Here is a 72,089-nt window from a genome sequence, read left to right as displayed (position 1 = left end):
GAGTCAAAATTTTTAGGTAGAGATATTAAATGGTAGTGAAAAAACTTTCAAATTAAACAATTAGCTCTAATCTAGATTTAACACAATCAAAGTGGTACGTAAAGAGTGGAATGAAGAGGGATAAATGAAAGGAAAAGTTATTTCATTGTTTAAATTGTAAAAATAGGAGTGGAACATAATAGAAGATAGATCATGATTAATTTCATTCCATTGCTTAATCCCATTTTCTTTCCTTCCAATTTGAGTGCACTTGATGGAACAGATTTTTTAGATTATAAATTGACTCTTTTATCTTTGTAAATTTTATTATAATCATTAGCCTCCTGAGAATAATATATTTAAATAAAGATAATATAAAAATTAAAATGTTATAACTCGTTTTAATTTGTTCTATTTTTTGTAAACAATGCAATAAAGTTATTGTCCTTTTTCATTGTAACATGTCCAAATAATGGAATGATATTTTTATTACATTCCATCCCATCTCTAAAGTGATTGAACTTGCCAAAATAAATACAGTATTTTTTTTAAAAATAAAACATATATATATATATATATATATATATATATATATATATATATATATATAATAGTTCTTCAGATATACTAATTCAGAAAAAAACTATATATACTATTGTTATAGTACAAATATGATTAAAACATCTCATACATAAAATAGAAATGGACATGTTAATCAACATACAAGTGGCAAAGACATGCAAATCTAATGTTGTGAAAATAATTATATACTATATTGTGATTAAAAATTCTCATAAGATAGAGAAAAACATGTTAACAAAATATAAGTGGCAATGAACTATAAATCTAATGTCAGGAGGTTTTCGATTTGATATAATATCAAATTGATTAATGAAGTTTACTCGTAATCCATTAAGGGAGATCTTTATGATGATCTATTCATTGCATCTATTTTATTTTACAATAATTATATCTCTTTATATATAAAATAAAATAGTTATATTGAATGAAAGAATTTTTAGAAATTATTCTTTAACAATATAATCTTAAAAGAGTTTTTCTTCAATCAAAATGTTTACAATATTTTTTTTAATTACTTATGTATTTCAATCTACTTCTTTATATTTTTTTCTAAATTAAATTTTTAAAATTTTGATAATAAATTATAATATTTAAAGTAACCTTCTATCTCAATATAAATTATCATAAATATAAAATATAATTTTTTTATTCAAAATATTTATTTATTATTAATTTTAACTACAATACATTTCTGTATTAAAAAAATTAATTATATAAAATAAACATTTATTTCTACATTATACGGTCTAAAATAATAGTTTTTTATACAAAGAAATAAAAGAAATAATATATATATATATATATATATATATATTTATTTATTTTTTGTTAGTTTATAAAAAATTATCCAGTCAACCAATTAAATATCAATTTTAGTATTTCCTGTGAACTCAATTGCAAGCAACACAAAAAAGAAATACTCAAATATAAAAAAATTAAATACTTTATTTTATTTAATGAAATTATCTAAAAAAATATTTTTCAATTAGTTGAGATTTTATTTGTAATGTCTCTAATTTATTTTTTATGTCAAATGAAGGATATTTTAAAAAATATCAATGTATTTAATATAATTAAATATTAATCAATTTTTTAAATTAACATAAGTTTTAGTTAAATTTATTTATATTTGAGTGAATACATGCATTATAGTAATAAGATTTAATTGCAAATTTTATTATTAAATTTTTATTATTTTATGAATTTTACTACTCAAATTTTATTTTTATGAATTTTATCATCCAACTTTTATAATTTTGCAAATTTTATGAAGTTTTTTTTTCACAAATTTTATCATCTACATTTTACTGTCACATTAGTAACAAAATGATATGAAAAATTATTTTTCTAGATCCGAAAGGTTCCCTTAAAAACCAGTTCATAAGGGAATGACCTACCCAACTATATAAGCATTTATCATGTTTATGAATTACCCGACGTGCGAGTATTCTTAACACCAATCACAATGATATCGATAAAAAAAAAAAAGTGAACAAGCTTGAGGAAGTAGAATTGTGTTAATTGGTCATGTGATTGAAGATGGGAAAAGGAAATATTGCTGCTGAGACAACTTTCTTTGACTCCCTATTTTCAGTGGCAGTAGTGATGAATCACTGAACGAAGATTTGGTTCCGAAATCAATGGCATTCCCCTTTCCCCTTTCACATTCAACCAACTCGCTATTTCTGACTTGTTTTCTCACAAGAATCACTATGCTATGCCACGGTGATCACTAACCATTCATGCAGATACTAGTTGTTTTAATGGAATGACTATTGTTGGATAATGAGAGAATATTATCATTATCATCATGAGTACAATTTTATGATATATACTTGTGTAACAATTCAAGTAATATTCTTATAACAAGTCAGTTGATTACCTCATTAATTTTTTTATTAATGTACAATTATATACCCATGCATGTGATATATTTGATATCTCGTGTCATCAATTGTAAGATGCAATCATCCGTTTGCTCACCTTTTTTATTATCAAAACTACTATATTTAATTAGGGACAAAGTTATAAACACGCTTTATAACAATTAATAAAATCTCACTATCTAATCTAGTATCTTGCAACATCAACCACATTGTTTTAAAGATTTTATTACATTAATGTAAATATTAAATAAATTAATAACATAGTAAAAAGTATTTTATCAGGGCTTTAATAAGTCTTCCTCAGCACAAAAAAAGTATTTTATTAATTAATTAGACAATGTAATGTGTACCATACGTGTCCTAAACTTGAACAGATAAGCAACACGAAGGCCTACCATGCATGTCAGCAATGGACACCTCTACAGTTAACAGTGAAAGGATCGTTACCAAGTTGGTAATAATAACTTCCTCATCTTCTTCATATACTCAGCCAAAGGGAGTAACAGGTATGTCTGGTAACAAAATATTTTTTTTCATTTTTATTTTAATCTTTTCATTCTTCCTCAGAAGAAATCTTTGGCTAATTTTAAATTCGACTGAAAAGTAAATAAAATTTTATTAATAATTATTTTTATCAAATATTGAAATTAAGTAATATCTGAATGATTTAATTTTAATTTTAGTTTGTTAATCACTTATATTTAATCAGTTGATTGTTAACAAAATATTTAATTAAGCATGTTTTATGTAAATCTCGTTATTTTATTTTTATTCGTCTATACTTTTTCTCAATCAAACAAAAAAAAAAGTGTTATTATTCTTATTTCTCTTTACCTTTTTTTTCTTCTCATTTTCTTAGAAACAAATAAAAGGAAAAATACTTTGGACCCATTAGAACGGTACGTAGGATGCAGTAGGAAATAGGAATGTACAATTTTCATTTGATTTATCGCCAAGTTATTTTTATTTAAAGATGAAAAATGATTTGGTGGGTAACAACAAAGAACAAGATGTTGCATTTAATGCAGCAAATTCGATCTGTCCAAGTATTCGCAAAAATCCCGTGAGTGGGTAAAGAAGCATCAGCTGTAATCCAGGAACATACACATTATTCATTGCACCAGAATATGACTTATTAAATGCTATTCAGGCTTTGTTCCAGGCAATTAAACGGTAATTTTTTTGGTACAAGGGGAATGAAAGGATAAATAAAACGTTATAAAAAAAATAAAGGATATATAAAATCATAAAAAGAAAGTTGTCACTTATCATGCTATATACACATAATTTTATTTGTAAAATTATAAAATTATCATATTACTCGTATTTTATATAAACACATACTTGTGAAACTATTACATTAATTCATAACCATATTTTTCATATCCTTAAAATCTTAATTAGTCCTATTATTCTAAATAATGATCATATTCTCGATTGATTAACTGTTGTTCGTAGATAATAACTTTATAACCGATTTAGCAACTGATTAATGAAGTTGAAAATAATTTGATCACTAAAGTCGTTGTTTAAATGATATTTTTTGAGTCAAATTTATTGACCTCTTAGCGACTGTTATGGATACTTTTTTTATTCTTATTTTTTTTAGCGGTGGTTCGCTAATCGCATCATTTAAGAAAAAAAATACCTTAAGAACATTATAAATATAAAATAACATATAATGTTTGAAAAAATCATGATGATATCATAATTTGTGAGATAACCATCATAATTTTAAAAGGTATTCAAATATGTTATTAAATTATTGATAATACAAGGGTGTGCACGTGATTCCATAAAGTTCAATTCCCGCCAATTTTGAGTTGAATGAAAAGAAAAAGAAAACAAGATGTGGTAATGGCGGGAAATAACCACACTTCGGACGGATATAGCTTTCTGAACACAAACTCTTCTTCTTTAATGAATTCTGTGTAGTAATACACGAAAAATGTTATCTGTATATTAAATTTTACATTACAATCCTTTCTTTATAAAGTGTAGTTATAGTCCTTTATTATTAGAAAAGTTGGAAATTTAGATTTAATTTGAAATTATATACAAAATTTATTTAATGTGTCATTAATTTAATAAAGTAATTTATATAAAAATTAATAACTACTTTTAAAATGTTGCTTATAGTGTCGTATATAAAGAAATAGCTTTAAAATTTAAATTTTTTTTTATATACTGATATCTTATTAAAGTTGTTTTGAAATTTATGTACCATAAATTACAGTCATTTATATGATTTTTTTTTTATAACTTTGCATCCTTCGAGCCGTTGGAACTTGACCCGAAGTTTCCTTTTTTTAAAAAATTAAAAAAATCATATATTGATGAACTTTATCTACAAGTAACAACTAGCATGGCTACAAATACAATATAACCTATGGTTTAAATAAAGTGAAGAAGAATTGGCGCCAAAAATTTTATGAGTTTGGCGCCTAAAAAGAATAGAGTTTGGCGCCTAAAAAGAATATGACATAGGAGTATTAAGTAATTTCCTAAGCTTTTCAAGACTTATGATAGGACAAGACAACCACAACCAGCCTTTGAGTTTGGTATATGAGCTTTGAAATTTTGAATACGTTTGAATTGTGAGTTTTTTTTAGCTCAGTTTGCTTCATCCACAGGTTAAATAAGTTTTATCCAACGGCTCTTACGGGTTCCCACGGAGTTTTATAATTTAGTATAAGCAAATATAATACCAATAAATAATTGGTGAAAACTAATAACATAATTTTTATTTTAAGTTAGATAAAAAAATATATTTTTTTATATCATATTTAGTTAATTTATAATTTTATATTACATCAAGAGATTATATCATTATTCATCAATTATTAAATCATATAAAAAATAATTATTTTTATTAAAAAATTCATAATTAATTTTTAAAATAGGCCAATTCTTATAGTTTAAAATTTAATTTTCTATTTTTTTAAAATATTAGTCTGCCCACTAAACCTGCATGCTATGCTAGGCGAGCACATATTTGTTAAAAACGAGTGCATTTGGAATGCGAGCCGTCTTACCCACATCCTGAGTTCTAACTCCAACCAATAACGTGAGATATTTTAGAGCTTGTTTGGCTGTGGGGAATAAATTTTAAAAAAATAGTATGTGTTTCACACTTTTATTTTTCTCTACTTTAATTAAATATATGTTTTTACTTTTAATTCCTTTCACTTCTACACAATCAAATCTATCTTTATGGTGTGTGTTTGTTTGTTGAGAAAAAGAGTAAAAAAAGAGAGAAATAAATAATAAAATGATGTGAGATCTATATTTTTAGACTGTATTTTAATTCAGAACTTTCATATCAATTTAGGGGTATATTGAATTAGAGTTTTTAAAGATTATTTTGATATAGAAAAATTCTATAAATTTTAAAAAACTTTGTATGAATATAATATTTTTAAAGATTTTTTTAAAAAAAATTTATAATTAAAATAATTTAATAAATTTATAAAATATGAATTCATAAAATTTGAAAGAACATTATAAATTTTTAAGATTTTAATGGACTTTATTAATTTTTATAAATATTCAAAATTAATGATAAAAAATCATAAATTTTATTCACCTAAGACTTTAAATAAAACTTATTTTATACAAAAAATCTTAAACCTGTTACATAATAAATCAATTTTTTCTAGTATATTTACATACACAATATGTTCATTTCTCTTTAATCATCAATCATGTTAATTGTATAAAAATCATATATCACAATGTGTGCGAGTAGTATGAATACTTGTCGTCATTTTTATAATAACAATCCCACCAAATAAAAAACATACACAACAATTGTTTCAAATCTCATTTATATATTTATTTATTTATACATAAGTCAATTTTTCACATTCATCAAAATTATATATTTTTCATGTACATATATATTTATGTTCATTTATATATAAGCATGTAATCAAAATGTCCTTCAAATTCAAAGAATAGGAAAAATCTTTCATATCGCATAATCTAGGGCATGTTGACTATTGGTTAAAAAAGTAAAAAAATCATAAATGTCTACCGCTTTCAACAAAGAGATAGAGAATTATGTGTGAGAAAAAGAAAAATAGGTCAATTTGAAGGAAAAAAAAAGAAAAACAATCTCATAAAATCTCAAGGATTTGTGTGATATTGTTTAATGTGTATTTTCTTATGAAATTCATCCTAAGAAAGAATCTATCGAAATTTGTATATTTTTAAATATCAAATAATTTTTTTTAGGTTATCTTAATTAAATACCAACAGACTTTATTGAATTTATTAAAAAATTCCAACTATTTTAATTGAATAACACAACTTATTTTTATTATTTAAAAATATTGATTGAATGCCTCAAAACTTTATTAGAATTTTTTTTAAAAAAAATTCTAATTGAATACACCTCCTTATTTTCTTTCCATTTCTTTCCACTTTATTTCCATTTAAGGAAAATAGTAATCGTCTAACTTGGGAGAATTTGTGTGCTAAAAAAAAGAGAAATAAAAATACATAATTAATATAATAAAAATAAAGCATAAATCAAATATAAATTAGATGGAGAAGGAAGTAAATATATGCTTATAATAACTCATATTTTAAAAAAATAAGTAAAATAAACATATTTATTAATAAAATAATTTGTAATTGTATAACAAAAAAATAAACATGAAGAAAAAATATAAATAAAATATTACTGTGATGCGGAACAAGAACAAATTATTAAAGTATTGTATAAATAAGTGATATGCGAGGAAAAGAAGAAAAAAGTGTAGAAAATGCTATAGTTAAAAATTAAAAAAAACCACCGAATGCACATTTTTTAAAACAGAGAAATTATATATTTTTACGTGACATACTTCTTAATATAATATTTATGATTAATATTAATTTAAATCACATATGCCAGTTTGTATAAAAAAAAATTACATAAAGATAATTTTGATCACTCTTTCAATAAAAATAATTTTATTCGAATAATTTTATTTGAATTGGATAAGATTATTATGAGCGTGAAAGTTTTTTCTCCAGGTATTTAATATAATTACGTAATTGCATAATAAAGATTCAAACAAAATTTGTTAATTAAGCTAGAATAGTTATATGCAAATTGATCACTGACTTGATGCTAATATTTAATAATTTTATAACCAATGTCATTAGATGACTAATAATAGGAGACAAAATTTAATACTACAGAGGAAGGAGAGATACCTCTTTAGACCGTCGTTTTCATTCCAATTTGGTTATGGCAGGAACGAATAGGACACAACCATAACATGCAGAGCAGAATCATAGATCCGCCGAATAATGGATGCGCTGAATTTGGCTTTATTGTTCAACACACTCTCACATTCATATTCAGCTTCTCTCCCACACACATTTGATTTTAGTTTAAGCCATACAAAGACTGGGGAAAAAAACAGTACAAAGTCACAGGCAACAAAGAAACAACCAAACAGATCAGAAACAGTCATTATGACTTGCCAATATCAAATACAGTATTTGGATCTTCTATATTATAATATAATTTTTATACTATGTATTTTTTTCCTTTTGGATTTGGACCACCACTATGTAATGTAAAAAGATCACAGCTTATTCTGCTATGCAATTAAACAAAGATTAAAACAAAATTTTAGTCTTATTTTTAGTTTTAGTTTCATCTGTAATGTTTATTAAGTTTTGCTTGATAGAATGAATTGCTGTTAAATCACATCAAATGGGTCATTCCATTAATTTATTACATTAATTAATTTAGTTAATTTGATGATACAATAATTAATCTGACGTTAAATAGACCTTTGTCACATCGATTAATATTGATACTGTTTTTGTTAAGATGACTTAATATTTACAATGTTAATATTAAAGACTGATGAAACGACTAATTTCATATAACAAGAAAAATCTTAAAAGAACAAAATAAAACCTTTTAAATTTAAACAATCAAGTTTAAAAGAATATATAAATGAGACATCAAAATTACATTATATTTTAGCATTAAACAAATGGGTTACCATTTCCGGCAAGAGGACAATGATTCGTGTTAGAAAGATGGTGAGATGTCTTGGTCCAAAACTTTCTGTAACATGGGCTAGTGTGATCTGCCTTTTACTTTTTCAGTGAAATATAGTCCTCTCTGTGCATGCAGTCATGGGCTGCACCTATGCCTGTACATGCCTCCACTTTCATTATCCACTTCACTTCATTCTTATTATATTAGTCATTGCTAGCTAGCATTACTAATTCAGTTACTTTTGGTGCACATTAACATTGTTTTTCGGGTCTTTGAGAGGAATGGACTTTTTGCTGGAAACAATACTCCAATAATGTGCACAGCTACAAATATTCTCCTCATTGGAATGGTAGTACTTGGTACCAATTCATAAATTATCACCTGGTTAGTATTTCTTTTTATTACAAGATTTTTTAAATATTTTTCTGGATATAATACTGGTCTTTACTCTTAGTATTCAAAATTCAAAAGTAATTGAAAGTTAAAAAATTACTTGATAATTAAAAATAGGTGATTGATAGTTAAAAGAAAGTGAGAAATAAGGCCTATAAAGTATATATCTTTTTTTAGAGTGAAAAACATGAAATGAGAATAATAGATTAAGATAAAAAAATTGAATTAAAATAAATATAAAAATATGAATTCTATCTTATTTTACTGTTATTTTTTTTTTCCATTCTATTTTAACTGGAACGAACGAATCCTAAAAGCATGAAATGCCTTATGTGAGGTGGCTAGCAGTTGCTGTCAGATAGAACATGTGCTTGTGCTTTTAGTGGTTTGATGATATATATAAGTCAGCCAATGTGTATGGTGGCCATGAAAATGGCAACTAATTAAGGAGAGGGAGACCTGGAGAAGGGTAACAAATTGATATGAAGACGACCAAATAGAAGGCCAAGATACCGATCCAGAACAAAAGTAACATAATAATTTTTCTTGATAAAGATTTGGGTTGTAATATGAAAAGATACCAGGTAAAATTAGATTAAGCAAATACTCATATTTTACTCCTTCCATTGGCAAGGTTAGGTACCCTTTAAGATTGATTATTCTCATTCATTGCTGACAACTTTTGACATAATTATTATGGATTGGATCATGATGATGGTGTTCTTAACACCTATGAATATGCATGTCTTGCTTTCAGTTCGGAAAATCATGGTTTGAATAGAAGTTTGTCTCTTCATCTCTTATTACTTTTATTTAAATCATAATTTGAGAATTTTATCCTAAGGATTGTGACTTGTGAGAACAGCAATTCAATAACATATGTGGTATAAGATCTTACAGATGATATTTTGACAAAGAAGCTAATAGAGTGTTACAGAAGTGACTAATAGGTTTATTATATTTAAGAATATACAAAGAAAGTTAATTACATATAAATGTTGAAGAGGTGAACAAAGAGAAGGAAATAGGCATATCACTCATAAAAGGGAGATATACAAGGATAAAAAGAAACATGAATTTACTACATCAAAGCGGATATGTTCTGACACCGACAACAGCGGGAAAGTAGCTAAGAACATGCAACAGTGACAAACACAAGTCATAACTGATGATCCCACCAGCAAATGCTACAATTATTGTAAGCAGAATGAAACAAGTTACTATTGTTTTTTATTTAGTTATTTTCTCTTTTGTCTCCGGATCATAATTGATGATCACGCGTATAAAATTAATTAGTACATTATAGTAAGAACTTAGAATCAGTTGATTTTTGCCATTATATCCCCCTTTTCTTATAAAAAAAAATACTTAGCTAATCCCAAAGGAAATAAAACTATTTTTTAAATGGTAATTTGTTAATATTTTATGACCAATGCTAACCGATGTTCTAATAATATTAATTAAAAAAATTTAAAGTATAAATATTTTTATTAAAAATTAAAAAAATTATGTTAATTGTAATTTTTTTACGTTCTTTTATGATTTTTATATTAAATATTTTTTTTTAATTTCTTAACATGTATTGTAACGACACCGATTAATCAGATCCATATTTTATTTAATTATTTACTTTTTTGCCAATGTATTATTTGCAGAAAGAATTTATTGATTAGGCTGACAATTAATATTCACGATAGACTTTAACTCATTACTTTTGATTATTTTTTATGAGATTTTCTCTCAATTAACTTTTTTTTTTATCTGTAATTATAAAATTGAAACTCAAAATTTAACTTAAAAATCCGAATCTAGTTTCAGTCACACAAACAAGTATATACTTTAAATACTCGTTAAATAACACCCTAATATTTATATTTAATTAGACGAACATGTTTGATTGTTCCACGGGAAAGAGACGGTGTGTCGGGGAACTCTGTTTTAAATGATTCTTGAAAAAGTGAGTTCCACTTCCATGACAGAATCTAACACCGTTTTGACCAACTAACTCACTTTTTTTTTCTTCCATCACCAATTAACCATGCGTCCACCACCGTCATTCACCAAAAAATTAATCATAGTAATTACAACAATTGTTTGACAAAAACACGGCAAAATGACATACATAGCCACCAAGAATAATATAATTATTGAATCTTAACACCATGCTTGCTCATAAAATTGTTTTTTTTAGTTTTTAAAAGAGCATCACAAGTTCAAAACTTGATCATAGATCCATATTTTTGGAAATAATAATATGAAAAGCTGTGCCAAATGGTGAAAAGCCCCAAAACCAGGACCGCATTCCACTTACCTATTGCACGTGGGAGTCTACGTAATTGTAATAATGCTATATAATACACGAATTCATGTATTTAGAGATGATGCATTTAATGTTCACTGGTTCCTCATTAATGAATACGAAATTCAGTGAAAAATGGTTGCATCTTATGCATTAATTTATTGAATAGAAAATATATTACCTGAAGCAAACTTGTCTTCTCTATAATACGGGAATGGGATTACTATAATCATGGAATTATGTCACTAGATGGTAGAATTCATCTATCATGAGTGACCGTATTGAACAACAATCAGCTGCCTAATTAAGGAAGAATGATTAACTAAGAATAATACCAATATCACATGATCCGATCATAGTAGTAGTTGATAGAGAAAACAGACAAAATGGAAACCTACACAGTTAATTAATATATACAGTTTTAAGTAAACCTACACAGTATATACAGCCAAGACGAACCATCTTGAGAGGTTTATACTGAGAATATAAAATAAATATAATAAGCTAAGTGTAGCAACTAAAACACAAAAGGAATATTAAAGAAATGTTAGAAATACACTTTTTTTTAGACATCAATTTATTTTAAAATGATCACAACAATAATAAAAGAAAGAAGTAAATGATATATTAGATAAATTTTAAGCACATGCTTTCATCTCTCTTTATATTCACTCATCTCTTGAGAATAAAAAAGATAGCTTTATGTTTGTTGTCAAGTCTTATGAATAAGGCTTCATTGACACTAAATAGTTTTAATCTCAGTGTCTTTTAAATTTTATAGAAAAACTCACCTTACACTCAATTTCACTTACTTTATTGAATAATTAGAATTATATTAAAAGTTAAAAATATCATCATTATGATTATCATTACAGTTGCTAATATTATTATCTTTATTTATATTTTATAGTATTTTATTTGTCATATTTATCTATTTAAAATCTTTCATTTAATGTTTTTAGTTGGATTATACACTAACTCACACTTCCAATTCAACTCAAGAAGGCCCTCCCTCTCTCTCGGTCCTATACTGCCAGGAATAGAGAAAGAAAAGTTTCGTCAAATACAATTTGCATCCGTGTTTAGAGGTTGTGTTGGGTCGGATCAAGTTTAATTAAATTTGTTATTCAATTTCATCAAAATTCAAGGAATTGGATTAATTGAGTTTGAATGTTTAAAAATTATTTATATTTTGTAAAAATTATTTTTTTAAATAATAATAATTTATTTTTATTTAAAATTTTGTAAATATATAATGAATAAATATATTTAAAAGAAATTAAATTATGATAATATTTGATTAATAAAATTAATGATTTTAATGTTAATATGATATTTTTATTTTAAATATAAATAAATTATTATATTAACATGAGAAATCATAAATAAAATCAAGACAGATAATTTTTTTAAAAAAATATAGATAATTTAATTTAATAATTAATTTATATATAATAATAATTTTAATTATATGATTTGAGTTAGGTCGAATTGAAAAAATAGAATTAGTTATACAATTTGTATATAATTAGGTCTTAATTTGATTGAATTGGATTTGATCCAACCCAATATAATTAGATTGAGTTGAGTTACCTGACACTCACCATGCATGCCTCATTCGATCAATTTCTAACCATTTATATAATTCATTTTAACTATCATAAGTAACCAAAGGCTCAAAAGTAGAACTAAGATGGTGGGCTTCCAGCCCAACCAATGGAGAAGGAAGCTGGGCAATTGCTTTGTGCACCTAGAAAATTGCTTGTGCACCCAGCACCTTTTTCCATTTTCCAAAATTACCCCTGGAAAATTTACGGATTGCGAATATGTAATGGATCCATACGAATTTTTTTAATTATTTTTTTAAAAAATGTTTTACGAATTAACTTAAAATTAATAACCCATATAGGATTCAAACCTATGACATTCAAATTATTAACACGACACTCTAACCAACTAAGCTAATAGATCAATTATGTTATAAAACAATTAATGTTGCTATATATAATAGTAAAATTTCTAATGTATATTTAATGCACATGTAAATTTACATAATTATTTTTATGACAATTAATTTTGGTGCATTAATTTTTAATGTATATTTAACGCACATGTAGATTTACATAATAAATTTTGAGACAATTAATTTTGGTGCATTAATTTTTAATGTATATTTAACGAACATGTAGATTTACATAATAAATTTTGAGACAATTAATTTTGGTGCATTAAATATAATAGAAAAAAATTCATTGTCACAATATTTATTATGTAAATTTACATGTGCATTAAATATATATTAGAAATTTTAGTATTATATATAACGACATTAATTATTTTATAACATAATTGGTCTATTCGCTCAATTGGTTAGAGTGTCGTGCTAATAACCTAAAAGCCACAAGTTCGAATCCTGTATAATCTGTGTAAGCTTGTGGATTATGAATTCACAAGTTTACACATTACAAATTTGTAAGTTTGTCAGGGATAATTTTGGAAAAACTAAAAAATATTGGGTGCACAAAGCAATTGTCATTAAGCTGACAGCCTATTCGGCGTCAGAATTTGCGTGGCCCAGAAGAAGAAAACACCAAACCAACCCAACTAATTATCTACTAACCCATTCACTTAATTAATTAAATTTTACACTTACCTAGTTATTTATGTAATTTCAATTTATTATTTTTAAACACAAACACCAATTTCTTAATTTTTTTTATTTAACAACATTCTAAATATTTTAGCTTACTAATCTCATTATTTGTTTTGCACGCCTATTGTTAATTTATTTTAAACTTCCAAATTTGAGTTTAAATTCACATAAGTGTTCAATTTATTTACCTTCATCACATTCTCCTAAACTAACTAGTATTGTTCCTTTTTAGTTATTTTAGCTTAGATAAAATATACTTAATTTGCCCGATTTTAATCGAAAAAAACTGCCACATTCCGTACTATTAGTTTCATATATATCAAGATTAAGATAAGATTCTTGGTGATAGATTAAGACAAAATTGAGAAGGTGAGTGCTTGTTTGGTTGCCCCGTTCTTGTATCTTTTTCACGTCCAATTGGAAATTTACGTTGAAACTAGCAATAGTTGCTTCCGTTCCATGATCATGATTAGACAGACGGCGTCATAAAATTCAATCGAAACATGCATGCTTTGCTATGATTATGAATGAATTATCCTTATTTAAAGTTTCATTCAGATAGAATCAGTACACGAACACGCCACTGTAAAAAAATGAAAAACAACGAATACGTAACGTAGGTATCACTGTTCCTTTATTTTTTTTGAAAGGTCACTATTACTATCACTATTATTATTACTTATTTTATTAAAATAAGTATTATTTTTAAGAAATAAGTTTAATCAAGGAAATCTGTCCACGTGGTGTTCATCTATCGTGAGTGACGGTATTTAATTTGTTCAAAATTACGAAAGAATATAAGCTAAACAACAATCTGCCTAACGAATAATCATTAACTATCTAAGAATATCAATATTACATGATCTGATAGTAATAGAAACAGACAAAATGGAAAAATAAGACATGGAATCAGAAATAAACTTTTTCTTTCTTAATTATTTCAGACAAAATAATATAACTTTTTGTGCAGATAGAGCAATGCAATTGAACTCCGAATCCATTAAGCAATTCAGTTGTATGTCTCACGTTTCTGAGAAAGAACATATGATTTACATAAAAGATTAAAATGAATTTATATTTACTATACAGTTTTGAGTAAACCTACACGGTACATACAGCCCAGACAAAACCATTTTAAGAGGTTTATACTGGGAATATAAATAAATAATAGGCCTAGTGTAGCAACTAAAATACACAAGGATGCAGAAAAAAAAAAGCAGCAACATAATTATTTCAAAACAGGTAAAGAAAATCAAGAATCGGTATTGACATCATTGGAAAGTTGCAGAAAAGGTTGATGATGGTTACTGCTTTTCTCCAAAGATATCTGCTTGGCCATGCAAGGAAAAAAAATTTATTTCACACTACAATATCACGTTGTCAACTTAGTCTGAGTAGAGTAAGAAGTAGAAATACAAGACGAGAGAAACACTAGATATACACTTTGGTTTTTTTTTTTTCCCACACTATTTTCAACTTTCTATTATTGGATGAAATCTATGGGAAAGCAACTAAATCATGCGGGTCTAAAAAATTAGGGAGTGCAACCCGTATAAAATTCATCTAGTAATAAAAACTGTGTCAAAGAACGAGTTATCTCAATATAAAAAGAATAAACAACTAAATCAAGTGTAGCATTCTCTTGGACTAAATAATGATATAAACAAGTTATATCAATATAAAAAGAATAAACGATGGTCAAAACTTTCATTTAAAGTCCTAAGTGAAGATTATGATAGCTGCACCACTGTGACATCACATCAACCATCTTAAAACATATTCACTACAGAGGTCTATTAAGCATTTTACTTAAAAAAAAACAAATCAGTTTAACAAAATAACTTTCACCAGAGATAACAACAAATCACACGACTTGGAAGTTAAGTAGCATAAATCAAATAACTTAGTGAAAGATGATTTAAGGTATATGATGCTTACCAACAGAAGATCCTCATCAGTTCCAAAGGTGTTGCGAGCTTCTTCTAAAGACTTTGAAGAAATCCTCTTATGTTTCCTGCACATTTTTTAGAGAATTTTGAATTCGTAAATTTATAAAGATGACTAATATGTTAGTATAAAGCAATAAGAAGAAGAAAAAGGAATAAAGAGAAAAGAGAGGAATAAGGAGAAAAGAGAGAAAACACAAAATTTTAACGTGGTTCAGCACATAATGGAAGTATCTACGTCCACGACTACACTAAGAGAACTTTTTATTACTTGCACACTTTAAAGCTTATAAGGTGTCTCTATATATAACACTAATGAGACACAAGTTTTACAAATCAAACGATGCGAGACAAAGGAACTTAGACCACAAAACTCTAACAATTCTTCCACTTGGGGTCTAAGTTCCAAACTCTAGCAGCTCCTTGTAAGCAATGAGTTCATCGAGTCTTTACCTAGTGTAGGGCCTTCATCTTTAATTATCCTCGAAGGCTGACTGAGGCAATGCAAAACCTCAGTTTGTCAGCTGTAACAGCTTTAATCAACATATCCGCTGGATTCTCTGATCCTAAGATCTTCAGCAAAGATAAGTCTCCATCATTTATCAACTCCCTGATAAAATGGTATCTTAATTGAATATGCTTGCATCTAGAATGAAAGACTGAATTCTTAGCAAGACTTATAGCACTTTGACTGTCACTGAACATTGAAACATTATCTTGTTCTTTTCCTAATTCATTGAGAAAATTCTTTAGTCAAATCATCTCCTTAACTGCTTCTGAGATAGCTATGTACTCAACTTTCGTGGTTGAGAGAACAACTCTATGTTAAAGTTTAGACTTCCAACTCATAGTAGTACCTCCCAAAGTAAAAATGTAGTCTGTGGTGCTTTTCTTGATATCAAAATCTCCTCCCAAGTCTGCATCTGAAAATCCCTTTAGAGTGAGATTGCTTTTTCTGAAGCACAAACACATCCTTGAAGTACCCTTCAGATATTTGAGTATCCACTTTTCGCCTTCTCAATACTCCTTTGCTAGATTTGATAGGAACCTACTGACAATTCCCACTGCATGTGCTATGTCAAGTCTAGTACACACCATAGCATACATCAAACTCCCGACTGCTGATGCATATGGTACTCTTGACATGTAACATTTTTCTTCATCTGTCTGCAAAGATTGCTTCTTTAAAAACTTCAAACGAGATCCCAAAGGGCTATTCCTGATCTTAGAATCTTCAAGGTAAAACCTGTCAAACAACTTGTGTATATATTTCTCTTGAGACAGCTTCAAAATTCCTTCTGATCCATTTCTAAGAATTCTCATACCAAGGATTTGTTTAGCTGGAACAAGATCCTTCATTTCAAAGTTTTCTACCAACTGCTGCTTCAGCCTGTTAATTTCTGCCATACTAGATTCTGCAATCAACATGTCATCAACATAAACAGCAAGGATAACATAGCTATTAGTATATTTCTTAACGTAGCAACAATGGTTCATGTCACATCTGTTGAATCCTGAGTTGCTCATAAACTCATTAAACTTCTTGTACCACTGTCTCGGTACTTGTTTCAAGCCATATAAATTTTTATGAAACTTGCACACAAGATTCTCCTTGCCTAGCACTTCAAAACCTTTTGGTTGGGTTATATAGATGACTTCCTCTAAATTCCCATGCAAGAATGCAGTTTTAACATCTAACTGCTCCAAGTGAAGATTCTCTGCAGCTACAATACTCAGAATAACTCTGATGGTAGTCATCTTTACAAGTGAAGAGACGATCTCTGTGAAATCAATTCCTTGTTTCTGCTGAAACCCTTTCACCACAAGTGTCACATTGTATCTTCTTCTACTGTCAGATTCTTCCTTTAGCCTATAGACCCACTTATTCTGTAACACTTTCTTTCCTTCTGACAATTTAATTAAAGACCACGTCTTATTCTTCTGAAGGGATGTCATCTCATCTTTCATTGCTAGTTCCCACTCAATAGAGTCATTCCCCTACGTAGCCTCATTGAGACATTTTGGCTCACTAACAATAGTTAACAACAAATAATGCAATGAAGGGGAATACCTATCTGGTGGTACTGAAATTTTGCTAGATCTTCTTGGAGGAGTTGATGGTTCTGGTTCTGACTTAACCTCTACTCCTGTACTCTGGCTTATATTGGCTACATCATTTTTTGAGATTTCTTCAAGTGTTGTTTTCTCAGAAATTTCTAATAGTTTACCTGTACATGTAGATTCTGCAGAAAATTTGTCCTTATAGAATAAGTTCTCATTAAAAGTGACATTCCTGCTTCTAATAACTTTCTTGTTTTGGTCATCCCAAAACCTGTAGCCATACATGTTAGATCCATAATCAATAAAATAACACTTTTTCGTCTTTGGTTCCAATTTATCTCTACTATTAGAGTTTATCAGTATATATAAAACACAACCAAAAATTCTCAAATGTGAAAATTTTACCTCCTTTCTAGATCATACTTCTTCGAACAGCTAATAATTCAAATGAACTGATGGTCCTCTATTGATGAAATATGCTGCTGTGTTTATTGCTTTTACCCAGAATACTTTAAGCAAGCCAGATTGGATCCACATACATCTTGCTTTTTTGTTCAAGGTTCTATTCATCCTTTCTGTAACACCATTTTGCTCAGATGTTCCTGGTATTGTCTTAATCATTTTGATCCCATGTTCTGAACAGAAGTCCTTAAACTCTTGACTATCATACTCTCCGCCATTGTTAGATTTCAGACTTTTAACCTTTAGACATGTTTGATTTTCAACTTTTGTTTTCCACCTTTTAAACATAGAAAACACATCAAATTTATTTTTAAGAAAATAAACCCATACCTTTTTGGTAGAGTCGTCAATAAAGGTGACATAATAGCGTGAGTTTCCAACAGATTTCACTGGGGCTGACCCCCAAATATTTGTGTGCACCAATTCTAGCTTTTCAACTTTAGGAGTCTTCCTTGCCTTTGAGAAGCTAACCTTTTTCTGCTTTCCAAAGATACAGTGTTCACAAACACCAACATCAACATGCTTCAGGCTTGATAGCTTACCCTTTGCCGCCATAAGCTTCATTCCTTTTTCACTCATGTGTCCAAGTCTTTGATGCCATAGGATTGAATTGTTGACAACCTTAGTAACTGCTACCATATTCTCATCTGCAATCATGTAAAGAGATTCTCGCTTCTTTCCATGAACCACAACGAGATTGTCTTTTGTTACCTTCCAAGTTTTATCTCCAAAAGTGGTGTAATGCCCCTCATCATCCAACTGTCCTATAGATTAAATTTCTCTTTAAGGCAGGAATATGTCTAACATTGTGCAATGTCCATAGGGATCCACTGGAGGTCTTGATGTCAATATCACCTCTTCTGACAATGTCAAGAGATTTTCCATTTGCAAGGTAAACTTTCCCAAACCTTCCAAAAATATAGTTAGACAATAAATCTTTAGAGGGAGTGGTATGGAATAACGCACCTGAGTCCATAATCCATGAATCAACAGGACTATCCAAGCTGCAAATTAACGCTCCTTGTTTTTATGAGTCTTGTTCTTCTTTAGTGCCTTGCACTGATTGGTAAAGTGGCCTCTCTTGTCACAATTCCAGCAGATAATGTCGTTTCGAAATTTTGTCTGACCTTTCCCTCTTGACTTTGATCTGGCTCGACCATTCTGACCCTTCTGGGTAGTCCTTCCTCTGCCTTCACTATTCAATGCTGAATTGAAAACATGACTAGAAGATTTTCCTGAATATCTCTTGCGAACATCTTCAATTAAGATCAAGTCACAGATGTTACTAAGCTTTAATGTGTTCTCCCTTGTAGAACTACTAACTGCAATAACAGGTGCAGCCCAACTATCCGGTAGTGATGACAATAGAATCAATGCCTTCACCTCATCCTCAAATTTAATCTGCACTGACTCCAACTGGGCAAGAATAGTATTAAATTCATTAATATGATCAGTTACAAAGATACATTCTCCCATCTTGAGGTTGAACAACCGACGCATCAAATATACTTTGTTGGCTGTTGATGGCTTCTCGTATACGATGTTGAACGCGACGTTCTTGGCTAATGTCAATCTGATCACGCCAAGAGCCTGTCGATCTAGTAAGTTCCATTCTTCTTGCTTTATGTCGTCTGGCTTATCCCCTGATAAGGGTTGATACAGCTTCTTCTGATATAGATAATCTTCTATCTGCATCTTCCAAAAGCTGAAATCTCTGTCATCGAACTTCTCGACCTTCACCTTCCCCTTTTCTAATGTCATTACTCCCACTGCCTCCTCTAAATTGAGAAGACTCTCACTAATTCCTCTAAACTAAGGGAATCCCGTAGAGTAACCAAAAGCTTTTGATACCAATTGTTAGTATAGAGCAATAAGAAGAAGAGAAAGGAATAAGGAGAAAAGAGAGAAGACACAAAGTTCTAACGTGATTCAGCACACAATGTATGTACTTACGTCCACGGCTACACTAAGAGAACTTTTTATTATTTGCACACTTTAAAGCTTACAAGATGTCTCTATATATAACACTAATGAGACACAAGTTTTACAAACCAAGCTATGTGAGACAAAGGAACTAAGACCACAAAACTCTAACATAATCAACTCTTATATTAGGCTCAAAATCACAAAAAAAAACTAGGCAATGATTTATCCACTCAAATAATATGCAGATGTTTGTCATATTCCAATACAGCATATTGTTTATGAAAAATAATAAAATAAAAATTTATTATTTGACCGATTTCGTTTCACTTGTTTGTGTTGTATCCTTTGCTATAGCAGCAAATTCAACCATGGTGAAAAGAAATAGAGCTAGAAACATAAGGCATAGCACAATTTTATGAATATTCACACCGATGGTTTTTGCCATCTAAGGCATGTATGCAGACATCTAAATTGATGCAACGGAAGGACAGTTTTTCTGCTTATGCGACTAGTTTTGATCTGACAAGTTATTTCATTAAATATATGGTTATAGAAGCACTATGTGCAAATTTGATAATTTAAACTCCATAAGCCAAAATTGTTACCATAACTGAGTAATACTCTGACCATTCTAAGCAGTTAGCCTGCTTATCCAACAAAGTTAAGGAAACATTGTTTATCCAGTAAACCAAAAGGTTTAACAAACAATAACACTGATACAATCAGAATGGAGCCATTATCAGTATCATTAAACATTCCCTGCCTGGATAAATTTCATGAACATTGGAACTCGAAAGAACTTCTTTCAAAAATCACATAAATATGAATGCTTATACACAAACATGATATGTAAATCCGAAACTCATTAATGATTAAGTGACACATTTATCTTTAATGAGTTTTGGATTTTTATTAATATAAATTCAGAAGTAGAAAGAGGGAAAAGAGGATACTTAGAGCTGGCAGGATCTCTAATCTCAAACATATCTGCTCCAGCATCATAGCCACATATCAACACATAGTGACCTGTCAACGGAATTTTTCTACTTATTAACTGATTAATAAATTTATTAATTTTAGAATGTCTCAAGAAATACTAATAGAAGAATAAATCTGTTGTGAGGATATTACCAGTTTCTCACACGTGAGAAAAATATCAGCTCATATTCACAGGTGAAAACAAGCATAATTTTAGAGTTCAAGAATTAGAACTTTAGGATACCAACAGCTATCAATCTTTGAAATCATTTTCAGCAGAAACATTTGGTGTAGCTACAATACAGTGCGATTAAAATTAGCACTAGCTTCCCTGTCCTTAAAAGCACATAGTTTTTTGGGATGGGTTTGAAAGAAAAGGAGAAATAACAAATATTGAGAAAAGGAAAATCAATGGGTTCACAAACTTAGGGGGTGTTTGGTTTGTCCATTTTCTGTTTTCATTTTCAGTAAAAACAGAAAATGCATTTGAAAATGTGTTTGTTTTAAATTTTGAAAACATTTTCAGTGAAAACATTCTAAAGAAAAGGCTAAAAACTGAAAACAAGGATTTGTCGTTTTCAATGTTTTCTCTAAAAGGAAAACATGGTGGCACGAGTCGTAATTATTACCAACTTCGTTAGCAGCCTCGTCTCCGATACTCTGGACCCACCCTTCTCCTACCTTCTTCTCCTTCAACATTTATCTCCTGAAATCATCACCAGTCCACAACGCACCACCACCTACTTCCAAACTCCATCATCAATGCCTCAAACGGCCACCACCCACACCTGCAAACACCAAACCATAATCCAAACCAATTGCATCGCCCTGTCCTCCACAATCATCAGCCTAAACGTCGGTGACCCAACCTCCACTATCAAAATGTCGTGCACCGTCACCTATCACACCAAAACCCTATTGCAACCTAAATTAGTCTAGTTAGTGGTTATGTTGGAACTTCAACGATTTTGTTCCCTTCTGGGTAGGTTTTGTGGCGTCCTCAACTGCTTGTTGGTGGTGAGGTGCAACGCCGGCGAACAAGGGTGGTTCGACGGCATAGTGGAGGGTGGTGACGGCACAATCTTGTGTGCTAGGGTTAAAAAGGTTTTTGTTGCTGATAAGGTGTTTGTTGAAATGCCTAAATCAATTTTTCAAAGCATACATTCTTATTGAATAGATAAAACGCCTAAACCAATTTTCAAGAAGTCAAACCAAATATGTTTTCAGAATTCTAATCTTTTGAAAATGAAAACAGTTTTCAGAAAATGAAAACAAAAAATAAAAATACAAACCAAACACACCCTTATGAGGTGTGCAAAAAATGAAGCTAGGTCCTCAGGTTCATGCAGCATAATAACATTTCTTCTTGAAGGAAGGTCAGTTAAAAGCCATGAAAATGTTAGCTGCCCATTACCCAAATAAAAAATTGAAATAGAATAATATGTTTATATATTTGTCTAAAATCATTATATGAAGTTCTTTAGAACATCACACTGCTGGTCTAAATAAATAAAAAAGGAATGCTACACACATGTATAGGACAATTATAGGTAGTAACTTCCACTTGGAATACATCCAAAACAGATGAAAATAAGTTAAAGCTAGAATATAAATGTTCACCTGTGTAGCCAGGGTTGTTGCTGAAAAGACCAGGCATGGGAACATCTTCTTGCAAAACATGACTGAAACAGAACCTTTTCAGAAGCAAGCTAGAATTGCTCATCACCAAGGAAAATGACATTATTGAGGAAAAGAAAATGAAATAGTAAAAGAATTTACATTACACCCAGGGTACCAAATTTTCAAAAAAAAAAAAAGAAAGTGTTTGTCAACAAATGAACTTGGTTTATCTCAGTCAGGTGCTATCTAAAGTTGGTAGGAGCAATTGGAGTACATAAATGTACTACACTTATTCTACATCAAGTATTAAAGCCAGTTAAGTTAAGAAAGGATTATAAAAAAATTCTACCTCAATTTGTTGTGATCAACTAATACAATTGCAATATATTTCCCAGACAATATGAGAATAGAAATCTCTTCTTCACTAATTGACCTGCACTGTAAAAAGATGGGAATTGGAAAAAATTTAAAAGTTAGGACAGTTATTGGAGTTTGTTAGTAGAAGGTTAGTCAGTTAGAGTGGATTTGAAAGGTAAATAAATAGGAGGAGGATGTATGGGAAGAGGCATTCTAACTAGTATCATTTGTAAATTGAGCTTTTGCTCTTTGTGGAAGGAGAAATCCTTTGTGAATGGGAAAACCCTTGGAAGAGAGATATCTCTCCTATTTTCTGTTCTTTCCATTTAATTTAATAAAATCTTTCTTTTCTTTCATGTTTCTGTTTTTGGTCCTAACAAAAGGTTTGTTGGCTACTTACAAAAAAACAACAAAGCCGTAAGCAAATAAAAAGTCTCCACAGTCCACACAGAAGTAAAGATAATAACCATAAACTTTTCCATAAGCGGTTATAGGAGAAGAAAATAAGAAGGAAAAATGAAATAAGCTATTTCTTAAGCTAAGATTAGCTTATGCATAAGTTAATTTGTATAACCTCTCAAATTAGTTTCTCCTTCATATTAGCTTCTCCAAAAACTAATTTTTAACTTATGCATAAGGTAATTTTAGTATATGGAAAAACTTGTTTCATTTTTTTCATTTTATTTTCTTTTCACATAAGTATTTATGGAGAAGTATATCCAAATAGACTCATTTTCTTCTAATTCCAGAAAATCTGCCAGAGAAAACCATTTTACAAACCGTTATAAAAAGTTGATTTCCTAATTACCAGTGCACAATGTATGTGGTAAAATTGCAACTGACTGAACTAAGTTCACACCCTTTAATTGTTTTATACCAAGACAAGCTAACAATAAAACATTAAAAACTTCGTACCCCATTGCCCAGAGGCTCTTCGCTATGCGAAGGTATGGGGGAGGGATGTTGTACGCAGCCTTACCCTTACATATGCAAAGAGGCTGTTTCCGGATTCGAACCCATGACCAACAAGTCACCAAGGCACAACTTTACCGCTGCACCAGGGCTCGCCCTCAGCTAACAATAAAACATTAATTGAAAGAAATGATGCAACATTTTACTTTTCTTTTCCAATAGTGACAATCTCAGAACTTCTCTGATTAATACTGTGGGGATCCAATAAAAAAGGTGCAGGCATGCAGCATACCTGTATATCAATGCCAGCCTCCACTGCTTTTTGAAATAGCAAATCCACTCTCACTAGATCATTAGGCAGTTCCTCCTACACAATATTTAAAACAAAATCCCATCAATTTTATGCAATAGGTAGACAAAAGCATTGAATGCATGCAGAAGAAAGATCCATACAGCAAGGTTCTTTCAAATGCTCCAATAAACAAACATTGAAAGTGACAATCATAAAACTGGACATGCCATAACCTAAACCTGGTACCCGTTCCACTCAATCATGATTATCAGTAAGACCTACAGCCAAGCTCTGGTACATTTTGAGCTAGGCAAGTCCATTTTTCTGTTTACACTGGTGAATCACCTAACCCTATGCCATTTAAAATGTCCACTTGGATAATTCTCTGATACCAATATATCTCAAACCCAATTTTGACCACTCTTAACAAAAATTTTATATCTTCAATTTCTTCAACCAAAAACAGGCATGAGCAAAGACACAAGAGTCAAATAAACCACCATTTTGGTCCTCAGCATTAATTTGCTCTTCAAAAGATTATTGCATCTATTTACTCTTCAGACTTCAATTGATAGTTTTACAGCATCAAAAACAAAATAGCCCTGAGTTACTGTTTGATGACCAAAAGTCATAATTTCATGACCAAATTGATGTTTCAAAATTCTCCTGATGACCATATTAGGGATTTACTAATACTAAAAACAAACTAAAGAGCTTGTAACTATTTCAGTATGACAATGAATCACCTTGTAGAATGATTCAATGCTATAGTTTGGGTTTGCCCCAAATGTAACTGTGAAGTAGGAAAAAGCAACAGCAAATCTCTGTAATAAATATGCCAAATCAACAGTCCAAATGCTGCAAAACAGTAGTAAACAGTGAGACTAGTGAGAAGTTCATCATACATTTTCATATCGAATTACAATATTCATCTGTGTTTATTTTTTTGTACATGATATTAATTTGTTCTACTATTTGATTCATATTGATGCTATTGTTGACAAAAATAAAGTTGCAACGATTGACAGCATCATCCTGAAAAGTTAACAAAAACATAACTTGTGTTTATATTCAACCATTAAAATAAACAAAAAAAAATCTTATTTTCCTTTTTTCTTCCCCTATGTGAAAAATCTGATAAGCACTTTGGTTTTGTAACTTGAGTCCCATACAGTGTAAGACATAAATTACATGCAAATAATCTATAGTATACAGGTTACCTCATGCCACCACCAATTTTCTTATTTTATGTCGAATTTAAGCACAATGTAAGGAGCTTATGCATTGTCTACCCTTCAAGTCCATGCATAATGGGCTCTTGCATGAGAGTCGTTAGAAATATAATCAAGTTATTCATTTGACTTCACCAAACAGCTCATGCTTTTGGGATAGTTGACTTTTTACAAAACCTTAATGGGAAAATGTATTAAATAATAATAACAACAGCAACCATGGGATTATCAAATATAAATATACAAAATGTGTACTAAAACATGATAAATGCAAGATGGTCTGATCATTTTTAGGTAACAAGGTAAGATTTAAAATGCTAGTGACAACTTTGGGCTAAATAAAAGAGGAAGGGGCCAAGGAGGAAGGTTAGTTATATATGTAATATCACTACATTAATCACAATGCATCAAATACATTTATTTAGTATTTTAGTCTTCAAAATTTGATGATACTTTGGTCCAAAATGTAAAGATACTAAGAAACCCTGTCACCTGATTAACACTTTAAGATTGGCAATGATTTCCAATAAAAGAGAGACAGAAGAGAGAGGAGGACTAGATATATATTTGCATAGGCATAGTCCTATAGAGTATATTCTCACAATTTTGTGTAGAACCCATAGTGAGTCCCACACTATCGGCACTTTACTTAGCCTATTAAATACATCCAAAGGAAGCTCAAAGACTCCAAACTATGCTTCCTTCTTAATTGCATAAGAAATAGGCATGCATGTATTGTCTAGTATCTTCAAGCATTTCATATAACAGAGTAACTACAATTTTAAGCTTTTATAGAGGAAAAGACCTAGTTGTGCAGCATAGTTCAGCCAGTGTTTGAATATCACAGTTGTTGACGCCAATAGTTTTCAAAACCATCAAGACACAAGCAAGGCCACAATCCCATGTATATATTTGGTTTATGTGTGGTACCTATAAGTATAATTAGATAAAGTTTATTACAGATATAATCAACAGAAAAAAATTTCTAGTATATAATATGTAAAGAATGAGTTTTAAGCCACATATCTCATGCTCTTACTTCAATGAAGTGTGAACAGCGCAAGGAGGGAGGATGGGAATCTATGTTAATTGATGGTTGCTGAAACAGGTACGGATCTATCGCATTCAAATTATCCCCTTTTAATTCTCCTTCATCCCCTGCCTTGAGAATCTTGTTGAATAGCAAGCAAATGGGCCACATCAATGACCAAAGTTAATGTAAATCGTTTAATTTCAAACAAAGTTCCAGAATAGAGTGCAGAGACGGAAACAAGGCAGTCCTTGTCGCGTATGTGGAGTCTCAACCAAATTGGGAGGATTGCAATACATATACTGCCTGCAGCAGCTTTGACAAAAAAACATAATATTAGAAGTCAATCATAGAATTGTTTAATTTCTTCACAGTTAGGATTCCCCAATTTCTAAATCCATTGAAAGCCATAACACCTAAGAAGGGTGGATTTGAATCATTTAAGAGTATTCATGGATGGACAAATTTGGTGGGGAAGGGAAGGGAGGGGTAATTTTCCATTTCAAGTAAACATTCTCCATAATTGATATTTGTAAAACAGTGAGATTATTATGTAACCTTCCAATCACCCCACATTCTTCTGTTTAAAACATTTAATAATTCAGTAAATTCAAAAATGAAAAACTAACCTCTCTTCCCTTTCCCATGCAAACTCGTCCATCCTAACATACTAGGGGTTAATCAAACAATAAAAATTGTTTTAAGTTCAATGCCAATTGCACAAAATCAAACTTAGATGGCCTGTAAAAGTTGACAATAAGCACAGGGTAGCTACACCAAACTTACACACAATGGCACAATACTATTAATCTAGATTATTATCTTTCTTCTTTAACCTAAACATCCCTACACACAAGCACAAACTAATATGATGATGAATTACTTTGACTAACATGAAAAAGAAATTCTTCCTGACACCAAAAAATTCTCCTTCTTAATTTAACATATAAACAGGAAAATAAAATCTCATTCTGATTTTCATCTTATTTTCCCCCAAGAAAATGACTGACACGATTCAAAACAAGTCCAAAGCTGATAAAATTCCAACAAAAGCATATAATTCTACAACTAAATTATTTGATATGGTCAGCGAAATAAACCGAAAAAAAAGGCTAGTTAAAAAAAACAACAACGAATGAGTTAATTTCATTTGAACAAATATCAAGGAGCACGAAACAAGCAAATGATTGGAAAAAAAACACAAATCAAACGTTAAATGGAGGCAAAGTCATAGAAATAGCATGAAATTGAACGTACGAGGCGAAGGGGGAAGAACGCGCGAGTTTGAAGAGATTGAGGTTGAGGCGTTACGTTGGTTGGTGCTTTTGTGAATGCTTATGTGCAGTTCCTTTTCAGTTTCTGATTTGTCTTTTGGTTTTGGCCCCTTTCTTCTCTGTTGTGTTGTCCCTCGTCACGTTTTTTCTTCTCTTGCTCCTTTCATATTCTTCTTCTTCTTCTCTTTTTTAATTATTTTTTGAAATGGATTAATTATTTTATTAATGTTAATAGATTAAATGAATAATTTTATCTTTTATCTTATATTTTTGTTGTTGAGTATGATGTTTTATCTTTTTAAAAAATTAATCTAATTATTTATCTTATTTTTCTTTAAATTAGTTTTTTATCTTGTTTTTTCAGTTTAGTAGATTAATTTATTTAAGATTGATTAGATGAAACTGAATAAAAAAAGAAACTGAATAAAAATATAAGATAAAAGATAAATTGATCATTTATTTGTATTGATTGACTAATGAAAGCACATGTGGCAGCGTCAGGTAGAAGTTACTCCTTCCACTAGGATGCAATTTTATTTATGCATATGCACCAGACAAGGTTGCTATGGGGGTTCGATTTTATTTATGCTTATGGTTGGTAGTTGAGTTGGATTTGATTTGATAATTTTTTTTAATTAATTATTATTATTTAAATTTATATAATTATTATGTTATATTATTTTAAAATAAATTTATCTTTTTATTAAATTTGTTTAAACATATTTTATTTTAAAATTATTATTTTATTTTTATTTACTATTGATATAAAATGATATTATTAATTATTTTTTTAACATAATAATAACATGTACATCACTTTATGTTAATGTTATTTTTTAATAATATTAGTACATTGTTTACTAAAAGGTATTGGTTAAATAAATGTATAAATATTGTAAATTTTTTAATGTTGTGTTTAATTTCTACTGATTAAAAAAATATTAGTATATTTTTAATAAATAAAAGTAAAATATGCATATTAATTATAAATGAAAAATAATAAATTATTTAATACTTATTATTAATTATTACAACAAAAATTAATATAATTATAATATGAAAATTATTTAGTTTGGTTCAATTTTTAATGACAAGATTCAAAAACTAAAAAAAATGTGATTTTTAAGATTTTTCATTTTTGCAATTTTCAATTTTTTTTATTGATTTCTCAAGTTTGATTTGATTTTGAGCACTCCTACATTTGATTATTCTTATATTATTATTTAAAGATTATTATTTAAAGGTATGATTAAATTTTGTTATAGATATTATTAATCAGGATTGATACAAATAATAATGATAATGATGTATTGGAAAAAAAATATCAGCAACTCAGGAGATCTATGACCTCTACCGATTAATCACTTCTTTCCTCATATTACTTAAGTTAAAAATTAAAACTTACATAAAATACCGTGTGGATGCTAGTTAAAACTGTTCCAAGTGCTTGTAAGAACATGTGAACAGATAGGTGATTTTTTTTAAGTATCGTGCAAATTTAGGACAAATTAGATGGTACATGCATTCAAACTTTTCATAATTTTTAGTATTTATCTTAAATTTACAATAAATTAAAAAGAATTAAATAACAGAGTTTGGCTAAATTTAAGCAGCAGATCTTAACAAGAACAAGATGCAGAGGTTTTGTTGATAATATCTTAGCACCAAAATGCAATGAGATTTTTTTAAAAGAAAAAGAGCGAACTTCTAAAAAGTAAAAAGTGGCATCAAAAGATGGAATCAGATAAAGCCAAACTGTGGACAACATGTAAAGAGATTTATTTACTCAATTATCCCTTTTAATTTTTTTTATCTATCCAACTATCCCTCATCTAAATTATTAACATGATTATCTCTCATTACTATTTACAAGTATTAATTTGTGCTTCCCAGTCCCGAATTCGGGTGTCTGAAACCCAAACTCTAAACGTTTGTTTTTTTATTCTTTAAATTTTTTAATTAATTAGTAATATATTTAATTATTATATTTCAATAATATAATTAATTAATTGTATTGTCTTCATTGTGGAAGTGCATTGTGGGTCGGTGCATGTTGTTGATGTTGTTGAAATATTTATGTTGTTTTTGTTTGTGTCTACATATTATCATAAATGTTAATTATTTATTCTGTCAATGTTTATATCTACTCAAAATATTATTTAGCCGTTGGTTGTCATAATTTTTTTAAAATATTAGTAATTATCAATAATTATTTTTACAATTAATTAATTAGTTACATTATATATTAATTAATTATATTATTGAGATACAATAATTAAATATATTACTAACTAATTAAAAAATTATAAAATAAAAATAATCAAAACAAAAAAAATGAAAAAAAAAACCTGTTTCAAGTTTGGGGTCCCAAATTCTAAATGGAGTCTGCAAAAAGTTAAAAAAAAAAAAAGGTGTGAATTTGAAACTAGGAGGCCCGAATTCACACAAATAATAATGCAGGATAGTTATGCTAATAATTTAGGAATAACTTAGGGGGAGAGATACTTGAATAGAGAAAAATTAAAAAGGATAATTGGGTAAAAGAATCGATCTAAGGATTCGATGAATGTTTCCTTGGTGTCATTAAAAAAAAAAAATCAATCAATCATAGTTAAAATGTTCATAATTTTCAATATTCAGCTAAGTTGTGCTGTCGAACATTTACTTATATACGATAATTGATTGTTTTCTTAAAATAAAACTCTCTTTAAAAGTTAAAATATTTAAATAGCCACAGAAGAACTAAGAATATATCTTATAGCAAAATAATATTATTTTTTAGACATGGCAACAGAGCGAATTGGGGATAGGTATTGTTTCCCTAGTCCCCAACTCCCACTCTCCAACATATACTTGTTCCCGATATATGACGGGGTTAAAATTTGTTACCCATTCGGATATCGGGTATCCCCGCTTCAGTTTCGTCCTCGGTTTAGATTTGTATAAAAAAAAATTGTAAAAAAATTATATTAGAAAATCTGATTTTAAAAAAATGATTGTTACAGATTTATTTTTAACTACTTGTATTTGCATTGTATTTGTCTACAAAAATCATTAAGAAAATAATCTTAAATTATATAAAAATTATAAAAAAATTAACAAATAATTAATAAATTTTTAATAATTTCATCATCGAGGCGAGTATCATAATGGATATGGAACGGGCAGTAACATTTCCGTCCCCAACCCCGATTGAAAAAGTCGAATAATTCTCGAATTCAAACTCATACCCGATCAATTCGAGTATTTCCCGTCAAAATCGAGATGATTTTGCGCAGTATAAGTTTCATTGTCATGTCTGATTATCTTTGAAGTATTAAAAGTTGCTTTAGCATATTTGAGGATGATATTAAGAATTGTTCCAAAGTTAAAGAACCATTTGATCGATAAACCATTTTAAAAAACCTAAAACGATTTCTCTTTTCAACTAGATGAACCAAGAATGTCAAAAAAGACTTATAATAAAACATATTATACCAAACATTATGGTGAGAACTGAGAAGTTGTGAGAGCTAGAAGAAAATTATTTTGATTTTTGAAAATTATCTTGAATGTCATGTGTACAAGTATTGTGTGAAGTATCGTTCCCCTAAAAAATTGATAAAATACCAGTGTCTATGAAGTCAATATTGTTTCAGCAAAGACAAGTTAAAAGAGAGGATTAAGAATTAAGAACTAATACCAGCAAAATTTATATAGGATTTTAAAGTGGTTTATCAAATTGTTCTTTGATTTTGGGCCAATTCATAATATCATCCCTGAATATGCTAAAACAAGTGATCAATAATTCAAAAATAACATTTGAAGATATATCCTAATTTTTTTGCGGTTACTTAAGGATTATATTGGATTATGACTTGAGATTATTCCCCCGGAAGAGTTTCTCAAGAAATGAATGTTTAATATTTGGTAATAATGATCAAAGTTAAATAGTGGATCAAATTTGACTATAATTTACTTAGAACACCTACAATCGCATACTTACAAGAGTTTGTTTAATTTTTAAGTAATATTGTTTGAGTTTTTTTTTCTATTTTGGAACATATGACGTAAGTTATTTATATAAGTATTGTTACTTATATATAAGTAACCGTTGTTTTATAATATTATATCATAAATAATATTTTTAAAGATTGTAAGATCCATAAAATCAATTTAAGCACTCATTCTAGTAATCTTAATATTAGAGTGAATTATTGTTTAAAATACTAAAATCTATATAAAATTATAAGGCACACAAAATTATAATACACAACTCATATAAAGAATTATACATTATAGATATTCTTAGAGAAGAAAAAGGAAAAAAAAAAACACTTTCAAAGACCTTCTCATTTTAAAAAGACTAAAATAGATGATGTCAACATCTAAAGAAAAATTAGGGAAAAAAATATTATTTCAAAGAAGTAAAATTTTATACAAGAAACATCTGATATAATCAAATGAAGATGACTATGATGGAATCTATTCCTCAACATTTTGGCCTTAACTGAAAAGTGATGCATGACCCAAATTGCCAAAAGCCACTCTTCTTTGGAAAGGTTGCTACTACAACCAACATATTCTCTGCACGAACGGGGTCACAGAGAAGAGCTAAAGGCAATAGAGAGAAGGCCATGATTTTAAAATTTATTAAACATGTAGGTCATTTTATAATATAAATAAAATTATTATTTTTAAATTAATTGAATAAAGGAATTGATTTGCAAACTTCTTAAAAAATTATGGCATAACATTTAAATTCTTTAAATTTTATCTATTTACATATACATAACTACAATAAAAAACCACCGTGTAATAATGTGGTATGGCGTGAAAATAATAAATTCACATGTAAGAAACAATCTTGTTTTTCAAATTTTCTCTTGATTGTATGCATTATATTATATGAAGGTCTAGATCATAGAAGCTGATAAAACAATGGACAGAGAAGTGGGTATCATATAATGCCTTGATTTAATTAGGGTGGTCCACGCTCACTGGGGAATTTATTGAAAACACTCTTTTAGCGTTGCCGTGGAATCCTGGATATTCTGCAATTCTCAAAACATCACATGTTGAAGCTCCGTTATAAAACCATAATTTTTTTTATACACACAGTTGAAAAGAAACATAAAAGGGATAGAAATAAATTACTGAATTAATTTTTTTGGAGTTTAATTTTTATGCAGCATTAATATAAATAATCAAATAAAATTATTATTATTATTATTATTATCATCTAAAAAATAGAATTTAAATAAAATTTGTAAACGCTCCCTAATTTTTGATCGAGTTATATAGATTGAGAAAGATCAAAGTAATATTAGAAAAATATTATTTTTTTTTATTAAACTTAGAGAGTGAGAGGACAAATTGTTTTAATTATTTTTTGTTTAAAATTGTCAGCATTGCACGTGAAAAGGACATAACGTGTTGATGTAGATTCCAAGTCTTAAAAGGATAGATTTATTTGTTAAAAAATATTAATTTTAATAAAATAAATATTTTTTTTATTTAAACTGTTTTAGTTTTAAAAAAAGTATTTTTTTTATTTATCATAAGAAGTAAATCCAATCTATTTTTTTTTAAAATCACTTATATAAAAAATAATTTTTTAAAAGCTATTTTTTTAAAAGTTTAAACAAATTTAATCTTAGTGTTTACTACTTACTGTTTGTTCTTAAATTCAAACAACAATCAGAAGCTTTCTAAACCTGCAACTAATTTGGGATTGGGAAGAGTAAGTCAATGCATTGGAGATAATTTTATAAAATAACAGATGGAATCTCACTTTTTTTTCTTCTTCTTATTTCTCTATCCAATTTACAGAATAAAAAAATGTTTACTCGAGAAATTGACCTATGACCTATTTTAAAAAAATTAACAAAATAACATTGGTTGATAAAAAAAATTACAAGCCTGTTTTTCGATAAATCAAAATGAGATGAAGCAAACGCTCTGAATTAAATGCTCATAAGCCAGTTTGTTACTCATAGTAGTCTACTAAAGGGTACCAAACTGGGTTTCATATAATCTACAGTAAATTTATCGCTGTATAAGATCATGATCATTAAATTTTAAAAACATATTTAACCTAATAAAAATTATGAAAATGTTTTGTTTTTTTAGCGTTAGAGATGGTGATATTTCTATACCACCCAGTGCAGGGAAAATTCTCATGACAGTAAATTTAAAAAGCGGAAAGTAAATTTAAAAAGGTTCACAAAAAATGAGTTTTGAAAAAAGTAGCGGCCATGAACTAAAAAAGTCAAGAGCTAACGGTGCCTCTGCTTTAAAAAGCGGATATAATAACAGTTTCCTTTTTCACTTTACTTTTAACTAATCCATTGTCAAAAACAACGTGCAACCGTTGTAGGCATTTTGGCCTTTAGCTTCTGATCCCTTCGTTCCTTTGTAGGGTGGATTTTCAACGGAAAAAAGTTAGATAAATTTGAATTGAACTTTGTATGATTATGAAAGTCATCTCCATGGTTACTGAGAAAAAAGAATAGAGGAAAACGTTAATGAATTTATGTCAGCTTTGATTATACAAAATGACATATGACATGCATATCATCTATTTTTTAAAGAAATTTAGTTAGCATGTAATGCTAATATAATTTTTTTATACTGTTATTTAATTATAAATCATTATATATAATAAAATAATTTCTTTTTATAGTAATCATTTTAAAAATCATATTTTAGATGATTTTAATTAATTATTAATGCAATTTTTAAACTAATAATATAAAAAAAATTAAATTCTTGATTTAGTTTTTTTAATAAAAAATCAAATAAATTAAGATTTTACTATATAAGTCAACAAATAAATTAAGATTTTACTATATAAGTCAACAAATAATGAGATAATAATGTTTTTTTAAAAGTGTCAATGCATTTTAGTTAAATTATTAAATTAATTAAAACATTTGAATTCTTTCTTCATAAAGAACAATAACATCTCCATCTAAAGATAAAATTACTTCTAAATCACTTTTTTATGTGAGAAAATGTGAAGTTAAAAAAATTAAAATAACAATTGTTTGAAACAGAAGAGAGTAAAAAAGTCCAATTTCCTATACCTATTATGACTTTAACTACAAAAGTAGTATTATAGTAGTTTTTTTTTCCTGGGTCTAGCTTAGTTGTCTTCAATTTCTACGATAAAAAAAATAGTAACTTTTTTTTTTTAATTAGACTAACGTTTTTTTGGTGATAAGGGAGGCTTTAAAGTCCTTAATTAGAGTAATGTTACATCAATTGTATATAATGCACAAATGTATTAGTTAGGGAAACAACAAATGTACTAGTTTGATGAATTTTTTATTTTTTATTTCTCCTAGCTTCCCTGAGTAGTGAGTTCCCTCTTCGAGTTCGACATTTTTCACTTTTGGCCGACCTACGCCGTAGTAGACCTTCTTTATATTTTATACAATTAAAAATACATACTTTTAACTGAATATTACTAGTTCCTGATTATTAGGCAAATTTTATGGTCATGCAATCAAAAGCAGTTGTGGATTTTTGTCGCCTATGGCTATCATGCACTTTAGTAGCAACAGTGCAAGACGACGAGGAAGAAATGGTTATATAGTGCGATAATAATGTTTCTAAACGATATAAAATAATGATAACCATGCTTGTGGCTAATTTAGTGTATGTTTAGTTTATAATTGAAATTATTATGACATGTTTTAATGTAAATCCAACAAATAAAAGTCTTGATTTTTTATAGAATTACTTTTATCCCAGAATTCATTTTGCGCTGAATTTTTAAACATGTTCTTATTTAGATTGTACATTAGCTCAATGTTTGTTTGATTAGATTTATGTATTCTTAAAATTAACTGTGTAATATTAGGATAAATATTACCTATATATTGGTTATTTCATTTTTTAAGACACTCTTTTTTATTAAAATTTATAAAATTATGAGTAAAATTTGTTAAAAAAAAAAGTAAAACTTTATATTCTTTGTGATTTTTAAAAACTTTTAATTATAATAAATTATAGTCAGTTAAAAACAGTGTTTCTAAAATTTGTTGTCAGTTTAGTATTTATTTTTTATTTTTCCACTTTTAAAAGAATGTTTTTATTATCCATCATCCATTTAAAAAATCCAGACAACATTAATAATGGTCCTTTAATTATATCCCTATTTCTACTTAAATTTTAAAGACTTTACATACTTATGATAAATGTAAAAAATTATTATATTAGGAAGTTAATAACTTTAGGTAAATCTATAGGTAACTACAGTAATTGTATCAGCATATACTTGCATCAGAATTGAACTTTGGCCAATGTGGAATGCTGTCAGACAGTATACATATAGGCTAAACAAGCTCCTCCATGTATGATTTTATGGGTTTAGCAGAACTTTAGATACAATACAGTAAGGTAAATAATAGGTGAAGCATGTAAAATAAATTTTACAATATTATTCGATTATGAATAATATTACATGTTAAATTTGTTATTTTTTATAATTATTATTTAAAAAATCATATAATAATGATGTCTGATTTATTGATACTTAACCGTGTAAACTGTTTTACAATATATCATCATTAAACCTATAAATATATATTTGATTAACTATAATGTCTACTAATTATATTTATATCTAGTTAATAGTCATCCAAAAAAATATTTATATATTTTCTCCATAAGAATATCGTAGACTATTATAGAGAATTCAGTTTTGTTTGATAACTCGTATCTTCATTTAATTAATTAATTAATTAAATAAATTTGGAAAAGACCGTTAGCTTGAATTCTAGCTTGGATAATGAAAGATTATCTTAAAGGATGTGAGCAACTTTCTGTCAAGGCCTAACTGCTCTTTAACGGCCATATTTTGGTTATAAGTGGAATTAAAAAACAGACATAAACTGACGCAAATTACAGAATAGCCCTTGGTTGACTGATGGTAATAATAAGGTTTTAGCTATGAATTGATCACGGAAATTACTGGATAACCCTTGATCGATAATAATTCAGAACTCGTGAATAGATGATATTATACTAAACTTTTTTTTTAAAAAAAAAAGAATCTATGGGACAAATTTTCAAGTGAAGTAGCTGATATTATACCAAAAAATTATACTCCATAAATTATACTCAATAAATTCTCATCCGGAGTTAAGTAAGGATGCTGTTTTTTTTTAATGCAACCGAATCAAACAAAATTCAATGTCGATAAATGCCATCAATAACTTTGATAGCAGGAGTTGGAAGATACAATGTATGTTTGATTTGATATTGAAAAATAGATTTTGAGTTAAAAAATAATTTTGAATATATTTTCATATGATTAGTTTCACAAAAAATTTAAAATTGATTTTGGGTCCTGAATTAATTTTCGGTTAAAATAATTTTGAATAATTTTTTGTTGGATTCAAAATTTTATACTGAATTTTACTCCTCATTTAATTTTATAACAAAATATTAAAACATAAATCATATTACTTCAAAATTAATTTTAATCAAAATCAATTACATGCAAAATCAATTTTATTAATATCCATCCAAACAGACACATAGACAACCAGGACTTGATATTTTTTGCATATTAGTATACTAATTTTAATCATCATTTGCAAAATCTTCTTCATATAAGTTAAATACTCATACATTACTCTAAACACACTTCTTCTTATCAATTAATTTTTTTTTTGAAAATCACAAAAATTCATATTTTATTTCATAAATATCTCATAATTTTATAAGTTTTAATCAATAAATAAATAACATGTAGATATTAAAAAGAGTACTAACACTTTTTTAATTTTTTTTAAACTAAGGGTGTGATCATATAAAAAGAAAAAGAATAAAAAATGAAAGAAATAAGCAATAAAATAAAACTCATACTTTTACATTCAATTTTAATTCAATTTTTTTTTATCACAATTCACTTTGTTTTATTTTTTTTTCACCCTACAGTCCTAATATAATTAATAAACTACACTTTCAGATTCTTATTTAAATTTTTTAATTTAATTTGAGAGACTAAGATAGTAGTACATTTTTAGACACTAAAAATAGTGATTTGCATTTGCTGGTTATGTGTCAGTAAAGCACGGGTACAAAATGTTGCAACGAATAACAGTGAATGTGAAAGGCCAAAAAAGTAATTATGATATCTCAGCGTGTTGTTGTAGACTTGTAGTTGAAGTGTTACTCACAGCTACCAGGTTCAAATTTTTTTATTGATATTATTTTGAAAGTACCCTGAGAGCGAAAGTCAGAAGAGAGACGTTACTAGCATTTTAGTAATAACTTCAAACTTGAAAAATCAAATTTTGTTGTTGTATGCCACTGCATTGCAGGGAGTGGTAGTAGTAGTAGTAGAATCTCACAATCCTTTTCGGAAAAAGCCACACGTCTTCATCATTACTACATCGTCTTTTCTTTCCATGGAACAAAACAACCTTAGCGGTCCCTTCATATATCCTTAAACAACCATTTCCATGTCCCAACCCACGTTCCCAGTATCTTCTTATCTTCGCGAGTGGTGACTGCCTTTTCGAATCCAAAAACACCTTTCTTTTCCTCAAAGATGGATGCTTTATCTAAGAAAAACGAAAATTCTTCTCAAAAGAAAAGTGATGGGGTTGTTTTGTCTTGTCTCACCACAGATTATTCTTCCAGTGATACCAGTTTCTGTGGATCCAGTTCTTCAGTTTCTACTGATGAAGCTAAGGCAAAAGGGTCTTCTTCACCTGCTCCTCTTGGTTGGCCTATTCTCAAGGCCACAATCTCCAAGCGCTCTAGTTCTGATGAAAAAGAAAACAGACATAAATCCCACTTGGAAGACAAAAAGTTTACCAGTATTGGCTTGAAGTTGTCAGGTTAGTTTTTTTTTTTTTTTTAATATGTTACGAGACAAATGGATAATTGGATATGATGTGTTTGGAAACTAGAAAAGGATTGTGGACAGGAATTTTAAAGGGTTGGAGTTATTAATCCCTTTTTAAGTCATTAATATCACTTTGACTTTGTTGTCTAATAACTCTAATTGGTGATAATTATTGGATTTTTTTTTAAAATTTTGTTTGGAACAGAACTTGACATGATGAAGGAGAGGTTTGCAAAATTGTTGCTTGGTGAAGATATGTCAGGTTCTGGAAAAGGGGTTTGCACTGCTTTGGCCATTTCTAATGCCATTACTAATCTCTGCGGTATGCTTTCCATCTTGCAAACACTTGCATAGGCTCATTATGTAATTGAGAAGCTGTTTACTTAGTTTGTCTATGTTGGCAAATAGTTCAAAATTTTGAATTTTCTGTTCTGGTTTTAAATTTGAGTTTTATAACTTATTCAAGTTTGGATTATTTGCAACTTGTAGCAACTGTATTTGGGCAATTATGGAGACTAGAACCTTTACCTTCTGAGAAGAAAGAAATGTGGCAGAGAGAGATGGAATGGCTTGTTAGTGTTAGTGATTACATTGTCGAGTTGATGCCTTCTTGGCAAACATATCCTGATGGGAGTAAGCTCGAGGTAAAATTGGATTGAGTCTTAATTTTAATGATGAACTCTGATTTTATTCAAAAGGGGGAATTGATGAATCATGAATCTATGATGTTTTCTAATATGGTGCATTCTGCAGGTAATGACTTGCAGGCCTAGGGCAGATATTTTTATCAATCTTCCAGCTCTCCGCAAACTTGACAACATGCTTCTCGTGAGTATTGAATCTTGTTCTCTCATGGCTCACTATAATTGAATGATTGTTGCCTTAATGTACATTTTCTTTAATAACAGGAAATTTTAGACAGTTTCACTGCTACAGAGTTCTGGTATGTAGACCAAGGAATTGTAGCCCCAGATGCAGATGGTTCGGCCTCTTTTCGCAGAACAATTCAGCGGCAAGAAGAGAAGTGGTGGCTTCCCGTGCCTCGTGTCCCCCCTGCAGGACTCAGTGAAGACTCAAGAAAACAGTTGAATCACTCTCGAGAATGTGCAAACCAAATACTAAAAGCAGCCATGGCTATCAACAGCATTGCTTTGGCTGAAATGGAAGTTCCTGAGTCATATTTGGAAGTTCTTCCTAAGGTCTAATCTAAATGCTATCATTAATACACTTTTTTCCCCTTATGTCATTCTATGATTAAGATAAAAGACCAAACTAAGGGTATTGATTACACCATTACATGGCATACCTTAGTTACCTGCAAATAAATTCAAGGGACTACCACACATTTTCTTTTGGCATACATGTACATTACCTTAAACATCGAGGGTTCAATCTTCAGGCTTATGTGTATAAAAAACTCTATTAAGAGACATCAACTCCTTAAATGGACTTAAATATCTTGAAAGGTACATTACCTTAAACATCAAGGGTTCAATCTTCAGGCTTATGTGTATAAAAAACTCTATTAAGAGACATCAACTCCTTAAATGGACTTAAATATCTTGAAAGAACATTTTCTGACTCGACAGATACCCTGGGATCACCCCGAAAAAAGAAAAACATGTACTAATTTTCTGTCATGTTATGACTTTGTCTTGAATATGGATTTTGCAGAATGGAAGAACTTGCTTGGGGGATTTTGTTTACCGTTACATAACATCAGATCAATTCTCCCCAGAGTGCCTTCTTGATTGCTTAGACATATCCTCTGAACATGTTGCACTAGAGATTGCAAACCGTGTGGAAGCAGCAATTTATGTTTGGCGGCGAAGAGCTCACTCTAGGTCCTCACCAAACCCCAACCGTTCTACCACAAAATCATCATGGGAAATAGTCAAGGACTTCATGATTGATGGAGATAAGAGAGAACTACTAGCAGATAGAGCTGAAAACATTCTAGTTTCCTTGAAGCAGCGTTTCCCAGGCTTAAGTCAAACTACCCTTGATACCAGCAAGATCCAGTGCAACAAGGTGGTTGGTTCAATGCATTTTTCTTTCTGACAAAATTTTGATACAATTCCTTAGATGTTGGTTGGTGTTGTTTCAATTAGAATTTAATTTGTATCTTGTGATTCGTGATAAAGATATACATTAAAGGACTACATGGATTACCAGGGTGAAACTCTAATTTTGATTGAAGAACAACCCCAACAGTACTTAAGGAACTGTATATAAATTTTTTCCCTTTAATCATTACATTCATAGTAGCATATATATCATTGACACATTTTCACACAAACATTTCAGGATGTTGGAAAATCTGTGCTAGAGAGCTACTCAAGAGTATTGGAGAGCATGGCTTTCAACATTGTGGCCCGCATTGATGATTTGCTGTATGTTGATGACTTGACAAAACATTCAGAGAGGTTTGCATTGGTTCCTACAACTACAGTTAACATGGTTTCTCAGCAGAAGAAGATTACACGTCCACCACTCTCAGTGTCTGTCTCAGGCACTACACCACACAAAGCATCAATTGGCACTCCTAGCTTTTCATCTGCGGCTGTGCCACTAATTAGTCCTGCAAGAGGGGAGAGAACTCCTTTCCTCCACAACATCAACAACAGCATCAAACCTCATCGTCGCGGCTTTGGGGTGAGGAGAGTGTTGTCAAATTATCTTGGTGTAGAGACAAAGACTACTAAGATATGCAGCAACTCAACTGAGGTGAATTGTTCAAACCCAAGTAGCAAGAAAACCGAACTACAACAACAACCAGAACAACAACGTCAGAAGTTTAAAAACAGGACCAAATGACTAGCAAGGTTTTATCCATTTGAGCACTCAATATGGTAATGGTAGTTGAGATTCGGTTGCACAAAGTTTACTTTAGGAGGAGGGAGAGAGATTTAGTGTTGTAAAGCATCAATTATTATTATTATTATTTTTTTTAACTTTTTTCATTTGTATCATTCACGAATATATATATTTATTGGTAGTCGAGAATTCAAATTCATAGTGTTAATTACAGTAGCTTACTGAGATCTGAATTCTGAAGCACTGTTGGTATTCATTATTTTTGAATTTAAATATGCTGGGAATCACGTTGACATTTAATGGAGCATAGTTGTTTATATCATCACAATTGACAAATGGGACCTCTGCACAATTTTTCTTGTAGCATTGATTAAAATGTGTTTTAGAAGCTAGAAAGTGGCCACTGACAAATGAAGACTTTCATAAACAAAAAAAAACAAGGTATTTAAAAAAGTAATGATGAATGGGGGCATTCCGAGAATTGAACTCGGGACCTCTCGCACCCTAAGCGAGAATCATACCACTAGACCAAATGCCCTGACTGTTGATATTAATTATTATGAAATATATTTTATAAAATAAAATGTATTAGACGAAAATGTTTACATAATTTGTTTCGTAAACATCACAGCCCAGCGCGTGCGCTCTTCCTCCTTGTCAGCTTGCTTTTGCAATTTTCTTTGAAATAGATTTGGAATCACATATTAATTAACATGCCATAGAGATACATCCAAAGTTATGGTTAATAAGCACTTTTCAACCAGCTGAGCTAAATACTAAATTTTGATAAGTTAACAAAAATTAAAATTTTAAAAGATTAATTATATTTCTTAATTTTTGAAATAAAGCAAATTTGTTCTTTTGTTAATCTTCTTCCACCTCTTAATTTCTCATCTTGGATCCAACTATTTGGGAGGTTTGTGATAAATTTAAGACACAGTATAATTTTAAAAGTTTATAAGTAAAAATATTCAATGGAAATTAAGAGGATTTTATATGATTTGAGATCAAAGTTTAAAGAAGGTAAGTTGAGACTTTACTGTTTTTAATGAAATTTGGTGTTTTGAGTTGTGAAATTTACAAAAACCAAAAAAGTTTAAATAGTTGAATAGATTCAAATTTGTGAAATTTAAAATAAAAAGCGAGAATTTAAGGGTTTTAAGAAGAAGAAAAAAATACATTGGTGAAACTTAGTACTTTTTGAAAATAGGACCGTTAAACAAGAAAAAAGACAGACAACAATGCAAGAAATTTATTGTATTTAAAGAAAACGTGTGTGTAAAATAAAAGTGCTTTTGTTGCAGTGAGATTCCACATTTCCATCTATTTTTGTGGTCGTCGTCGTTTTCTTTCTTTCCTTTCCCCTGAAAGAGTGAAAACAACAATAACAATAACAATGTCTTCTTCGTTTACGAGTCTCCACATCACCGCGTTAGACGCGATAGTGAACGTGAATTCCCTTTTTCACCCTCGCCGTCTTCATCGGCCTAACCTGGAACCCTAACGACCCTTCCAACAGCCTCAACACCGATCCGGCGTCGTCAACCGCACCGCCCTCCGCGCCGGCATGCTCGTCTCCGTCGCCGGTTGTGGCTTCCTCATGCTCGCCCTCGTCAACGTCGCGCAGATCAAGCTCGAAACCCTCGTCTGCGGAAGCTCACACACTTACGCCGCCGTCATCCCGCTTCTCATCTTCGTCCCCCTTGCACTCCTCATCTACTTCTCGTTCGTTCTCTACGCTTTCACTCGCTAGCTAACTAGGTTTTGCCATTGCGATGTTTTGAGGTGTGAAAATGAATTGAATCTGAGTGAATCAAATACTGTATAAATTAAATTGAAGTGGTGTTTTGGTAGTGTGAAGTGTCACCTCTGAATTTCATGATGAGATTATTGATTCACATGTTTGTCAATATATACAAGTAATTTTGATGATTGGGATTATAGTGGTTATAAGGATAGGTTAGGGTTTTCAATTGCATTGCAAATTCAATTATATTATACACTTGTGTTGGAATTTAAGCAGAGTCTTTGGTTCCAAAAATTATTAGTAGAATCGTTCTTCATCTTCATTCTGCTCTAAGGATTAATTTCTCTCTCTCTCGATACCACTAAACTGAGTGTGATAGATATAAGAATTAAGCTTCCCCCTTTTTTTTTTGGAGGGAAATTAAGCTTTTCTTTTTATGCTGCTTAAAAAATATATTTATTTTAGCTTTTTTTCCCCTTAATTCACTTTCTTCTTTTTATTATCATGCATGAGCTGAATAGAGGGATTACAGTGAGGCAGTGAGCAATAAATTTTTTTCTTGTAATATTTAACTCAATTACATATTTAATTTAAGACTCAAATTTAATATTATTGATCGATAAAATTGGAACAATTCTACATGGGTTAATCCACATTCTCGGTGGTTTGCACTTCATTTTCTATTGCCAAATCACTTTGAAAAAACGAGTAAAAGAACATGTTTTCATGTGTATGCCCACTGATCAGGCCTTGTGGGTTCCCTTCCAAAAGCATATCTCAAAATTTCAAAAGGAAGATGTCAGAAAGGAAAAGGGAAAGTTGTTGTAATTGTTTAATGGGCTGTGTGTCATTTGCAGCCTGCATGGGTTTGGATCAAAACATTTTGTATGTTTAGTTGCAGGTCCATATCTGTTGGTTTATTAAACATGCCTATTGCTTCCAGTACTTCCCAGTTGCTCCCTGCACCCCCTTTTTACGTTAATCCAAAAGGTAAAAAAACTTTCCAGACAGAGTGCATGAAATAACTCGAGAAGTGCAGAAAGCTACTACCGTTAAACATTCAAGTTAAATGCAAATTCACAAATCAATCTGTTTATTTGCATGATTTTTTAACTACTAAAATCATTTTAATATAAAACAAAATGTTAGTTTGGGATGTCTTTGGGATGCACAAAATTCATTTTTTATTTATTTATATAAAAACAACATGCGGACCAATCCAGGAACTAGTTTGTTTAATTTTGGACTCACGTGAGCTTGTTAAATATATTAGTAAATACGGCCCATGCAGATTAATTTGTTTAATTGGAATGAAATTTTTTTTATCCGTAAGACTTGATTGGCTCTATTTTTCTAAATTAGGAATAATGCTTTCAATATCTGTTTATTAAAGTTTAAAATTTACACAATGTTTGCTTGATTATATATTAAAAAAAATGGAGAAAAGGATGATAGGATAAAAATATTAAATTTTTAATATTTATTAAAAGAAAAAAAATAAGGATAGATAACTTTTTGTGGACCTCCAAATTTGAGTGAAATGGAGGAGTAAAGTTAATTCTTTTTCATTTTTTTTTTGTTTTAGAGTATTTTTAGAAAATTAAACAACTCTTTAGAAGATAAAAATAATAAAGAAAAAATTATGGAGTAACAAAAAATTGAAGTTTAATTTATTTTTTAATCAACATAAAATTATTTTAATGTGATATTTTTTTTCTACATATTCAAACATCATATATATATATATATATATATATATATATATATATATATATATTCTAATACCAAGTATATAGACCCGTGCTTCCTGATTCAAAATATTCCCAGGCCTGCTTCTTCTCTTCAGTAAGAATCTGCGGGCATGAAGCTGTAATCCTTCTTCCATGAAATTAAAGAATGCACGCAGAAACCAAATGCTTTGGAACGAGGTTTTGTACATAGTTGCCTGTTTATTTTTCCAATCTAGCAATATATATAGACCATAGTGCTAGACAATTTTAATATGTGAGTTGCATTATTCCAAGCTTTAAGCTACTTAAAAAGAGGAAATAATAAAATCCATTCAGTTAAGATGAGTAAGTTCGTTGGGTTGTTCCTGCTGGTTTTGGTCAGTGTGGCCGTTGCTGCTGAATTCGACCATGGTCCTGTGTATCCTCCTGAACACGACAAACAGGGTCCATGTGGAAAGTTCAGCACCCTTAGAATTTTGACGCATAAGCTGCGTCACTGTGAAAAGCCTGCACGAAACCTGAGGGCTCCTGTTTCTTCACAATGCTGCAATGACCTTTTAAATGTCAGCATCCCTTGCCTCTATGCTGTTTTCTCCTCTGATGCTTTCAAGAAAGTTGGTGTTGATCCCAAAATCGCAATCACCATTCCCCATCGTTGCCATTTCATCAAGCCATAGAGCACTAGTTAGTTACCAATCTAGCATACATGCCAATATATATATGTATATGTATATATTTACAGTATGCTTGTGTATTGCATGTTGTCGTTAATAATTTGAGCTCTTTATAAAGACTCATAAATAAGTTACATTGTAACAACTTCTTTATTATCTATCAAATAAATTTTATATCTTTCTGCAAAATATCCTTTTGGGTTGTTCAAAATTTAATTTTAATTGGATGGGAGTATCGTATCTGTGATGTTGGTTTGCGACAATGCTTTATACATATCGAACTGTTTGCAATATAGCTTCTTGGCCATGCTACATAAAACAAACTTGTCTAAGAAACATTTCTCTAATTGAATTTAATTATCGTATAGTTTCCTTGACCTTTTGACTACGCTCTTGATCACTGCGTTAGCGACACAATATCAGAGTATGCGTTGTGGTTGCTACAAATTTCTATAAAACGTAATACTACAAAAAGAAGAAAAATGTTCAAGAGAATTCTATAACCGTGTATGCATATAACATGATTTCTCTAGATAATAAATTCCTGGAAAGTTAAAGGTATATAGTCGGTGGAAAATCAATACAACTTTTGCAGATGAAATTGCTCTTAGCTAGCTTTTGCGAACTTGAGTGGTACGAGTAGTGGAACATGAAGGTGGATGTCTTGGCATCAATCTTATGATTTATGAAGATGTCTCTGAACCTACGCTATAGGAGGCTGTTTTGCAGCTCAGACTCGAGGACAATTGTTGACTTGATCATTAAGTGTGCGTTTGGTTTGAGATTATAGAATTAATTATGGATTTGAAATTAATTTTTAAATACATTTACATATGTTTAGTTTTCTTTAGAGAGGAATTTAACATTAATTCTTGACTAAATCAACTTTGAGTAATTTTTATGTTATTTTTATGTTAAATTCAAAATTTTGTATTAAATTTTACTCTTAACTTAATTTTATAATAAAACATCTAAACATAAACTACATTATTTCAGAATTAATTTTAATCAAAATCAATTATATAAACCCCATCAAAGACACACTATGACACTTCCCACGTTATGCCATTAAGCTACGTTGGTGAACCAATTCACAAAAACTATTTAGATCAATTCATAAAAATTCAAATTTTTATATGAATAAACAAAAACTAAATGCAACTGGCCTGGTTATTATTCTTGAACTCACGAACTCATTGAATATATAGGCTCATTCAAATGCAACCTATGCAAACTGATTAGTTTAACCAATAATTTAAACGGGGTAACTCTTATTTTACGAATAATTTTTTTTAAAGTATATATTCTTCTTATATAAGTAGGATTTCGTGTTTTAACTTTATGTCTATCTTTTCCTTGATGACATCAAATAAATAGGAAATTGATCAACATCTTGAAACAAGGTTGAGCTGATGAAATGTCTTACTATGAATGGTTTAATTTCCTAATTAATGAGGTTGCACATGTATTATATGAGGATCTTATTCCTCCAAAATGAGTAACTCATTTTAGAGCATTTCCAAATCTCAAAGAGTTACTTAATTATTTTTAAATACCGTTACTTTTTTTTTTTTTTTTTTATCATTGGATGTGATCTATGTGTTATATTAGATTGCTTTGAGCATGTTTAATGGGTGAAATTTAAGTAACCTATTTTGAATTTCTTATCTTATGTTAATCTATTCTTACAATGTGACATCATAATTAAACAATTCATATATTTTGTTCTAATGTTATCATTTTAAGCAACTCTTAAATTATTCCCTTAAACGAACCTTAATGGCAATAAAATGTTTTTTCCCAATAGAAACCGTTGCTTATATAAGCAAGAGAGACTTATTTAAACAACCTAATATGATACATAAATCATTTCCAATGGTAAAAAAAATTAAGCAACAATATCTAAAAATAAGTAATTCGTTAAGCAACCAGCATTAGAGATGTTCTTATATAAGCAATGGTTACTTATGAGTGAAAAAATATTTTATTACTATTTAAAGATCATTTAAGGAGAATAATTTAAGCGTTGCTTAAAACTTAAAACTATATGTACCATTGAAACAAAATATGAGTTACTTATGTATGATGTAGTAATATAGGAATCAATTAACATAAAGTAAAAAATTTAAAATGAGTTATTTAAATTTCATCCATTAGAGATGCAGTTAGTAATTTAAATAATTAATCTCAACATTGATGAAAAAACTACTTTTCCTCTTATTTACTTTAGAAAAAGAAAATTACATCCATTACACGCAACGGAGACTGGACTGTAATTGAGTGTTACGAGCTACAAAGCCAATAAAGTTAAAGTTTGACAACATTTAGCACACGCTGAACTTATTTACAGCCCAATCCAATGGCCCTAAAACAACGAAAAGTTGGCAAACTATACTTTTGTGTAACGTGTAGGTTTTAAAATAGAATAATATTTCAGTTTTATGATACCGCGGCTAATTAATTTAGCAATTTCCTTTGAAAAATTAAAAATTTTCTTTATTAAGAATGTTAGAGAATATAAATACAATTTTTTTTAATCAACGTGACATTAATACGAAATATTTCTTTTTGCTTATGATTAATGTTCCTAAAGAATTTAATTGATCATCTATTTTTCTTAATTATATATATATATATATATATATATATATATATATATATATATATATATATATATATAAAATTAGTATATGAGATCTTATTTAAAAATATGAAGTTAAATTTCACTCGAATCAATGTGTTGGAGTATAATAATTTTTTTCGTCAACTATATGAGACTCTTGTTTTTTAAATAATATACAGAAACTAAAAGTTTATTTTTAATGAAAAACATAGAAGGGGTGTCGGTATCAAAAGGACAACAAATCAGATTTTGACTATTTTTTTATCCATTTAAATTCGTACGATTAAACATTTTTCTTGATTTATTATGACCTTCTTATAATTTGTTATGAATTTATTTCAATAAATCTCAGAATTAAATTTATGAATAAAATTCTCTTATGATAAGCATCCTCCTTAAACAAAGGTTAGAACACATTTGAGATCAACTTTCGAGCGTATCCCTAGTTTGACTTCCGCATGCATGTGGCAACCTCCAAGGTATGCCTTCACTTATCTTATTAATAAACCATGGACTGTCTAAGTATATATAGCATGACGTTTCACAAAATAGCATCGTTGAAAAAGTATATTTATTTTTCGATTCTTTATATATATATATATATATATATATATATATATATATATATATATATATATATATATATATATATATATATATATATATAAGAGAAAGCCTCCATAATAAGTAAGACATGTATACAGGGTGTTCATTAAGATATTGTAAAACCAACTACGTACCAAAGCTGTGCAGTGCTTCCTGATTCAAAATATTCCCAGCGCCTGTTTTCTTTTCTACGGTAAGAATCTGCGGGCATGAAGCTGTAACCCTAGCTATACCTTCTCCCATGAAATTAAAGAATGCAAAATCCAGATGCTTGTGAACATAGTTTACTTGTTTATTTTGCTAATCTAGCAATATATATAGAGCATAGAGCTAGGCAATTTTTTGTGAGTTGTATTCCAAAGCTTGAAGCTACTTACAAAAAAGAAAAAAAAAAAAAGAAAACCAAATTCTTCATTTAATTAAGATGATGAACAACTTCGTTGGTTTCTTCCTGCTTCTTTTGATCACTGTGGCCGTTGCTGAATACGATCATGGTCCTAAATATCCTGAATCTGAACACGAGAAACATGGTCCATGCGGAAAGTTCAGCACACTTAGAATTTTGACGCATAAACTGCGTCACTGTGAAAAGGCTGCACGAGATGTGAGGGCTCCTGTTTCTTCACAGTGTTGCAAAGACCTTGTAAATGTCAGCATCCCTTGCCTCTATGATGTCTTCTCTTCCGATGCTTTCAAGAAAGTTGGTGTTGATCCCAAAATCGCAATCACCATTCCCCATCGTTGCCATTTCGCCAAGCCATAGAGCACAAGTTATCACTAATTACCTATCATAAATGTCCACATATTAATCAGGTATATATATGAACATCTCTATGAAGTATAATTATTTATTTTTCACAAACTTTATCTAGAAGCTGATAAATGGTTATATTTCTAAACTGAACTAATTAAATTAAACATGTATATACTCATCACATTTGGCTGTTATAAAGTATACCATGTGCTCATTGTTTTTCTCTAATGTAATTGCAGCTCTTACAAGGCTGAAAAAGTCTGTTAGGCAACCTGAGGATTTTACAAGTCGTCAAAGCTTCAGGAAATACATTGTGTGTTGTCGTTAATAATTTGAGCATGTTATAAAGCCTCATAAATAAGTTACGTACCTTGTAACAATTTTATTATCTAAATTCACGTTTTCTTAAAACATTTTGGTTGTTTCTAATTTAATTTTATTTGGATGGGCGCCTGTATCGTAAAGATTACGAGTATGTTTGAGTAAACATTGGAAAACATCAAATTTTTGTTTGTAAATGAATCTCTCGACCCTTATTTTTGCAATATTAATCCGCTAGATATGTATTGAAACAAGTATTGTCGCCTTTTCCACAACAACTCAAACATGCCCTATATTGTTGGTTTGCCACAGTACTAATGCGGAGGACATACTTTCTATATTGAACTGTTCACCATTTAGCTTCCTCGGCTTAGCTGCATAAATCTTCTGCATATGCAGTCATTCACAGTACGAGAGTTTCTATAGTATCTCATAAATTTAGATTTTTTGGCGTAGTTAATTTTTAGACTTACTATTATTTGGTGGACTCTACTATATTACATGAGATTTAAGAATTTTAATAAGTATTTTCACTTATGCAGATCATTCACAGTACTAGAGTTTTTACGGTATCTCATAAATTTAGGTTTTTTGATCGAATTAAAAAGTTGGGATAAAAAATATAATTAAGTCAAATAAATAATTTTTATCAAGAAAATATAATGGAATAGAAAAATAGTTTTTGGAGTTAAGTTTATTTTTTAATCAATATAAAAAATATTTTAACTAGTCAGTCAACACCTCTACCATCAACATCTCCACATCAACCTTCTCCTCCACAAGCATGACATGTTTTTGAGTCATCTAGTAAAAATGGATGTGTCAACTTTTTAATTTCTGTATTGATGAGGTTAGGATGTGTGGAAAGCCTACGAAAGAGAATGTGCACATGAGACGCTTTTAGCGAGATTTTGGTGATGGTGAGGAGGATGCTGGTGATGATGTTGCAGTTGAGCAGGCCAAGCCCTCATTGATGAGGAAGAGAATTGTAGTAGATGAGTTGCCAAAACTCTTTTCCAGAAAAGTCAAGAGGTGTACAGCATTTAACATAAATTTGGAACTTATTCAGATGTCCAATGTAATTTTTGATGGACAAAGATTTAAGTTAATAATAAAATTATTCTTTTTTTTTTTCCAAGTAGACTAAGCAAACATTATTATTAAAGAAAAAGGAAAATTTTAGTAATGATTCTAACTGCACCAAAAGGGCGCCTCTTTATATAGGCTAAGTGTGGAAGCCAAAAGGAAAGGAAGACCCACCCAACGAGGGACTTGGGTGTAAGACTTCAAATATCTATATCTTCATAGGGCCGGAGATGCTCACTGAAGAGTGATCTGATTCAAACACATAAATTGAGTAAGCTTTTTATTTTATTTAACATTTCATACCATTCAATTTATTATTAGTATTATTATTCTAAAATAAATGTTGCAAATTAATGAGATATACTCTTTTCGTATCTTATTACGATGGGAGAAGATAAGTAACAATTAGCTAGCTGAGAAACAATTTAGTGAAAAAGAAAGATGATTAATTTAAAAATTAATTAAGATAATTTTTGAAAGAATGTTATAAATTATTGATAAATTTAATGTTATTAACTTAATTAATTAATTTTTTAAAGAGTAAAAATTAGTTGAATGGACCTTATAAAAAGGGATGGAGAGAGCATATAGTTAAATATTTTTTATTTTATTTTATTTTATTATAATCTTTATATAACTTTTTACTAATTTATTTCATATATATATATAGTCAAACTTCATCTGATTAACAAATATATATATATATATATATATTAGGTTAATTAGATGAAGTTTGACTTATGTGATAATCAACCAACCAGTAGAAGATAGAACCTGCATTTATCTTATCTTCTTCTTATAAATAAACCACAGAACGTCCATGTATAGCATGACGTGTCACAAGATAGCAAAGTTGAAAAATGAAAATGTAGTAGCTTTTATATTCTTTTAATGCAAGAGAAAGCCTCCATTGATCCAGTATTTGTTTCCAGATAAGATATACAGTCTGCAGTTAATTACCAAGACCCTGTGCTTCCTGATTCAATATATATATATATATATATATATATATATATATGGGTGCTTCTTTGGTAAGAACCTGCGTGCACAAAACTAGCTTGTCCCGAGAAATTAAAGAATGCATAATTCACATGCTTCCTAACGTGGTTTTGTGAATGGTTGCTTGTTTATTTTGCTGATCTATGAATATATAGAGAACATTGCGCTAGGCAATTTTTGTGAGTTGCATTCAAAGCCTTAGAAAACAGAAATTAATTTTAGTTACGAAGATGAGCAAGTTCGTAGGGTTGCTCCTGCTGCTTTTGATCACTGTGGCCGTTGGGTATCCTGAACATGAGGAACGTGGTCCATGTGGGAAGTTCAGCACATAAGGGCTTCTGTTTCTTCACAGTGATGCAAAGAGCTTTCTAAGGTCAGCATCCCTTACTTGCATGCTGTCTTCTCTTCCCACGCCTTCAAGAAAGTCGACGTTGATCCCAAAATCGCAATCACAATTCCCTATCGTTGCCATTTCTTCAAGCCCTAATACATCAGCTTAATGTAATGATTAGTCTCATGACTCATTTGTGTTGCAAACTTGCAATGAACGTGCTTGGGCAATAGTGGTTGACGTCGCTGGACCGGAGATCAAGAGAAAAGAGAAAGTAATTTTTTTTTTTGTTTTAATTTGGATCGAGAGAAAAAGAAAAAATAAAATTTCTCTCTATTCATTTGGTGGAATAAAAAGGTAAAATATAGTATTTTAATAAAAATAAAAAAGACTTTTTAGCCTTATGTGAACTAATAAATAATGTTATAAATTCTTAATAAACTAAAAATTAAAAATTATTATTTAACATTGTTAAAACTTAAAATTGTTAAAGTCTAATTTTAAATGTAATGAACAACATTATAATCGATTATTGATAATAATATATTTTATGTTTTTAGTAAAAGTTTTTTTTCCCTTAACTTGAATTTCAAAATCTTATTAGGATTATGATATGTCTTAAGTTTAAATTATTCATTAATAAAATTCTTACCTGAGAATAAAAAATACATCTTTTTGGATATGATCGAGTTCATTCCTTGTCAACACCAACATTTGTTGGTTGTTTTTAGTAAAGTGAACCTTAGAAATATATAACTCTTATTTATAAGTCACAGTATGCATGCTACATGCTACAGCGGGTAGAACGGGAACCATAAAGTACATTTAACAAGATCACATGATTCTAAAACACTAATACTAAAAGTCAGTTACCCACACCAAACTTTTTCTATGAAATAAAAGCACAACAGGGAGTAATTATGGCTTCAAGCTACTACTAATTAAATAGAAGGGTTGACTTATATATATGTTCTACTAACTTTATATATATATATATATATATATATATATATATATATAAATGCGCGCGAGCGAGCTGTGACAAAAAGGACCCAACACATGCTGAAGAGTACTAGTGTCCGCTACCATGTCTTTATTTCCGTAGTTAATTAGAGTACTGCTACTGCGTACAACGTACGTGGTCGATGATCATATCATTATCATCCTGCAACGTGAACAAAGTCCATGTTTGAAAGCTGAGTTAAAGAGTGAATCAATTAATATACATATAATTCCACCAGGGTGTGTGCCAAAGAATTTTATTCAATTTGTTTGTATATGAGAATTTGGATATAAAGTAGCAATGTTTCTCCTTGCACGCCAAAGAAATGAGGACAGAAAGTGGAGCTTAGAAGAAGGACGTGATGCATTAATTGTAATTGTAAATACAAATACACAGAATTTGACTACTCTGCGGTAGCTATATATTAATCTTTGAGAGAAAAATAAAAACACAAATTGTAATTGTTACTTATGCAATCTGCAATTGAAAATTTTATAAAATGCATACGTACACGTATTAGGTTATTAATTTTTGTTTTGCTACTTTTTTAATCAATCATATACTTATATATTTTTCTTTAAAATGCATTCTTCGCTTTACTTCTGTTTAATTAGCAGGAAAAGATACAGAAGTTATATTTAAATTTCAAATACCTGCTATAATACAGGATGACGAGGTTGCATATTTTGGCAGACGTTAATAATAAAGAGAACCTGCGGAAACCGAAAATAATATAGGTATAATAAAGTCAGTAAACTTTGTGCTTCAGTAATTAGAATGTCTGTTTTTATTTTTATTTTTATTATTATTGTTTTTGCTACTAGGCAACCAAGATTATCCTACCTTGCCACCAGTTCCCTCTTGAAGCACTGTTTGAATCATTACCATTTGGATCATCATCATCCTTCTTGTCTTTCTTAAACTGCAAAGATTCCAGATATGATTTTATTAAAAAAAAAAACACAACACGCATATATGTATGTCAACTAAAAACAATTAATAAAGTTTTAATTTATTCATCAATGCGCGCGCGCATATATATATATATATATATATATATATATATATATATATATATATATATATTTATAGCCAATGAGCCTTGCTGCATAAATGAAAAATATAAATCATGTATATGCCATTAGTTAAATTTCCATGGTTTCTCGTTAAACTTCTATATGTTATTTTTTATATTTTCTCTCCTTTTGCTACAAATAACCATAAAAATTTATATTCAAATAATGGTAATCAATTTAAGTAGAATTTTATAGTATTGGTTAAGAAAATATCATATCATTTTAGACTTGAATTTATCTAGCTACTTTGCTTTTTTACATTTATCTTTTAAGTAAAAAGGAAAGATAAAAAAAGTTTAATTTTTGTCTCTTTCTTTAGCATATAAAAGCAAGCTTATGAGCTACTAAAACATACAAGTATGTGTTACCAAAGAAATGCTTTGAACACATTAATTTTTATTATTTAAAATTTATTGAAAATCATAAATTTTAATTTGATGGATCTCATATCTTATTTAATGATTTTTTAATTTTTAATAAATTTTAACCAATAAAAAAATGTATTCAGATGAAGAGTGTTCATGACCCTTCTCGTATCACTAAATGTAATTGAATTCAAACTGTGGGAGGTTGTACTTAATAATAATATTATATATTAGGTAATTATCCTTTTGGCAAAACAAGAGCATGCATGGACCATCATGATAAAGGATAGGAATTAAGGCACTCACACTATGGTGGGATTCAGTGGTCCTGGTTCTTGGGGAATAATTTTCTTGACCACCATAATAGATTGATGAACTGTAGTAGCTGGGCTCCACTGTCTCATTCTGATGATGATAATTGGTACTAGTAGTATTCTTGCTGTTGGAGACGACACCGCTAGCGCTGCTTTCACCTTTGTAACTGTAATTTCCTGAAACGTATAATCCAACTACTCAAGCTTTACTAAATAAGCCTAGACATTTAAAATTTTGATTGAAAAAAGCCACATGCATGTTCCCTGTATATAGACAAGATTTGAGTTGAGATGAACTGAAGAAAGAGAAGGGCATATTTAGTACTCTAGTCAAAGTGGTATATATATATATATATATAATACGAACCTGGTGCTCCATAATTTTTGCATCCCATGTCCTGTTTTGTTGAATCTCTCCCTCCAACCTAAAGTTATATAGTCAGTCACAAAAGAGTAGTTGTAACAGGGTTAAGTATATATATGTGTTATGTCAATTATTTTTCACAAATTAGCAGTATATGCTATATATATTGCTCAGAGATCAAAGCTGATGATAGTTAACTTTAGTCCAAGAGTACTGATGCAAGAACATATTCATTCATGCTTAAAGTTGTGATTAATGGTAAACTTTAGACGACACATAGAAGAGCTAGACCCAAAGAATTTTAGAAATCCATACTCATCAGGTTGCTTGCTAGCTAGCTCAAATAACATCTACAAATTATTATGCTCCATTTTGTGCAAGAATATATCATGGTAAAAAATAGATCAGCTATAAATGAAAAGTTTTTTTTTTTAAGACATGCAGTTATAGTTAGTTAGTTACCTAGATAGAAGAGTTTGACCAAAATGCTTTCAATAACTATCATGTAAAAAGGTGCTAGTGATACATACTGACTCAAACGAATCAAGGACCTAAAACCATTGAAGTTAGTAATTCTTTTGCTATTATACCAACTAACTAAAGCTATCATATTCCCGAAAAAATTAACCTGTTGCTCAAGTCAGAAACAATAACTATGCCATATTGCCAATCTCAAATTAAATAAAAATTAAAACAAAAACATGTAGGGATGCTATGTAAGTGATTAATATAAGATTGAGCAAAATTAATTAACCCATGCATGTACATAAAAAATAAATAAAAGAAGAAAGTAGGAGGGAGACATGCATACAGTGGAAGGAGGGGGTGGGAAAATGGAGCCAAAGATGCTGGTGGATGAAGATGAAGTGGTGGATGGGTCCTTGGGACCAAAAAGATGATCAAAGTTGGTGAATGATGATGAGGAAGGGCCTCCTCCTACTACTTTCTTTTTGTTGTTCTCCATGTCTGCTGGGGTGGGGTGTGTGAGTGTGAGTGTCACTTACGACTAGCTAGTAATTTAGCTAGGGAAGCTTAATTACTTAGCTTTTATGTTTTTGGAGAGGTATGATAAAAAGCTAGCCTTTTCTTTTTTCTTTGTCAACCAACGAACAAAACTACTATAGTTTGATAAGTATATATCCTATAACGACCAAAAGATTGGATATTTGCAGGTTGGGAAGAAGGCAACAAAATTAAAGAGATAACGAAGGGTGGGAAAAAGGGTAGAGAGAGAGAGAGAGAGAGAGAGAGAGAGAGAGAGAGAGAGAGAGGGTGGTGGAAGAGGGCAGAGACGAGGGAGAGGAGAGCACGTGATGGTAGCAGATGATGTGTATAACATTATACGTATAAGAGTGCTATTTATAAGCCCAAAAATATGCTGCGCCCATGTGCCCCTCATTCAATTTCCATCCCTTTCCCTATCTTAGACACATCGACACCCACTTGGGCCCCACGTGGACTTGATAAATTCAAACCCCTCCTACCATATGTCTTGCTCCTCCATCTTTCACTTTCTACGCTCTATTTTACCTACTCAAGTGTATTAAAGCAATAATTTTTTTTAGTTTTTGAAATTGAACACCATACCAAAAAATTTACAATATTGATTTATCGTGCTCAAACAATTAATCTATTTTTTTATTATTAAAACAAAGATTTGAGTAATGAATTTTGAAAACATAGAGTGATAATTGAGTCCTTAGAGATCTCGATTCATTCATCATTTAATTTAATTGTGATTAAATTTAAATGAGTAATAATAAAATATATTATTGATATAAATTCAAATATGTAACTTAAAAACTTGCTTGGATTTGACCAATTTTTCATTAGGTCAACAATTTTCAAAATTTGTCTTTTTAATTTGAGATTCTTAATTATCAAGCTTTAAAAATCAAATCAATACATTCTTGATAGATTATCGGTTTTTCTTTTACATAAATGGGTTAATTTTTTTTAAAATTACAAAAAATAGATAAATTTTAAAAATATTACAAGTAATGAGTAAGTAGTGTTTTAAAACATGATTATATAAAAAAAGTTGTGTTTTAAAACACGACTTCAAAAAAAAGTATTTTAAAAAAAATATACTAAAGTTGTGTTTTAAAACATGACTTTAAGTATTTTCTATTTTTTTTATAGAAGTTGTATTATTATAAACAATTTTAGTATCATTTCATAATAATCAAGTCATATATATAAGGATGGCTTTAGTTTTATTTGTCTATTTATTTTTTAAAAAAATATTGAAGTCATGATTGTTTAGTTTTTTTTTTAAAGTATTGAGTTTTTGAAAAATAATATTTTAAGTCGTATTTTAAAACATGATTTCATTTTTTTTAAATGAATTTCTAAAGTAAAACACGACTTTCTTTATATGAAGTTGTGTTTTAAAATACAACTTATCCATATTCATAATATTTTTAAAATCTACCCATTCCTATAATTTTCAAAGCACCTCAGGAAAAAGATAGTCAAAAGAAGGAAGGTAAAATGGTTTTCATGAAAACTAACCAACAGATAGATCCCAAGCCCTCTTTAGGTGCAAAGTTTCTAAATTGTTTCAAATTGACTCAAAATTCTTTCGAAATCCAATAATTTAATTAACAGTTTTATAAATATTAATATGTGTGAGTTTAAGTGATACTAAGCTTAAATCTCTTAAGTAAAATTTGAATTTTGAACCTTATAAAAGAAAAAATAATATATTAATAACATTTTTTGATAAAGATTAATTAATGAAAAAGTTGGTGAATAATTCAAATCAATATATCACGAGATAAAAGAAAGTTTCCTAAATAAATTAAAAGTATTTTCAAAAGATATTTTTAGTGATTTTTTTTTAAAAAAATACTTTGATAGGAAAATAATTTTTAAAGTCATTCTCCCAAATTTTTTACAAGTGTATTTAAATTACTATAAAAATAATTTTACACCCCTAAAATTTATAAAAAAAAATTGAAAAATAATGTATAGACTTCATCATGCTAGTTGACACCTAAGGTAAGAAAGAGAAATAAATATATGCAAGATATGTAACATAATATTACAAAGAGAGAGAAAAAGAAAAAATGATAAATGTTAATAGTGTGTGACATAAAAAATACTTCTAACTTTTTTTTCACATGCTTTTTAATCTTTCATCACGTTTTTTTTTTCTTTTTCCTTTTTGGTTTTGGTTCTATTTTCTTATTCTTCTCCATCTACTCTTTTATCTATCATTCTTCATCTACCTTCTATTGGTATCACCGTCCGTCTTCTTTCTTTATGCTTTCATATTTTTCTGGATGAGAATAAAATCTATTTACATTTTCTTATACTTCTTCATCGATCTAACTCGTTATTTTTCATTCTTCATCTGCGTTTCATTTTCTAATAGCTTTGTTTTCCATCTTTATTTAGGCTTTCGTATTTTTTAGACGAGAATATAACTCTTCTAGAAGGCGCTTTATGAACTAGAGTTTTAGCAATTTTTTCTTCCTTTTCTCGGTCCCTCTTATATTTAATTTTGTTCTAATAATTACATTTTAAACAAATTAAAATATGTTAAGTGTACTCTCCAAGAATATATGCAAACAAATGCACCTATATTTTAAAGTGGAAATAAAAATCTAATATAAGTTTATCATATAATTTTGTAAGAGATAATATATTGATCATTTTTATCTCTCGTTATGTGTTGAATAATATTTGGAGTGTCGAAAAACATATCTATTAATGGGCTACAAGCTAATTGACCACACATTAATGAAATTAATACCACATCTAACCTAGCTAGCTATAACCTTAAAGTAGTAGAATTATGGTTCATTCATTTATATTCTACTTAACTTGCCCATGCCGTGGAACTTTTTCAATCACATATCAATATTTTTCTTCCGGGTGCAAGTCTCTTCGATTTAACTTGCACATTCATTTATATTACGAGTATTTCCCTAACTAGCTATCAATGGGCTACAAACTGATAGACCACACATTAATGAACTTAATAGTTAATACCACATCTAATCTAACCTAGCCAGCTATAATCTTAAAGTATTAGAATTGTGGTTCATTCATTTATATTCTACTTAACTTGCACATGCCGTGGAACTTTTTCAATCACATATCAATAATTTTTCATCCGGGTGCAAGTCTCTTCTTTTTTATTACGAGCATTTCCCTAATAAGTGGAATTAGATAGAAGAGCAAGGGTGCGAATCCTTGTATGGAAAGTCTTTTTAATAGTAAGATCGGTCCATGATTTTAAATTACAGTCACACAGTAATGATTACAGTCACGTTACAATGAGTCAGAAAACCTTTATTATGGATAATTACAGAAAAATGTAACTACAATTGTAATTACTGTTACGTCGTGGTGAATCAAAATACTTTAATACTGCAGTCATCATTGCAGGTGAAAAATGCTATTTAAAATCATGTCGTTGGCTTAATGATGTTGAAGAATGACGATATAGAAAGAATGCAACATTATGGAGACTCACATTTAAAAAAGAGATTGTTAAAAAATCAAGTGATGAGTGATTACTTTCATATTTGGCTAAAAAATGGCTCAATAAAAAGATATATAAGAAATGTAACTCATATATGCTTTATGTTTGAAGAATTTGAGTAGAAATGTGGTGTATGATTCTCTTAGTTGGTCTGTTATCGGAACAGTGTGCCTTGTCTAACACAGTAACAACTGATAATAATATCCATCTTTTCTGTTATTGAAATGCCAATAATTCCTGCGGAAACCATATGGTCCACGAAAGGTTGGAAATCAAACGCAACTACTGCATCTTACTGTTTGAACAGATCATGTTTGCACCCGGGCAGTGTCCGAAATGCACATGCACGTTCACCCTTCATTTATTCGAATGCCAAGAGGAGAGGCGAATCACAAGAATAAAAAACTGCTTCTTTATTCTTATAAGAAGTGAATTTTTTTGTCGGCGACCATGAACACATGCAATACAATTTATTTTATGGTTAAGAGTTGATCATAATATAAACTTAAATAACTTGGTTAAAAAATATAAGTTATTACTATTTGTATCAACCGTTCTTGTTATTTCTTTAAGATGTACAAGAAATTTTTTTTAGCCAACTCTCTAGTAGAATCTTAAGCTATTCCCATAAACTTTGTTTGTTTGAATTGGATAATTGAATATGAAATTAATTCTCCATCTGAGTTTTCGTCACATTTAAGTTCCTGGCCCCTTCCGAAGAAGCTCAAGAAATGATTTTTGATTGAATATTCAATTAAAATAAAATAAAATATTAACATTTCATAATTGATGATTAACGGATTTCATATTTATTTATTTATTTATTATTTTGGATGTGAGAGTATTAATATTCTTTATTACTGTACCAAAAAATAAAATCTTTATTAATAATAATTTAGTAATTACAGTACAAATCAATGGAAATAAATTTAATTACTACCACGATTTTCACCCCTCATTTTACTTTTTTCTAATTGTATTATTATTATATTAATGATTAGTAATTATAGTACAAAATTAATGTAAACAGATTTCAATCACTACGTACTACAGTACATCTTTTAACCCATATTTTTACCTTTTTATTGATTTAATTTTTACCAATTTACTTCAAAATAGTTTTTAACAGTAATGAATTAGTGATCACACTACAAAATTAATGGAGAGAAAATTCAAACACTATCACGTCATTTACTTCCAATTTTTATTTTCTGTTGTATTGATTTAATTTCTGGAAAAAGTATTGAAAATAATTATTAAAAATAATGGATTGCTAATTACTACATTGCAAAAAAAAAAAAATCTTTATCTAAATTCTTTTTTGGTTGAATTTACTGAATCCTAATTTCGAAAGAGACAAATCGGAATTCTGACCTTATACAGTACATAGTATTTGATAACACTTTGCAGCTTTGCTTGAGCGAGGTAGAGTTACAGATTGAAAGCAAAAGATGAAGTCCTAATAATGACACGCACAACGAGAAAAAAAAGATGGATAAGGTGGTTACATTGTCTCCTTGGCTTTTCATATACGACCCACAGTTGATTTATTTTGTATAGTGAGTACTGAATGCTTTTAATGGTTTTAGGATTTCTAACATACTAATAAATATATATGCATAAATGATAATATGATGATTTGTATCTCTTAATTAAATAATTTAAGATTTGAATTTTAATTCATTTTTGGATATAAAATAAATTATATTAAAAAAAGAATATTCATTTTATATGTATTTATGATTTTTAACAAAAATTAGTCATTATAGTTAATTTTGAGTTTTAAACATGAAACTACATTAAATATTTGAATAGATCATTTTGACGCCTATAATAATTATACCTAATTTTAAAAAATTTGTTTTTATTTTGAATTTCAATAAAAATTAATTATCATCAAAATTAGGGAATATTTCACACTAATAATATAATAATAAAAAATAATAGAGATTAAATACCAACATTTCGTTGGTGAGAGTAAAGCTAAACTCAAATCATTTAAGGAATAATTTGAATTCGATACTTAAGAATAAAAAAGAATATAATTAAAAGAAATGATTCACTAAAAAAGTTTAATCAATTTTTTGGCCGATCTTTATTATCAACAAAATTGATTAATATTATTTCTTGTCGACACGGTGATTCAAAAAATAAGAGACCAAATGAAAGTGATTTAATTTTAATATAGTATATATATCTAAATATTATTTTAAGTATATAAACTAAAAATATCTTTAACCCAAATTGTTATCAATTGTTGATTTGCTCTTTATAAAGTGTATTCTCCTACTTTTCTATAACACCCCCAACCCATGGTTAAGTTATGTTCTATCAAATCTTTGAAAGAATCGTTGTGATTTTGGGCCAGAGATACCATTTCTCTGGTTGGATGCAGTTATAGAATTTCTATTTGTCTATTAAATGTTGGCCTGAGTGACATGGGAATCATATATATGCATCATGATGTTTCTGGTATATTTTTATTATACCCTAAACACAAATTGGCATTCTTCAACATGGTATAACGTATGAAGATTCTTGAGAAAATGTTTGGCCAGATATTATAAGAAAATTAGTATAGATACACACTCAACATGGAAAAACAATATCTTTTTCATTCTCTAAATAGAAATGGTCCAATCAGGCCCACAACCAATATCGAAAAGAAAAGAAAAAAAGCTATATATTAGATCTATGCATTATGGAGGTTTGTCAAATGAAGTATGAGTAATTTTAATTTGCATGACAATATTTATGAACAGTACATGAACAAATTCAAATTTAAATTTTATTAAGATAATACTAAACTTAAAGTGCTTTTTCATGGAGGTTCATGAAGGGAGTATAAAGATTATCCTTAAGACAACGGTTATTGTACGACTTTTTTTTTTAATTAATTATACTTACAAATACCTTGTTTTTACCTAAAAATTTGTTAATGTATCAGATTTGAGTTGAAATATAATGAACCACATGGCTCATTTGCTACGGTAGCTAGGAGCATTAATTGCTACTTTAATCTACTACTGTAATGAATACCTCACAGACTAATGATTGTTACAACTTAGTTCCAATGTAAATGGTCAATCGATATGGTGGAATCTAGATACCACTAGCTAGTTTTTGAATAATCTTGACAATAGATATTACAGCCTAGAATCTTCAATGTAAAGGAACTATTTAAATGCATCGAACTTGATATGCGTTAAGGCTTTACTAGATTGCTAGTTTGGAAAGGTATCCGAAAAAGCAAAATATGCATGATTAGCTAGATAGCCTACTTTAATATCCTTAATTAACGATAAGACCATAATCTATTGTTAATCAGCGCGCAGCTAATATTATAATTAGTTAATACCCTTAAATAAAGGTTGCAAAAGGTCACATGGGGAATGGTCTTAAAGAGGGTCTAAAGTGGACAGAAGAACATATATATGGAAGGGATGTATGAGAATTTTAACAAGAGTATATATACATTGGTGTACTTAAAGAATTCCCTTCATTCTCTCAGGTTCGTTTTGGATAACTAAGGATAAGGACCTGCATGGGAGAATTTCATGGAGGGTGTAATATATGCTGGAACAAAGTTAAAGTACTTTTTCATCACATCAAATATGGTCGGAAGGGTTAGTATTATGGAATATGCCACGAAGCGCTGGAAGGTTCTCTTTCAAGCAATCTAACAAAGGAGCCTTCCCTTTTGGCCACCCTTCCCAAAGGATAATTTCATTCCTTATTCCTAATAATGTATCAGTAAAATTTGACTTTTAAATATTTAGGTAGCATTTAATTTGAACCAATTTTCTTGTATTTTAAAAGTTATTTAAACCTAAAGTTAAAAACAACAGATTAAAAAACTTTTCTTTTTTGTGATTTTTATTTTTTTTAAACTTAAAAACTACTTTGAATTGCCTTCTTTACATCGTACAAAAAATAGGGCACCCACTTCCTCACAAGAAAATCCTGACCTCCCCATTTCAAAGTTTCAGAATCATCAAAATGGCAAAGTTATTTTTTCAATGTTAAAAAAAAAATAGAGCAAGAGTTGCAAGAAAATATATAGATCGGTCATACATACATACATATCTGAAACACAAACACTTTAGAGCCAGAATTTGGGTAGCCACACATTTTTGTTCCTTGGGATATTTTTGAGAATTAGGTTTTGAAGGTAAAAAAGGACAAAATTTACATTATTAATAAATATTTTTTTAAAAATTTTGATAGCTAGCCTGTTAAAATGAAAGAAATAAAATGGTAGATTGGCACAAACTTAATGTTTTCACACCTTAAATATGGCTTCATGTGGTTGCGGTTTGATGTGCATGGTTCACAGGATGTGGGTTTGCGACTTGGTGGCTTGGGTGATGGTTTGACGGATCAGATAGACGATTCTAAATTCTAATAGCTGAGGTTTAATAGGAAGTGGACTATGGTGGTTGTTGGATCACTGTGGTGAGTTAAGTAAAGATGGTCTTTACATGGTGGTGGATGCGGCTGAGATGGTGGCTCAACCAAATTTGAAACTATAGAGGGTGGTTCAAATGAGTAGTATTGGCAAATGTCAGTTCTGTTAGATCAACTTAGATGTAAGCTTCATCTAGATTGCGTTTAACTTGGATCAGCCTATGACTGGATCAAGTTAAATAGATTAATACATGTTTAATTCAAACTCAAAATTTAAAGTCTAAATTCTATATTTCATTGACTGGTTCTATAAATTCTAAAAGTCCCAAAAATACATTTACTCACAATTAAAAGTTAAAAAAACATTCGAATAAATCTCAAATCGAAATACTACAAAGATCAAAATAATTTTTCCACTAACAACTGTACGGCCTGAACAGATTAAATTGATTTGATTTCTCTACGTGAACAGAAAGATATATTATAGTTGTGTTTGAGGTCGATCTTTGACATTTGGAAAATCATCCTTGATCAGAACATTTGAAAATGATTTCTCTAGAGCTAGCTGTGTTTGACATTGGGAAAATGATCCTTAGAACAGGTAAAAAAGTTGCAAAGGTTTCATTTAAAGATTTGTTGAACAAATTGGGGACGAAGGTGAAGATATTAAATATACTCTGTTGTTGATACTTTTCTTTCATTCCCCGGCATATAGGTTTATGTTTTTTTTTTTATCTGCAAAAATTATATGATGGAGAGGTATAAGAGAAACCCCAGAAAATAAATACAAACAGCACTATAGCTTTATGTATTCACAGAAATATGTCTTCATCTTACAAGAAGCTTCGCTGAAAGTTGGAATTTTGTGTCTTATGTGTAGAGTTTGTCGTCTTAGTTGATTTTTTTTTTCCTTTTGACTCTATTTATTTTGACATATGAAACTACTAGATAGTTAGAATTCTCTTATTTAGAGTACTTGTTAGAATGACTTTGCATTGATATGAATATTGGATAAATGACACTACTAAAAAAATCTTATTTTACGACGTACATTCTATGTTGGTCGTATATAACCCGTCGTAGTAGTGTACGCGGTGACATTTACGCAAATATATAACTTTTTTATGTGCTGCATTTCGTTTACAACGATGTTTCTTTGTAACACTGTCTTTGTAGCTTTGGCAGAGGCATTTTGGAATTTATCTAAGACGGTGCATTTCTAGACACAGTCATAGAAATAGTCAGCTACAAAGACGGTGTTAGAAATACACCATCGTTAAGTTGCGCGGTAATTGAACACGCGTACCTCCAAAAACCTTTTGTCTGAAAAATCTCGTATAAGCTCCCATCATCTGTTTCGCCTGAATGTCCCTCGCACTACTCTGACATTGTGCCGTTTTCCTGACCTCCACAAAAGGAACCCTACATTGTCGCGTTTCCCGACCTCCGCACCTCGTGTTGTTCCCACCACCGCCACATAGGCAAAGTCGTGCCCTTTTGAGTGGTGTCGCCACTTGCAACTGTTCGTGAATGTAAGATTTTCCATGTTTTTGTTCTCTTGTTTTGTAATGCTTGAAGAAGTCATAGTATTAAGGGTTTACTTAAGTAAGAGTGTTAAAATGTGATTATCGAATTGTTGAGTTGCCCTCACAAAGTCATTTTTGAATATGCGAAAAGGATTTGAAGCAAAATAAGTTAAAATTGTGCCCTTTTGTGTTTAATTGCTTGTGGTTGTACCTTTAAATGTTACATAAACTGAAAACCCTCTTTCCCATTTGGTATACCTAGACATGTATTATGTGTTTTTCAAAAACTTTAAGACATAAAGGCCCAGTCAGTGCACAAGATTTCGAATTAGTGGAGCCTTGGGAGGAAGACAACCTTGGCCACTTAAGATGCCTATCATCGGAGAAACATAGTTATCATGGCAAGTTCAAATGAGAGATAACCCCCTGGAAAGTTGATGAGCTCCAAGCTTGAAACATTGGAAACCTTGGCTTCAGGCACCATCTTCCGGCTGGATCTTCCCACTTAGAGTGACCAAGGGAAACTTCATGAAGAAGCAGAAACTAATAAATTAGTTTTAATATAGATTTTGAATTAAGATACTGTTTCTGTAAAGACATTAATTGAATGGTATTGAGTTGACTGGTGCAGCTATTTTGTACTCAAAAGAAGCCAAATAGAAGTCATCAAGTTTTTTGTTTGGTATGATAAACTAGGCATAACACTTTTGGCCAATAGTAGTTGATTTTAGTTGCTTGTTAGCATATAATGGATTCACTATAATTGCTGGTAAAATAGTCTACTAATTTAAACTTATCAAACAACCATTATATACGAAATCTCAATTTACAAATTAAATTTTAAATAGTTGAATTTTGTCAACTTTATGGCTGTGCATATAAATTTATATTATGATTCTGTATATTTCAAATATTTGAACTGATGCTTAGAAATAGGTTGAATTTCAACGCCTAATAAATAAATTTATGACTAACTATAACTGCATGTGCTGCACTGAAGCAAACATTATGGAAAAATAATTGTTAAACCTAGGGAATGAGTTATAATATTGCGATGAAGTCTGGTCTTAACATAAGTCAATAAATAATAAAATGAAAAATAATGGAATTCAAGGGTTTGACAAAAATCAAATTTAGTGTTTTTTTTGTTGTTGAGGAAATCACAATTGGTACTGATTTTAGGCTTTTCTTCTCGTTTATCTGCACCTTCATTCATACATGTAATATGAATATTGACGAAGCCACGTGTCTTAAGCTGAGTTGTTAAATAATAAAATTAAAAAAGAATATTTAAAAACACGGTTGGTACTGCAGGTTATAGGCTTTTGGTCACCTTTTTTTTTCAATTTAATTCCATTCATACATTTTAGCATTTTTCTTACGGAAGAGAACTATTATAAACCCTACGATGAGTTTATACTACAAATTTTAAAGAATTCACATGCCTTAATCTGAGGGTTTGAATTAAAAAAATTAAAGGAATTCATGGGTTTGGCAAAAATAAAGGATGCTATTACTTCTAGGCTTTAATTTGCATTACCTTTCATCTCTTTCCATTCACACTCTTTATAATTATGGTTTTTCTTTTATTAATGAGAACTGCTAAGCTAAACCGAAAGAATGACTTTTAGTATGAATTTTGATGAAGCCACATAGCTTAATTTAAGTGGTTAGATACTAAAAGGAATTCAAGGGTTTGGCGAAAATCACGCGGTTTTGGTTATGGTTATACTTTTTTTTTTTTTTTTCAATTTTCGTCTATCTCGATTCATACTCTTTTGCATTTATAGAAGAAAACTATTGAACTGTGAGAATGAATTATAGTACGACTTTTGACGAAGCCACACATGTTTTAATATAAGTGGTTAGATATTAAAAGAAAAAGAAAAAGAGGAGAGAAATTCAAGGATATGGCAGAAATCATATTTAGTACTGCCTAGCTATTTATAAGCTTCTTTGAATTACAGTTGATATTTAATATACTTCTTTTTGCCTTTTAAAAAAAGCTTCTTTGAGTGATAAAGCAGTAGTTTAACCATAAAAATATATCTCCGCTCTACACATGATATATTTCAATCATTATTTCTTTTAAAACATATTTCAATCTTTATCATCATATATTAATCACCAACTAATCTCTAATAAAGTTGAATTTAAAACTTTTAAGTTGTTAAAGAAACTCACTACTCTAACAATCACTTAATATTAAGACTGGTTCTCTGCTGGGGGCAGTAAAGATGGCGCTGAATGTGATGAGTAATTTGCATCATAGTATGTATTAATTATGCAGGGATTATTAATATACCGGTTCATGGGAATTTGATAGAGTCATTGTGTAAAATTCTTGACTTTGTATTCACAATTGGTACTACTGGTAGCCTCTAATAATATTGTTTTGCTGATAAAAAAAACTTAATATTAAGACATTAATGATAACAAGTATCACTATTGTAAAATATGTTTTTAATATCGGTTATTTATGACTTTTAACATCGATTTTTAATCAATGTTAAAAGTGTCAATGTTGAATGTATTATCGTTAACATTAGTTTTAAAAAACCGATGTTAACGTTAAATTTACAACATCGATTATTTAAATAACCAATGTTGATAATAAGAATTACAACCAAAAAAATATATTAATGTTGACAGTTAACATCGGTTTTTTGAAAAAACCGATGTTAACGTAACTTAACATCGATTTTTTTTTACAGAAAATCGATGTTAACGTATGTGTTAATATTGACAGTTAACATTGATTTTTTTAGAAAAAAATCGATGTTAACATATGTGTTAATGTTGACAGTTAACATAACATCAATTTTTTGTCTATTACACTAAATACATAATAAAATTTGGATATTAATTAACCGTTTACTACAATTAGTGCACACACACATAAGCAGTATATATAAGTAGAAGTTTTATTTAAATCATGTACCTTAACAACAATCCACCTAGCAACAGTTTTGGATTTAGGTTGTGGAGTATTATCAAGTCCTTTCAAAGCACTGTTGACGACCATTTGCCAGTGTCAGCTGCAATGGAGACGAATATGGGTTATTGTAGTAGTATAGATTATTTAAATTCAGTTGTTGTGTTTGACTTACCCATTCAGGTAGGCTCCAAGGTAGACATCGCGTTTTGAACTCTGCATCCAACTCTTGATGTAAATTTCCGATTCAAATTGCGATTGCCCAGATCTCTACATGAACTGTGGCTCGAGGAATCCATACACATCAGAATTCCCCGCTCGCATACTTGCCCAAATCTTTAATATGACTTGTTTATGTACTATGTTAGTAGTATATTGCTCTAATTCATATTGATTTATGTAGTCATTTGGACCAAGGAATCATTCAACATTAGGATTTACTTGCTTATTATCTAGAATAGAATATATCTAATACATGATGTTTCTATTAATAATATAGCTTATCAGTCACACTAAAAGAATAGAACAACATTGTTAGTTACCTCAAACTTGAAGAGTGCAATTGATGAATGAACAACTAGAAAAAAGCAAACCACCAAGGTAGAGGTACTCCCTATATACGCCTTGCAACTAAATCTGCCGCAGAGAAGCAACCAAAAGCCAAAGAAGAGAAAATAAATATTAGAACTTGGCATCAACATAAAGATATACTTGCTTGAGAGGTAATTTGTTGAATTAAATGAATAATACTGCCAATAATTATAATGTCATCAATATACCCAAGGAGATATACAAGGCAAATTGACCAAATTGAGTTATTTATAGAATAACAAAACTTGAAACTTTTGAAAAAATCGGTGGTTGAATCTTAAATCTTATTTTTCACTTACATCAAGTAGTTAACATCGGTTTTTAAAAAATCGATGTTAACTAACTCGACTTATTTACAAAAATGCCACTGTGTTTTTCTTAATATCAATTTTTTGAAAAATCGATGTTAATCGTGCAATGTTAAATTTATATTTTGTAGTAGTGTATTAAAGGTTGATATAATTAATATAATATAAAAAACTTGAAGTGCAGGAGCTTTGATTAATTATAATTATACTATATGATGATCATAACACACGAGGCATATTAATTTTGATTATTCATTAATGAAGATATATAGAGTAAGATTATAAGTGGCTATCAACCCCTAATAATATTTCCACGGATTGCACACGAGGTTGGAGCAAGCATCATCCTCCCATGTGCTTCTACATTCGCCACCTTTACCATCAAAGCATTTGCACATGAGCCCCAGAGTGGAATAAACTTGATGCTTTGTGTACCCTACATGTATTAATCAACATGCATTTTTGTGTTAAACATATGTATATGCAAGCACACACACACATATATTGATAGAGAGATTCACCTTTATGGATGGTTAGAACCTGAGTATAGCTTCCACACCATTTGGGTTGGGAGATAAAATGGGAGCAATTATTAGGAGACAAGCAAAGAATAGCATAAACAACATTTGGGTCAGCATTTTTCTTTCTTTCTGAACGTTCTTCAATGACCACAAGCTAATAAAGAGCAGAAAAGAGAAAAAAAGAACAAGTTATAATAAGTAGACACGAAAGAAGTGAGGGAGCAGAAGAAAACTTGGGAACAAAATTATTAATGAACACTTGAATGTTGGTTTAGTTTTTTATAGAATGGGGAATGTACATTCTGATTCCTTTGTCCTATTGAAGTGAATGAAACTGCAAAGAATTTCTAGAATAGTGGAATTGTGGTGATAGTCAAAACGCCACGTGTTTGATGTCACACGCGGGGTTCAAAACGGGTCTTCTTCTATGATCGAAATTTCGTTACCGTCTAGGAAGGTGACATTGAAATTCAAGGTGCTTTTGCTTAATTTCTTTGAATTTTCACGTACTAGTAATAATTGATATTGAAGTCACTTGCAACTTTCCAAGGTATTAGTATAATTTGGAAGAAGAATATTTTGGAGATTCATGGTGCATATACAAACTTTTGGTTTTAATCAGTAGTGTACAAATGTGTAATTTACCGATAAATTATTCAAGGAGTCTCATTATATTTTCATAAATAACATGTAACATTTAAACTCTTTTATAAGCAAAATGAATTTCATTATAAGATTAAAAAAAATTAGCATTAATGTGGTACTAAGAAAATCTGATATGCATATATATCCTCGGCACCAAATAAAAACAGCGATGAAAATCCTTAACACCATACCAATTACCTAACGAATTGGGATATGTACCCTTTTATGTATCGACAAATAAGAGAAATCTCTTTCTTGGAGGTGCTGTAGGATCAGCACCCAAAAATTAACCTTTCCTCAATGTAAATTGTAATAGTATTTCTTTTCCAATATTTCATTTTCTAGATCAAACTTCTAAAGCACGTTACAAGACTTTCACAGCTGTCCTTTTCGTTGTCGTAGATTATTGCATGTATTTAATGTGATTAGATGTATTTATTCCTTTATACTCAATTTCTTCCTGATTATAAGAATTATTAAGTTTAAAATAATATTATTAGTTTCTATTTATATGATGCAATTTATAATATTAATTGCATCATCTTATATTAATTATTTTTAGATTAAAAATATATCTTATTAAAAGAAGAAATAAAATGTATTGACAAATTATTAGAAGAGAGAAATATTAATCATAATGATAATTTTAAATTTTTTTTATAAATTTAAGATAAATTTAATACTATTAATTAAACTAATCATTTTTATTAATATTGATGAATAAGATATTTGAGTCTTATATATAAAGAATAGAGGAATCACTGCATTTATGCGTTTCCTTGTTGTAGATTACATGCATTTAATGCAATATTGTGATTAATTAGATGTATTTATTCATTTATACTATTAGTTGCATGTTTGGATGTGTGTTATTAATGTAATTTTTCACGTTTAATTAAAAGTTAATAGTTTTTTAGAGGATTAAAAGTTTTTTTAAAAAATGAATAGAGGATTAAAAATAATAGTTAGTATTCATATTTTTAGGCCAAATTGACATGATGTTATGAGTTTCTAAACATGTACTACATCCTTGTGTTTAGATGGAATAATTCAATAAGATAATTCATTTTTTTAAGGAATTTAAAATGATTTATGATAAAATAGCTTGTTTGG

The 72,089-nt window shown here is 29.5% G+C and overlaps 4 protein-coding genes, 1 non-coding gene and 1 pseudogene across 5 annotated transcripts; 4 read left to right on the top strand and 2 right to left on the bottom strand.

Moving 5' to 3' along the window:
• Window positions 1-38,130: 38,130 nt before the first annotated feature.
• On the top strand, window positions 38,131-41,780 carry LOC100780972 (rop guanine nucleotide exchange factor 5). The gene is made up of 7 exons (XM_003538385.5): window positions 38,131-38,730; window positions 38,944-39,060; window positions 39,228-39,382; window positions 39,492-39,566; window positions 39,647-39,937; window positions 40,413-40,769; window positions 41,046-41,780. The coding sequence occupies exons 1-7, from the start codon at window positions 38,439-38,441 to the stop codon at window positions 41,553-41,555; spliced, it is 1,797 nt and encodes a 598-aa protein (XP_003538433.1). The 5' UTR covers window positions 38,131-38,438; the 3' UTR covers window positions 41,556-41,780.
• A 241-nt stretch (window positions 41,781-42,021) lies between these two features.
• On the bottom strand, window positions 42,022-42,093 carry TRNAP-AGG (transfer RNA proline (anticodon AGG)). Its single transcript has one exon. It is a non-coding gene; the product is annotated as a tRNA-Pro (tRNA).
• A 746-nt stretch (window positions 42,094-42,839) lies between these two features.
• LOC106795207 (uncharacterized) lies at window positions 42,840-43,496 on the top strand (annotated as a pseudogene).
• Window positions 43,497-45,320: 1,824 nt separating this feature from the next.
• On the top strand, window positions 45,321-45,890 carry LOC100780432 (uncharacterized). The gene has a single exon (XM_003538384.5). The coding sequence runs from the start codon at window positions 45,374-45,376 to the stop codon at window positions 45,707-45,709; it is 336 nt and encodes a 111-aa protein (XP_003538432.1). The 5' UTR covers window positions 45,321-45,373; the 3' UTR covers window positions 45,710-45,890.
• Window positions 45,891-49,281: 3,391 nt separating this feature from the next.
• LOC100779901 (alpha-amylase inhibitor/lipid transfer/seed storage family protein) lies at window positions 49,282-50,171 on the top strand. Its single transcript, NM_001253963.2, has 2 exons — window positions 49,282-49,748; window positions 49,929-50,171. The coding sequence occupies exon 1, from the start codon at window positions 49,360-49,362 to the stop codon at window positions 49,696-49,698; it is 339 nt and encodes a 112-aa protein (NP_001240892.1). The 5' UTR covers window positions 49,282-49,359; the 3' UTR covers window positions 49,699-49,748; window positions 49,929-50,171.
• Window positions 50,172-53,168: 2,997 nt separating this feature from the next.
• LOC100795477 (uncharacterized) lies at window positions 53,169-56,878 on the bottom strand. Its single transcript, XM_006591301.4, has 6 exons — window positions 56,360-56,878; window positions 55,552-55,609; window positions 55,177-55,361; window positions 54,273-54,351; window positions 54,083-54,142; window positions 53,169-53,591 (listed from the first exon to the last, which is right to left on the bottom strand). The coding sequence occupies exons 1-5, from the start codon at window positions 56,510-56,512 to the stop codon at window positions 54,126-54,128; spliced, it is 492 nt and encodes a 163-aa protein (XP_006591364.1). The 5' UTR covers window positions 56,513-56,878; the 3' UTR covers window positions 53,169-53,591; window positions 54,083-54,125.
• Between the last annotated feature and the right edge of the window lie 15,211 nt (window positions 56,879-72,089).

The sequence above is a fragment of the Glycine max genome, chromosome 11 (assembly GCF_000004515.6).
Source record: "Glycine max cultivar Williams 82 chromosome 11, Glycine_max_v4.0, whole genome shotgun sequence".
Classification (NCBI taxonomy): Eukaryota; Viridiplantae; Streptophyta; class Magnoliopsida; order Fabales; family Fabaceae; genus Glycine; species Glycine max.
This window is presented reverse-complemented; position numbering and strand designations above follow the sequence as displayed.

What these genes read in the sequence shown, in the direction of transcription:
- LOC100779901 (NM_001253963.2), top strand. Translation starts at nt 49,360, where the DNA reads ATGATGAACAACTTCGTTGGTTTCTTCCTGCTTCTTTTGATCACTGTG.
- LOC100780432 (XM_003538384.5), top strand. Translation starts at nt 45,374, where the DNA reads ATGAGTAAGTTCGTTGGGTTGTTCCTGCTGGTTTTGGTCAGTGTGGCC.
- LOC100780972 (XM_003538385.5), top strand. Translation starts at nt 38,439, where the DNA reads ATGGATGCTTTATCTAAGAAAAACGAAAATTCTTCTCAAAAGAAAAGT. An exon ending in TATTGGCTTGAAGTTGTCAG is followed by an intron (nt 38,731 to 38,943) that starts GTTAGTTTTTTT and finishes TGTTTGGAACAG; the next exon opens with AACTTGACATGATGAAGGAG. An exon ending in ATTTGGAAGTTCTTCCTAAG is followed by an intron (nt 39,938 to 40,412) that starts GTCTAATCTAAA and finishes TGGATTTTGCAG; the next exon opens with AATGGAAGAACTTGCTTGGG.
- LOC100795477 (XM_006591301.4), bottom strand. Translation starts at nt 56,512, where the DNA reads ATGGAGAACAACAAAAAGAAAGTAGTAGGAGGAGGCCCTTCCTCATCA. An exon ending in CAAAAATTATGGAGCACCAG is followed by an intron (nt 55,362 to 55,551) that starts GTTCGTATTATA and finishes TATACGTTTCAG; the next exon opens with GAAATTACAGTTACAAAGGT. An exon ending in CCACTGAATCCCACCATAGT is followed by an intron (nt 54,352 to 55,176) that starts GTGAGTGCCTTA and finishes GAATCTTTGCAG; the next exon opens with TTTAAGAAAGACAAGAAGGA.